Source organism: Theobroma cacao, chromosome 4 (genome assembly GCF_053813885.1).
Source record: "Theobroma cacao isolate CCN51 chromosome 4, ASM5381388v1, whole genome shotgun sequence".
In the NCBI taxonomy this organism is placed as follows: Eukaryota; Viridiplantae; Streptophyta; class Magnoliopsida; order Malvales; family Malvaceae; genus Theobroma; species Theobroma cacao.
Window position 1 is genome coordinate 38020441 of NC_142642.1, and position 55439 is coordinate 38075879.

The window sequence follows — 55439 nt, forward strand, 5'->3', positions numbered from 1 at the left end:
GGAACAAAAAAGGGGAATATATTTTGTTTTTAATTGGTTCTTTTGATTGTGATTAATTTAACTGGGGAAAAAACAGTGGTAATTATTGAACAAAAATGGGGTCCATTGATGTTGTGACTTTAGCGTTGGAATGTTGTATCCAAGTTGTTAAATTTCGAGTAATATTTTATTAGGGCTTATTAACTATGACACGTGAATTCATGTGAAGAGGGTCCTCCATGTTCTTAACCTCTTATACACCTCTATGATCCTTTGAGTGTATTGATGGAACATTATTCTAAACAGCTTGATTAAAGTTGTATTATAGTGTATTAGGTGGAATATAAAAGTTTCCAATCAGCTTTTCTAATTGTTTGAAAACCTTTTTTTTTTTTTGTTTTCTTATACTCGGTATTGACTGGACTCAGATATATATATATATGTATTGAATGCGATTAACATGTATTTGACTCCGATATAAATATTGGTCTTATTTATATTATGAATTTTTTTATTTATATATTTGAGGTTATGACATTTTTTTTAAATGTTTCATATTTATATATATATATATATATATATTGTGGTACAGTTGAGATTAATGTGAATCCCCCCCAAAAAAAAAAGAAAACCAGAAGAAGATGAAGGGGATAGAGTATTATATTTAAAGATATGATACTCTATCCCCTTCATATTTTTAATTAAGTCTCATATTTTCTCCCATTAGGTCTTAAGACTTAATTGTTTCCTCCAAAATTTTAGTTTTTACTATTTTTTAAGATGATATTATTAAGTCTTAAAATCAGAATGTTATGTTAAGTTTCTTGTCTACTTGATCAAAAACTCTCATGACATTAACACCCAATTTGGCGAAGGAACCTCTAGTTAAAAGTTGCGTATGGGTATTTTCATAGAAATCTACAAGTCTACGACAGCAATATATGAGTATTAAACATGAAAAAAGAAATCCAATTTTTTTTAAAAATAAAATAAAATAAACTACTGTCACTGATGAAAACCCACATGCATTTCAACTCATGTCCAGTAAAAAGTGTATCATTCTTCTACGATTCCACAGGAAATCCTTGCAATCTTTCACTTAAAAAACAATTTGATTACATATTCAATTCACATCAATATCATCTTTGCAGTTGAATTTTAAAACTATATCTAATCTTACTCGGACCACTTAATTTGTTAATTGATGATTGGAAAAAAGTATGATGATTGCCCTTTTATGACAAAAATATCTTTATCTACTGCCATTGCTCTATTTCTGCTGCTCTATATAGAACCAATTAATCTATAACTTATAACTTAGATATAGGCATGCACACAAAGCAATTCATCAATTTGATGAAGCAAGTTTCGCATCTTTCCAGCATTCTTTAATCAGGATATCGTAGATGTCAAAATTAATCCGCTAATCAAAGTAAATTAGAAGAGAAGTGCTTTTAATGAAACAAATTAATAATTTGATTCATATCAACAGGAAAATTAGGTAAGGTAGGAAAATTGCATAGTGCTGATGAAAACACGTGATAATGCAAAGTCATGTACAAAATCAAATCAAAATGATTTTCTTCTTTCTATTACCCTTTTTCCTTAAGGACAATTAGTGGGAAGAAGAAAAAGATGAAACCCTTTCCTCTCAAGTTGCATCTCTTGAATATGATGAAAGGATAAAAAAAAGTAGTGGATGGGGTTAAGTGAAAATTATTCGAATGGTTTTCTTCTCCCCCCTCTTTTCTTTTTTTTTTTCCTTTATATTTCTTTTCCTATGATATGTTACAAGGTATATTAATTATTTTTTTTCATCTTAAACAATCTAATCATACTGTTATTGTCTTCTCCTAGCTAGTACATTCAGCCAGCTATATCCTTCCAATTAATTGCCTTCGACTGAGCAATTAAATGCTGTTTATTTTCGTTTTCCCCCTTAGTCTAGGATATGGGAACATGGTTCATTTAATTTATTGCTGAAATTTAAGAATTTCATTTCCCATTATACCTTAGTTTAATTACCTAGCTAGCTATAGTAGATGTTGGACTGAGCCAATTATAGAGTAATAACACTCATGTTTAAATAGAAATTCAAAATTATTTATCAGGGTGGGAAAATGGGAATCATCATATGAATTTCCTTATATTATATGAAGTCCAAGATTCCGACCATAAAATAAGCTGATCTGCTTAAAATTAATTGTTAGAATAAGACCTGGAACATAAGGTGGCTAGAAGCTGGGAAGGAATAAGTATTCTAATATGAATATATTTTGTCATGCATATGACAATTGTTGAATTTTATAGGTTAATTATAACACAATTTAATAAGAAAGACTTTGTTTGTTAATTGGGTTTAGACAATAATTTAATAAGTAGACCATTACTAAAATTTTGTCAATCTGTTGGAAGATATATGTGACGTAGTCATTGTATATTAAACAAGAACGTAAATACTTAAATTCGATCAAGAGAAAGGCATCATATAGATCTTGATATCAGTATAAAATTTTATTGCACTTCGAAGAATAATGGCTGAGTCCTTATCCCAAAAATCATGTGCTTGAATTAAGCTATAAAATTACCTCAAAATAAAGCTTTTTCAGTTAATTTATCTTTTAATTTATACATCAAAATGCTTAAGTCGATTGGTCAGAATTATACTCAATTCTACCAGCAAATTTGTGATCCAAAAAAGAAATTAAATTAATTGACCTCTTCACTTCGAGGGTTTCAAGCATCACATGTGTGAATTCAAAGGGGGGATACAAAGAATTGGTCTTCCTCAAAAATGGCAGAGACACAAGAGCCCTACTGCAATGGAAGAGGGCTGCTTTGGTTTGGTCAGACATGTGGGGCTATTAAATGTATGCTCAAGCAGAGTGATGCAGTAGGCTGCTCCATTGAGGAAATGCCAATGAGAAAAAAAAAAAAAAGGAGAATGTCTCTGGTAAAACCTATAATTATTTTTTAAAAAGTTTTAACATAAATTCTAAAATATACATAACCTATGAAAGATCAAATGATTTGACTTAAAACTTAAAACAGTTTTGGAAGATGTGTGCTTTCTCCTCTTTTTTTTGGGGTTATTCTATTACAAAACCTGTGTGTCTAACTGCAGCATGCTTTTAAGTAAAGTTGCACTCAAACTATACAACTATAATAATAATAACAATAACTTTAAAGAGAAACTACAATTGTTTTACAGGGAAAGCAGAAAAAAATAATGCTGCTCTTGAAAATGAATGTGTATCTATATATATATTTATACATTTATCTTGTGCCCTTTCTGCAGAATAGCCACTGCTATCTTGTTGATAGCATAAAATAATCTTTTGAGGTTGCTTTTTATTTTACTACAAAATATATGAAAGACATACAGACACAAACAGGCATATATGTAGGTGCTCCTTATCTGCCAACCTACAAAATCAAACACAAAAACATGACATGAAATTTAGGACAGTCCCTTTAGTAGTTCATCATCTGTGCAAAAGTGGGATTAACCAAGGCATAAAGCAGGAGATTAAAAAAGAATGCTATTGATTAGCAAAACACAAATCTTTATAATAAGAGGATGCCTTTTCCTGCAGCAATATAAATATTAAATATACATATAGTTTTTTGTATCTGTCTAATCCATCATGCATAATCAAAGAAACTATACTCTACTTAGAATCAAATGAAAGAAAAAAAATATAAAATAAGTAATCCAACCAAGAAAGATATGTAAAAGGGAAAAAACACTAGCTCAGATGAACAATTCAATAATTTGAATTGGAGGATATGGAGAACAATTTAAAAGAGTAGTCTAAATCATCATCTTTTATTGCAAACAGAAAAGAAGCAAAGGGAAAGAGAGAGTTTAATATACAATGAGATCACCCAAGGTTTTTCTCTTGTTCACAATCCCCTCTTTTTGCTATTTTCTTCCAGTCTCTATCTCTAGATACAAACACAACATTTTTGTAAGATCTAAGAAAATTAAGTCTCACTCTCTTATACGAAGCTGCAGCTCCAATAATTATTAGTAAGGCGGCCGCCCATGCGCCCAAGCATAGGCTTCATGCCCTAGTTGCCCTCCATTGGCGAGTAGATTAGGGGGTAAATTGTATATTGGCAGTGAAGATGGATCGGGCAGACCTGTCTGTGGGCCGCTACTTCCAATTGCCGGTGGGGAATTACCTGCTCCTCCTTGGATCTGTCCTCCATGGCCACCACTGCCAGCTTCTTCATCATCTTCTATAGGCAGTCTTTCATAAGTTGCGTTTGCAAATGTTGCTGCAATGACCATAACAGGCCCTGCTGCAATCAGTGAACCTACAACGCTTCCACCAACGACTTGGCCTTGACCACCTGCTAGGTACACCGTGAGCCCTGTTGAGCCTGGTGGTGCTGGTCCAGGCAGAAAAGCCCCCGTTAAAGACAAGATTTCGAACCTTCCATGGAGAGCAACCACAGCTCCTGGTGCTGCTGGTTGTCTTAGTGTAACGTTAGCCACGGAGCCACTGCCGCTGAGCACACAAACCCCACGTTGTCTTCTTCGAGCGAATTGGGCTATGCTTTCAGCTACATCAGTGCCGCTTGCAACTTCCATGACATGGCTACGGAGCGCGTTTGGGCTGTCCCGAGTGACGAAAATGGGTGGCTTAGGCTTGTTTTTGGAGCCTGGAGGACGGCCTCTGGGTCTCCGGGTACCAACCTCGACTGCCCCTTCTTTAGGCTCATCGCCGGTGTCTCTATCTTCATCTTCATCCCCTCTGCCGTTGCTTCTACAGTTGCTCGTGTCGTTCATGGAAATTTCAAGGTCACGTTTGCTTAAGGCTGGTGAATTGCCTGCCGGGTCCATGCCCGGAAGACTCACCTGATTAGCCCACCAAGGATTCGCCAGGGTTGCAAATTGAATTCAACACACAATTAGTAACGAAAAAGAAGAACAAAAGGACCAGAATTGGCGGACCTTGATCACTTTCTTCTAACAAGTTAATTGAAGGGTTTGAGATCAGAGAGAGTTAAGTTAAAGAAGAAGTCAGCAAGGAGAAAGGGTTTGCTTGCTGCCTCAACAGGGTTCTTTTTCTACTCGTTACTTGCCATAACACTTTTCACAAATTTTGATGAGAAAGAGAGAATTAGCTGAGAAGGTGATAAGACAAGGGATGAGAAGGTTGTAGGAAGAGAGAATTAGATGCAATTCCCAAACGCAGAATCAAGTAGAGAGAGAAGAAAATAAAAGAGAACCAACTAATCTCCCTGGTGAAGATGAATCAACTATAGATCAACGACCCAGAAAAATTTGATCAAACAAAGAACCCTTGATAGCATCAAACACAGAGAGAAAAAGAGAGAGAGAGAGAGAGAGAGAGAGAGGAAGAAAGGAAAGAGAAAGAATAAACTAAAGCACTGAGAGAGAAATTTGCAGTATTTAAAAGAAGAAAACGTAAAACAAGATTGGATCAAATGTTCTTTTCTTTCTTTCTAGGTTGAAACTGTGTTGTGTTTTGATTTGGGGAGCTACCGGGTGCGTGCGTATATTACTATTATTAATATATACACTATCATCAATATTATTATCACCACCATTTCCCTTATCATTTTCCTTTTCCTTTTTTTGGTAATTAAAATGAGCTCTCCTTTTAGAGGGCCTTGGAAATTAGGGTTTCCGTGGGGTCGCGTGCGCGTGGGCAGGTGGGAAGCACGTCGTTTTCTCGTGCCCCAACATATCTGAGGTAGTAGTGCACTAGTGTGTATATATATATATATATATATATATATCTATATCCATATATGAGAAAAGCCAGCAAAGAGGAAACAACTACAAGCTTGAGAGAGATCCTAGTAAAACTCCCAGTGGTTGCTCACAACCTTTCCATGCCCTTTCTTTCTTTCTAGTTCGCACATAATCTTTAGTCTATGATTTCTACAGTTTCTTTTTTTTTTTTTTTTTGAGGTTAGGCCTTCAGTCGTTTTCCTCTAAACTATACATAATAATAGCCATTAAGTAGAATAAAGAATTTGGCTACTTGCCCTTTTTTTTTATATGCAAGTTGCAAATGTTTAATGGTATTATTATCAATGTTTATTATTGGCTATGGGCTGCATTTTCATTTTAGATGATACAGCAAGAAAGAGTACGTATATATGACATGGTTGTCTGATATATGGGCGGCATGCTAGCACCGGTGCCACTGCCATTTTCATGTTTAATCTTTTTGGCTTCTCATCATTCTAATTTAGAGGTAGGAGGTAGCTACAATGGCACTATGAATAGTAAGAGACAGCATATCGAAGATTTAATTTGATGAAACCAAAGTAATTAGTCTAATTTAGGGTTGACATGCATGATCTAAGGCCCTTAATTAATTGCTTTAGTTATCAATGATCTTCATTTATAACACAAGGCATGTTGCCATCCTCTACTTGATTTAATTTATCCGAAAGTCAAAGTCACATTACCTTTGTATGAATTGTATATACAGTTTTGATCAATTATACAATATTATCCTGAACTCCAATATAAAAGTTAAGGAATGCTCTTTTCAATCTGTTATTAGTGGCATCACGGAGTAAGCAGTGGAAATTAATTTGGAAGTGAAAAGAGATCACTGAAAACTTGTATACCCTCTCTATGATATGTGGTAATGCAAATTGATCAAGGGTGTACGTGATTTTGCACCTCTCAACAACTAAAATGCAACTTGATCCAAGTTCCCCCATTAGCTAATTTGACAACAATTTGTCTACTTTAATCCTCTAACCAATCCCACACACACACATACATATTATATAATATATACACAATTTTGTTTTTTGTTATAGAATTTAGTCTTTGACTTCTTTCATTGTCGTCATTCCATCACTTTAAAAAAGAAAAAAAAAAAAAAAGAAAATCCATAAATCCAATAATAGACCTTTCCTCATTGCATCTTTCCATTAATCCTCCTTAGAACAATGACCAAACTTGGTTGATTTGATATCTAATAAGCCCTTGATTTTATTAGAACCAATAGCCTCAAGGCTTTTGCTTTACCAATCCTTTTTCTTAATTAATGTACATGAAAAATGGGTGAAAATGTATTTAGACAACATATATTATATTTATAGGTTTATAAAATAATTAATCGAGAAATTTTATGATCAATTGAAGTGTTTTATTAATATACACATGGATAACTATTTTTCGTGATTTGAAAATTTTTATTTGTTTTAAAATGATCAAAGTGAAAAGATATATATTAAGTGACAGTACATAGAAATTATAAATACAATTTTACGAATTTGATATGTTAATTTAAGAGAGAAATAAACTGTTAATTTAAAAGAAAAACGAACCAAATCAAAATAAATCAGCCTACCCCGAAAGAAAAAAATACCCACAGTCCACTGAACTATAGTGGGAGTAGCTCGAACTTGAGCCTAGCTAATGGTGTAGGGTTGTAAGCCATTAGTGAAGCTAGATTCCTTCTCGTTGACACAAAGACTATATGCTATGCTCCCAACAATGGAAGATCCCAGTCCAGCAATGAGCAATTCATCGAAATCAAATTAGTTTTTGTTTAATTTAAGTTAGTCTGTAATTAAATTGTCTTAATTAATTCTGGACTCATTGATCGAACCAAAATTTTGGAAACTGTAAGCATATATCTTTGGAGAGAACAATGACAACACTTAATTAGACCTGAATTTGCTAGAAAATTAGTTATTGTTGCCAAAACCAGGCTGTCTTTAAAAAAAAAAAACATTATCCGTAATCAAGATGTAAGAAGAAAAAAATGAGAAGTCCCCATTATAAAAATGGAAAATGGAAAGTAAAGAACATAGATACATAATACAACTAATTAAAACACGGCTTTTTAAAGATTTATAGACCAATTAATGGAAGCTATGCAGTCAAAGCTAGAATGATATGAGATCATAAAAGAGATTTCTCCATAGCAAATGTTGGTTTTGATGACAAGGGAAATCCAATAAAGTGCAACAAATATGGGCGAGTCAACATCAAAAACCATTGTGGAGCATCCAAGGTGTGGCTTTGCCTTCTTACAAGAACTTAGGGTGACTTTGATTGGACTAACTGCAACATCCATCTTTGCCATTAATCTATATATATAATAAAATCTATGACATGAACATTGCCTTCCATTGAAGCCTTTGTTGTTTGAAGAAATTATGACCAGAATCATTGTGTTCAAGCTCTATGTTCATGACTTCGATTTTCTATTCAGAAACTCAACGTTTAGAATCGAATTTTTCTTTGGTTTTTCAGGCGGCTGGTGAATCAGAATATGAAATATTTCTATGCTATAAAATGATTTGACATCTTTGAATCTGACTCTTTTTAAGTTTAATTTATTTTCATCAAATATCAAAATTTGTAGATGTATTCTGATGTGATGTTAAAAATTTGTATTGGACTAACCAACGCACATAAATCATAATCAAATATATAGAGTTGGCCATCCACACTATTTAGGCAATAAAATTCTTTTTGGGACCACATTGGATTAGCCCGTGGCACCTCAGTACCATTTTTAACATTGTGTTTAGTGTTTGGAGAGAAGGAAAATGTGTTAAAGGAAAGAAATTGATCAAGGAAAATAAGTAGATGTAGATTCACACGAAAAAGAAAAACCCTTATGTAGGGAGGGATATGAAATAAAATCTCCCAGTCAAAATAAAAGTGCATACAACTGCATTCATTATTCTGAAAGAAATCGTCAGCAAACAGGCTTTGATGTGTAATTTTCAACAATAACTGGTTGAACAGGTTGATTGTAGAAGGAAAATTTTTCATGCAATTTGCAAGAAACCATCTCTACAAATGGGTCGATGCAACATCATCAACATGTTCTTACAAGTTACCACAATTCACTATTTCTAAATTCCAATCCTTTCTTCTTCTTTTTTCTCCGTTCCTTTCACCTTTCTTTTTTTTTTTTTGCCTCTTTGGTCAAACAATTATATGCTCAAAACAACATTACAACATTCAAAATGTGGGCCGCCTTCAATACGGTCGAACAGCAGTCTGGAATTTCTTCTTATGATGAGCAACCATGTCAGCAAATGGCAAGCAGTACCAGATTCTCAAGATTAAAAAAACAGGACTTTTGTACCTAGACTTGACATTCAAATCTGTGGATGGACCAACTTCATGAAATTTGTGGTTTCTTCAACCACGGACATATCTAAGCATCCTGCAAACAAGATAAGCAACAGCACAGATTCATTAGAAAAATGCTCAATTATGTCATGTCTTGTTTGTTTTTATTCCTCATTTATCGTATGAACACATCAATGTTGCAAATCGTATGAACACATCAATGATGTATGAACATGCTGAATAGCAAGTACAGGATTTTACGAAGGGTCCTCTTTCCCCTTGCCTGTATTTAGCATGACACTGCTGGAATTTTCAGAAAAGAAACTGGTTACGCCCTCAATGGTCTTAAGGTCCCTTCAGTTAGGGCTTTCAGAAAGAGGGACCTACAATCAAGTCGAAATCAAGAAGAAAAACTAGTTTTGTAAGTGATTTTGTGCACAATTGATGACTCTTGTTTTGGTAAATATTCTGGTCATAATAAATAAGGCAAGGAAAGGATGTTATGAAAAATTTGTCAAGTGAAGGATATCATTTCAGGTGAAAACCGTTCAGAGCTTACAACATTCAAAGGGTGCCTTTAAACACTTGAAAAATAAAAAAAGTCAAAACTCCTGAATTTTATTACTGACTAACTATAATTAGAGACAAGTAGGTTCAACTAATCATGCAAACAACTTTAGTACCTTATATCATCCTTAACATAAACATCTTAAGAGCAGATATAATTAAATCTTGAGAAGTCAAAAGCACCTATGTTAAAGCACATAGCATGAGGAATTATAATCAACAGTAATGAACTAATTATGCCATTTACCTAATTAGATAGTATATAATTAAGAAGGAAACCACAAAGCCCCCCACCAGTGTACACATTCTCCGGTTGGACTTCTTCTCAAACACCTAGAGAATAGCAATCTCATCATATTGAACCATTTTTTTATAAGGAGCAAAAGTTAAGTTTAAATAAACATGAGGCCAAAACAGTAGAGCAGATCTCTTTAGATACCTTCTTGAACCGATCCATGGTGCCTGACATTATACCCCTTGTAGCATCCATACCGTTGCCCTGATTTAGAACAAAATCCATTAAAAACAAGAAACCAGTTCTTTTCACTAGAGTTGAAATTTGAGGCTTAATGACTGTAACCTAAATACCATTCGGTCAAGCAAACGATTATGGCTCTCCACCTCGTCATGTATATCACCTGTTAACTGTAAAAAGTTTATAAATATCAAAATTTGGCAAAAGAGTATAAACCATAAAATTTCAGGCCATTTTTCTCCATTTGTCTAGCTTTGGGCGAAGAAAAACTAATACAATTCCCTACAGCAGAAACAATTCTATTTTGTAAGTAAAGGTGCACAAGACTACCCGCGCACTCACATGAGTCCAGAAAAACATGACAAACAGAAGACTCTCTGTGCTGGGATATGGAATGATATAACTGGTATAAATGGCAAAGAGGTAAAATAAACAATGCATATTGACATTGAGGGGCTCACTAGATGTGCTTCAAATTCAACACGTCAATGTCGCCCTCAAGCACTTATACCAGTATAAGTTTGGACCTTTTGGTACTCATGGTGTAGATGTTGGGGAGTTACTTGGGTCATGCCTAGAGGGATAAAAGAACTGGTGGTGATGTGGAATTCTTCATGCGCCAATAATGGAGCTAAAAGAATTTGGGCGTTGAGCCCCTTCGCCATCTCCTGGACCATATGGCTTTTTTGAAATGATGTTGTCTTTCAGAATGCAAGCTGGGACAGCAAGCAGGTATGGGGCCTCATTCACTTGCGAATGGCAACACAGGCAAATGCTAATTGGCCCTCTCAGCATGGCTTGATTTTAGATGTGTACAGACACCCAAGTTGTCCTACTACCTAGACCAATGGACCCAAGAAAAGAGTTGCCATTAATTGGAATAGACCAGTTGAAAGGGCTCTTAAATTCAATGTTGACGGGGCGGCCAATGGCAGCCCAGGGGATGCAGGTATTGGAGGCATCCTAAGAAGTGAAAATGTAGTGCTGGCCAGATTCCCAAAAAATATTGGCATTGGGGACTCAAGTCTTGCAGAACTTCTTGCAATTCGTTAAGGTTTCATTATCTTTGCCTCCTCCGTTTGGGTTGGAAATTTCTCACTCGTCATTGAGAGTGATTCTCTTAATGCCATGAAGTGGATCAAAAATCCAAATGACGCCCCGTGGAGACTTAGAAAATGGATCTTACACATTGAGAGCTAGAAGAAGATGGTTGGTGATTGGGAAATCTGTCATACGCTAAGGGAAGGAAATAGAGCAGCTGACAATTTGGCTAAGGGGGCTATTCGAAGGGCCCCTGATCTGCTGGAGACCAGTGATGACATAGAACATGGGTTGGCGATTGATGCAGAGTAAGCTCCTCCAAATCAATTTCCCAAGTTGCATTTTCAGTTCTTGTTTTTTATGTTTGTGGAACTTCTACCATTGTTTGTCTAAGTTGCAGTCATTCTTAAGGTCCCAAAATGTATATTGTGGTGGGGATTATGATGCTGGAGGCTCCTCATTGGTTGCTAAGGGATTACTCCAGACTGGGTTTGATCTTATAGGCAACCAGTGGCTTGCCACCTGACCCTTTCTTTTTCTGCAGCCTACTGGATTTTTGTAAGTACTAAGGAGCTGCCTCACTACCTTATGTGGTAGTCTTTTGTAAATCTTTAATGAAATGTACTTTAGTCTGCCCTTCAAAAAGAAAAAAGAAGCACTTATACCAGTATTTCACTGATGCTTGGGATTTTATCATGATGGCCTGGAGAAAAGAATATAGTAGCCCCAAATTTAGCAGCCAATGTATACTAAAAACTTTCTGAAAGATCTGCTTGAGCTTTCTCATGAAAGGTGACTAAAAGAAGCACTATTTTGAAGCTAGCTTAGGATTGGTTTTGATTTTTATCGTTTTTCTAGGTGTGAAGTTAGCTTATGATGCATGCAGTATAAAGGAACTCCAGTCTCACACATCGTAAATGCCAACCCCACAAAAACCCAAGCATCTAACATATGTCCAGAAGACCATGGTAAGTTCACCTAGATTTGAAAAATACGCAAAGGTTTAGATAGATATTTAACATTTTAAAAGTTTCAAATAATGAATAAAACTGCATGGTAAATCTTCTTTGGCAGAACTTACTCTTTTCAGAAAAGCAACTCTGTCCTGCAAGCTGTCTACAGCTTTGTCATTGTGATGCTCCTTAATTTCGTGTGAGAAAGATGAAGAGGACCTGAGACCACCTTCTTCAAGCTTATCAAAGCCATCGAATAGAGCTGATTTTGAAGAACGGTGATCCCTACACAACAAGTGATCATGCCGCCATTTAGAAAATGCGAATAAATACAATGATAAAAGGATCATACCTAACAAACCCAACATTTCTAAAACGAACTTTTCATGCAGGAAAGATTGATTGGGAGGAATTTCTAAAGGAAGATATCAAAATAGTCAGCCACTGAGGGCAAATCAACCATGAATTTTTACAGCAAGTGATACATTAATGTAGCGAATACTAGAAATAACCAAAAGACAACGCACATAAAGGACAACACCAGAAAGATGAACAATTCGAGCAGAGAATCATCCTATGATCACAATTCTTATCATACGCAGGAATACAGACGAATCAACGAAATCATTTGATTTTTAATTAAACTATATGTCAAAAAAACCTAACACCTAAAAAGAAAGCAACAAATCAAAAACAATTCGAGAACCCAATAAATTAAAACGAAAAAAAAAAGCTCATTTCTGTGACTAATTTCCCAAGTTACAACATTTTCGAATAATTCATCAATTTAACATTTAAAACACTCCAAATAATTAGAAACTGCAAATTCGAACAAAATGTGAGGGAAAACACCCTAGAAAAATTAAACCAAATAATTGAATTTTGTGAAATCATATTGATGCTTAAATCTAAAGTAAAAGCTAGCGATAAACCCCCCAAAAACAAAACTAACCTTCTATAACTCATTGCTTTTAGCTCCACTTCCTTTCTCCGATACTGCTTTTGATAAATTTCCAGACTCTCGCTGAGGGAGAAAAATGGCTGTCGAAATTTGTTAAGTGAGGTGGCGAATTCTATTTCCTTTGCTTTTTCTTTTTTTTTTTTTTCTCATAAATTTAATGTGATCTATAGTGTGGGATGGTTGGGCCTTATTAGAGGCCCAAACTGTAAGAGTAGCGAACCCAAGCCCATGTTTCATTTAATATAAGATGAGATCTTAGAGCAATTAGCGGATTAAAAAAGATAATACGAGGCTTCACTTCAGTTGCTTTGATAGTTAATGAGATCCAACGAGGAAGGTACAAAAACGAGCAGTCCATGCTATCCACTACCCACCTATTCAATATTCATTTGCCACATGATGGCACCTGCTTCGCTGGCGTTTTATGGCTGCTGCTGCTGCTCACCATTCATTCATTTTCTTTTTAAAGCCTGACATGATCCTTGCTTGTCACTTTCCCAAATGAATCAGCTACACATATATGTATATTGTTCAACAAGAAATGGCATGTTATCGACCATTTTTTGTCTGCTGAGAGCTGAATGAAGAAAAAGAAAGAAAATTTTGATGATGTGTTGATGAGAAAATGAGAAACTAAACTAAACCCAATTTGAATAAGATTTAATGGCGGAAGATTTGCTTTGGGCACACATGCTAGGAGGTTAGGACCACAGTTTGAATAGAATCATGAATTGTTCCTTTCCACTAGGTTGCCCAGGCCCCAGAGTAGGTTGGTAAAATATAAAATATCAGATAGTCATACATAGGATCAACATGTTACTTGCGTTCTCCACTAAAGCTTGTGACAGTGAAATTGATTTATCTCTTTTTCTTATATTTGGACATTTCCTCTTCTCGGCCAAAATTCCACGACCCAGCGTCAACCCTGTCTTCTTTTTCAAGCCTCTTCACCCATCTTACAACCCTCTCTCAGTTTCTTCCTCCTCCTGAAAACTTTTCATTTCACCCCATCTTTCTTTCTTTTCTTCATGGTATGAACTCCGATTAGCAGAGGCATAATAATAGAGGACATCAATAGAGTACGTCGGAAACGATCAGCCCGGCTAACCATGCTAGTTTTTCAAGCATTGGCTAATCCTAGTTTCACAATGCAAATTCAGCTCAGTAAGAGTGAGATGCATCTAATATTTTTTCTCTACTTAGAAACAAAAAATGATAATTACATCTTGTGAACTTATAGGGAACAACAAAGGTGGAATGAGAGCATAAAAGAAGGCCCCGCACGCCACATAACTAATAAGTGGATGTCCTCATCATCCAAGGGAATAAAAGGGATGACATATAAAATGGGAAATGCCAGCCTTTTATATTCAGTTAATATGCATTGCTCAGCTTTCATGACATTAGGGCTCAGGTACAGGATAGTCAATACAAAATTCAGGAGTGCTTAAAAGTTAAAACCAATGATGCTCTTCTTTTTGCATGCTTAGGACACTGAACACACCATCAGCTACTTTCATGTTCCATCCTTACTTTAAGGGACAGCATGCTCATATGATTCTTCTTTTCAGAAACACCGCTATGGACTTGATCTAAAGCCTTTCACGCTATTGAGTAATATATAATCTAGTGTGAATCTAATATTCTCACAACTAGTAATACGAGGAAATGTCTATATCGACGAAAACATCAGTAGTAAACCATCAGTACTGACTACGGGAGTGCAAGAATGAGTAACAAGTATACTGAAAAGAGATATGAGCCAATACATTATCAACTACTCAAATTGATTCCATTAAACTATGATATGCAAAGACAAACGTAGCCTAAGGAAATAGTAAAGACTGTACAGAGAAACATATACATAATCATTAGAGAAGGAAAATACTTCTTTTTGTAAATTAATTGGAATTATATACTTCGGAAGTAAAGACTTCTCATGCCTTCAAAACTAAATACATTAACCAACTTCCAACTTTGATTAATGAATGCCTTTTCATGCACAATTCAGATATTAACATCTTGTTGAACCTTTAACTGTGTCTTCACATGACTATGAGGATTAAGAAAAATGCTTTACAAACCTCTACAGGTATTCATAAAATTTCAGCAATGTAATCAATTAAGATAAGAAGCTCCATATTGCAATTGCCACTCCATGCAGTCCTCAAAATCAAAACTGCTTGCACAATCCAATAATGCATTTTGCTGATGCTCATAACGACATATATAATTCAACCCAACAAGAAGCTCACAGATAGCTGCTTCAGTCTTTTCCCTATCAGCAAAATACAATGTCTGGAGAAGAAGAACATTTGTCCGAGTAACAATTTGCTGCTGCTCAAAATTCCGCTCACTTTGCCATCGAATCATGTTATGTGCCAATGGAGCAAGCCACCTAAGTATCCCATCCAGAGTTTCTTTCCAATCGTGTGCCAATGGAGCATCATATATCGCCAAATTTTTGACATAGGACTTGAGATTAGTCCTCAGAGACAGTCTCAAACTTGTCGGTAACATCTGATACAAATCATCCCTAGCTTCCTCACCAACCAAATGAGGGTAGCGCAGTAACTTCTCAATGACAATAATTACATTGGCATAATGCAAGGCAAGAGCAGAGCCTCCCACAGTGCAGGGTGTAGCAAATACTGCTAACCTACTTTTAGGACCAAATTGTGCATCATTCAACACACCACACTTGGATTGTCTCTGATCTCCATTCAAAGGAACAGTAAATTGTGGCTGACCAAAAGGAGAGCGATTTGGCCGCTCTCTCTTCACCCCATCATTTACAACACTACAACAACCTGAAATCTGGCTACTCCGGTCATCATGATCAACACTCCCATCACCATCATCATCATCATCATCGAACCTTGAACCTGAACTACTCAAACTAAGGCAATCTGTGAAAAGCCTCCCAGGACTAGTCCCACACATAAAACCAAAATCCTCTACCCGAAACAACCCAACTTCACCCTTCCGAGAATCAAAACCCCGATGCTTCAAACTCACTCCCCTTTTCTCCACCACACCTCTCTCTGAATTCGCAGGCTGACCACCCCTAACACTACTACTCTTACTGAGGGCCCGTTTCAGCTGCCTTGAAACAACTTCCTCTCGATCACAAAAACCCCCACTAACCTTCCCTGAACCCTGCCCACATTCTCTATCCTTTCTCAAAGCAGACTCCCCAAAAACAACAAGAATCCTAGCAAAAAGAGTACAAACGGTCCTTGCCAACAACTCAACAACCTTATCAAACGTTTGGTTCCAAAGTGAAACATCCTTAAGATGCCTAACATCTTGCTTCTGCCAAATCAATTTTTGCTCAAAAGCTCTCTTACTTTCCTCATGTTGGTTTGCTTGAAACTTCTTAGTAGCTTGCTCTAATTCATTCAAAACCTCCATTTCATTATACAAATTTGCAGTCGAATTAACATACCTCTCCATTTTCCTAACCATTCCTTCCATATCTTTAACTAGAAATCCTAATTCTCTAACATCAATATCCCCATTCAAAATATCTCCATAAACATGTTCAAATCCTTGTAAAGCTGGTTCATTGCATTTCTTGCCTAGTCTAGAGACAACACTGGCGACCTTGTTTAATTCATCGAGCTTTTCAGCTAAAGCAAGGGTAAGGAGGTAATTGTCGTCTGAAGAAATTAAGTGGCAAATGCCTTCGGATTTTAAGATCTCGGATTTGAGCTTCGAGATCTCGGGTTCGGACAGGGATTTGTGGAGATGGATGGTTTTGGACATGACATTGGCAACTTCGAAAGACAAGATTCCAACGGTTTCATGTGTTTTTGGGGTTGAGTTGTTTTGGGTGTTCTTTTTCTTAAAAGAAGGCTCGAGAAGAAGAGCGTGTTTAAGATTAGAACTCACCTGGTTTCCCATTTTAAGTATCCAAGTTTCTGCTACCATTGCTGAAGTTGGGCCGCTGCCAGCTGCTGCCTCCTTTGGGTTTCAACAGGTGAAAAGAAAATATCTCCCTAAAGAGCTTAAAATGGGTTCCAGAAGAACAAGGCTTTCCTTTTTAGTTCATTTCATTTCTGGGTTGAAACTGGAAAGGAAAGGACAGAGGGGAGAGAGGAGAGAGGAGAGAGGAGAGAGGAGAGAGTAGAGAGAAGTGTGAGCGTTTGAAAAGTGGGGATGGGTGTATTTGAATGTGGAGTGAGGGTTTTGAAAGTATTACGTTTGTCTGCCATTGGGAAATTCATGATCCTTTGGTTTTACCATACTATCCCCTTCTTCTTTTTAATATTTTTTTTCTGATTGTAATTAATTATTTGAGTCATTACATCGCATTTGATTCAATAGTTCATGCATAATTTTTTATTTAAAAAATAAAATTTTAATTTTAATTAAAAACCTTACATCTACAATTCATAATGATAATTAAATATAAAATTCCTTTCCCTTATTTTTTTTATTTTTTTTAAAAAAATTTGTAATCCATATTGAATGAGCAAGGAAGAGATTCATGGTCCAAACTAGTTTGATATCCTACATTCATTGCATTGAAGTTTCACTTTTATTTTGGTGGTTTGATTTCACCACCAAAATGGTTGGAACTCATGAGTGCCTTGATATTAAGTAGATTTGACCACATAAATGGTTCATTTGGGTCAACAAAAGAGAAGCAACCAACCCAAACAAACACATCTACAAAGTAGTTTGACTTAACCCCCCCGACACAAATATTTCCCTCATTGCATACATAGAGCAAAGACCATAAATACTTTGATGTAGCCCCATTTAATGGAAAGTGCATTAGATTTGCATATAGATGATGATTAGTTAGGTTTAAAGCAAAGATCCCAAAAGCAAAAACAAAAATTATATCATTCCCAAAGTCAATTTGTTGCAAATTATGAGTATCAAGTCAAAGGGTACATATGTTAAGCCCTCTGAGAAGAGTTTCTTCCATGGGAGGGCAAAATGTAAGGTAAGAGAAAATGTTGATTGTGGGACCTTTCTTTCTTAATGGCTTGAGAAAATATTTACTTGCAAGTTTGAAACTGATGGAAATTGTCCATTTTTTTAGATGATTTAGGTGTTACCTGCTCCTCTTTTCCGTTCCTTTTGCTTTGATAATCACACAGCCTTTGGGCAAGTTGTAACTTCTCCATTAGGCCAACTTTTGATAAAACACAAAAGTGAACCCTTCTTTTCCCCCCCTCCCCTCTCTCTCTCTCTTTCGTCTTTTTTTCTCTTTGTTATCCTTAATCCCACGCAAAGGGCAAAACAATAAGGAACACTAATGATTAGAATTTTTGGTCTAATCTAACAAAAAGGAAGTTTTGGGATGGAAAAATGATGCAACTAGAATAAGGGAGGAATTGTCAACAGTTAACCAATAGTGGGAGCAGGTGGCCTGTTTGTGTTACTTAGGACTTATATTAGGCGCCACATGGGTTGGCCACCCTAAACAACAGGTCCAGAAACGATCACATACTGACAAAAAGAAAGTCTGGGATGGGAACTAATGCATTTCCAAGCTTTTAGCCTTAAGTTATGGGGTTGTGGCAATTCCCATTCCAATTTGAATTTCCTCAGGTCAATGACATTAATAAGCTATGATCCTACATTTCTAAATATAATGTTGGGGCTCCTCACTCTCTTTTTTCAAATTAGGGACAGGCTGACAGATTGGTAGTAAGCAACAGCTATGAAAGCCCCACGTTTCTTCCACTAAGATCCCAAACATATGCCTAATAGAATTATGTGAAAGTGGGTTTATTCCTATGTTTCTAAAGTACTTGCCCCCTTGTTTAAGTGCTTCAAGTACAAAATCCTGCTGTTCTTTTGTGGTTGAACAATTCTTTGGAAAAAAGAAAAAAGCAAAGGATGTACAGCTAGCTGCTGGCTGCCGCTGTTTATTTTGCACTGGTACTTTGTTGGGAATTGATAGAGGGAGGGGTTTAGGTAGAAGAGAGAGGACCACGTTCCCTTTCCCTTTGCATTTCATTTTCTGGCCCTTACCCTGATACCCTCTTTGCTTATCAATTGATTTCAACATGCCTAGTTGGCCTTGTAAGCCTTTCCATTTTCCTTTTTATCTTCATCTTCCTTTCTTCACAAAAATGAAAACCAAAAACTTCAAAATAAAACAATCTCATATAAACTTCATCGGTCAATACTATTAGTTATATATCCGAATTTAAAAGTTTCGAATTTAAATACTAAAACCGAAGAAATGTAATTTATGAACTTGGAAAGATAGTGATGATGGCTCCATTTATAAGTAATTGATAGGCATCCTTCACCTGTTCCAAGCATATGGGACCCTGTTAACCTATCCAACCCAAGAAAAAAATAGAGTTTAGAGGAGAAGATGCGTTGCAAAGGAGTAATCAGCCAAGCATAAAGGGTTGGTGAATGGTGACAATTTCCGTCCAATACTTTCCTGTAAGTTTGTGTTTGGACTAACTTTTATGTGCAAGGAATAATGGAATGCATCAACAAAGAGTCAAGAGTGCTGAATTTGTCCCCCACACACTCTGTATCACTCCCTTGGGGTCGCTTTTTGATGCAGAATAATTATGTGGAAAGTCACTGTCATGGATGGGGATGGTATTGTTTTCTTTTTTTAGGGATTGTCTTAAAGATTAGATTGTGTTCATCTTTTTGACTAACCGATTGGTTAAGCAATTGGGTGATTGGATCCATAATAATTAAAGTCTTCAAAGTGTAAAATCACTTTTCCTTCAGCAATCAATCAAAGATTCCTTCGTCAAAAAATCTTTTGATAAAAGTTTAGATTAAGCGGGAAAATGTCATTTTTTTTATATTTTTTTTTTACATTTTTTTAAATAAGTTGAGAATTTTAATCTTTTTTTTATTAAAAATGAGATTAAAATATTATCCTATGTCTTTTTTATTTCAGATTAATTTATTAATTTTTTAAATATATTTTAATAAAATATACGGTAATTCTCTCACTCTATTCATGAAATTTAAAAATTTTATGGATCATTTTAGTGGATAAATTTCGATTCAAAATAATCATTAAGAGTTTTTAATTTGTTAGAGGAATATAAGATCCACAATTGGTAAGAGGTCAAACCCAAAGATGGGTTAATTGATCCAAACAATTCATAGATCGTGGGTGAATAAAGGCTTTTTGGACCCAAATCTTATTTCAAACTCTCAAAATGGACTAATTAAACTCCATACGTAAACCTTTATTTCCATTCCTTTAACATATAAGGAACTTAGATTTGGTGCAATATGATGGGAGCACCGTGTTGGGGTTGAAGAGTAATGACTTGATGAGGAGCATGGGTGTAAGAAGGGGAGAGCTCGAACCAGAAATGTTGAAGAATCATAGCCAGTGCCATCTTTGCTTCTATTATAGCAAAATTTTGGCCTAGACAAAATCTAGGACCCCAACCGAAGGGATAGAAGGCGATTTGATCCTTTGATGCTTTGGAAACTCCTTCAGCAAATCTCTCTGGTTTAAATTCTTCTACATCATCTCCCCAGTATCCTGGCTCATAGTGAATCAACAATGTCGGTAACTGAATGTCTACTCCGGCAGGAATCGAGATTCCTCCTATGCTAGTTTTCTTGCTAGTATGTCGACCCAACGCAGTTACGGGTGGATAGAGTCTCAGGACTTCATGCAAGATCATGGATACCTGCAAAATTTCAAACAAAATAGGCTTGAACTCACGCCCTCTTAATCTTCTGCCAGCATAGGCCTTATTTTCAGAAAAGTGCACTTACAACTTTGAGATGGTTTATGCTTTCGGCACTAGGAATTGTCTTTCCACAGATTTGTTGAACCTCTTCTCTTGCCTTTTCTTGCCAATTTGGGTACATGGATAAGATGATCAATGTCCATGTGAGCCAGGTGGCCGTGGTCTCCTGGCCAGCAAAGTAGAACAATTTGCATTCCTCTATGACATCTTCAACAGTCATCTCATTTTCAGATTGTCCTTTGCACTGTAACAACAAGCCTAGTAGATCATTGTTCCTGAATTCTCCATTTCTCATGGCCTGCTCTTTCTTATGGATCATATCCCTTAATGTTGTTTTTATCTCCTTGTCTATATCATATCTCCTTCTGTTCTTTCTTGTGGGTATGAATCTGTAGAAAACAGAAGCGGCACATAATTTAGGCTCTTTTTAAGTACATACATGAGGTTCTATTTAATCAACTGCAGTAAACAACAGGCTAGAGAAAACAGAGGAATTGAACCTAAACCCAGGAATGTAGAAGGAATAGAAAGCTTCAAGCGCCAAAACAACTTGCTCTTTCTGGAGTTCAAATATCCTTTTTCCCTCTTCATAGCTGCTCCCAAAAGCCGTTTGAGCAATAACATCACCAGCAAGATTATGGAACTCCGGTGCAACATCCAATTCGCAAGACCCTTCAGGACTCACCAACTTTGTCCATCTATCAACTAAGTTACAACAACTTGTTGCAAATGCTGGTACCATTTCCTGTTCACCCAGAAACCATTACTACATGTATTCCAATAGCTTTACTAGGTGAGCGACCTATGGTCCATAACATACTGTTTTTCAAGCGTTATCCAGGAGCAAGTAAATCTGCATTTGTCCCCTTGAAACATGAATTTGGAATAAATGTATGATGAAATTAAATCCATAATATTTCATTGTTGATTGACCATACATATTATCAATGTTGAAATTTGTGGGAAAAATGGAAGTAATTGAATAACACTGCATAAAGCTAAATTATGTTTTTTCACAGCCAATTGAACATCCAAGTTGAAAGTTTGGTGAAACAAACATATTCCATCTTCTTTATTTTTTAATAAACAAGAAAGTTATGCAAAAACGATATTGCCATCAGATTTGCTAATGTTATATGAATGGAGGTTGTAAGAATTTAAAATTGAATAAGCCTATCTGAACTAGAGTTGAAGATTTGGTGCAAGTGGAGGTACCTTCAACTTCTCAAGGTGAAAAGCAGGTGTTATCAGCCTTCTGCGTTTGGCCCATTTCTGGCCTTCCAAAGTTGAGACTCCCAGCTGCAGAAGATCCACCAGAGGGTTTACTGGTGGCTTTACAAAATGACCATTCTTGTCTGTTAATACCAACTTCATCAGCTCAGTGTCCGCCACTATTATACTTGGCCTCGTTTCCTTCCAACTCATACAGATTTTTCCTGTGTCTCATCCACCATTCGAATCCATTAACATTGCAGACAAAAAGCAAATGTGCTCACAATATAACTGCTGTAAATTTTATGCAGAATCACAACTTACCATAGTTTTCCACCATTTGATGGATGAACGGTACTACACGAGGCACGATATGGTGATTCAGAGTCATGGGTTTGGACCTTGCTTCCTTTGAGGACCTGACAACTTCTTTAGTGTCACCATGCAAAAGCTTGTAGGAAGTTCCTTTGATTCCTTGCTGCCTGAAGTACTTCTCCAAGCTTTTGGGTCTCCACCAAACTACATATATTATTCTCAACACTGAGTAGAGAAAAAGTGATGCAGCTGATAAAACAAGGGTGCTAATGAAAATGGAATACTCCATTTTCTATTCGCTCTGCTTCAACTTTTGTTAAATTAAATAACCTTAAATTGAAAGTATGTCTCCACTCTCAACTTATAAACAAGGATTTTATAAGGCTTGTTTCTGAACTATTTGAAAATGACATCCACATTCTTTTCAACCAAGAAAAAAAGTTTCATGGCTTTATACTTGTGCGTCAAGGCAGACCAAGGGGAGTTTGTCTCACCTCGTGTCTTCAATTGCATTGAAAAGAAGTATCTATGTTGACTTTTGAGGAGAATTGGAAAACAGACAAGGAAAAAGTGAGTGTGATTGCCGTGAACCCCAAGCGTATGGCCATGGGCGGACCCATGTTCATGGGACACCAATCAATTTAAAAAAAAAAATTGTTTATTATATTATTTGTTTAGAATTTTATATATTTAATAATATTATCAACCTATTAATATTTTTGTAACTTTGTAAAAAGTGGGTCAAAAGGTAGATTTTATTAAAAAATTTATATATTAATAATATTTAAATATATTTTTTAAAAAATAATATTTAAAAATTATCAAAAATTAGATTTATAAAAAAATAATTTATATATTAATATTTCAATTCTACATGAAAAGATAAAAAAAATTTCTTTTATAATTTAAGATTTTATTAAAAGGTCAAAACCTAAAGTATTTTCTCTCTTCAAAAATTCAAGTCTTACTTTTAAGACTTACAGTGACTTTTCTCCTCTCGATCCTTGACTTTGTTTTTCACTCTCTCAAAACAATTCAATTAAGCTTCGATTGTAAATAATTTTCAAGCCAAGTTAAGTTTTTAAATATTTTATATCTAAATATTTTTTGATTAATTTGATAGTTTTGATTCATAATTATAAAGCACAAGCTACACAATCGAATGAGTGACGAGTTGATGAATGATTGTTTGGTGACATATATTGAAAATATGTATTTGATTATGTTTCTACTCACACTATCATACAACGTTTTCAAAATATGAAAAATCGTCATAGACAATTATAATTTTTTTTAAATATTGTTACTTTGAAGTATTAAATAAATAAATTGAATTTACATTTTCTTTAATTGAATGTTAAAACTTCTACTTTATTAATTTTAACATATTTATTTTTTAATTATGACACCACTCAAAAAAATTTCTAATCCACCTCTACGTATGGCTAATGGCCAATGTAGAACAATATGCATTCCTCTATGACATCTTCCATAATCATATCATTTTCATATTGTTCTTTGTACTGTAATAGTACTGGATTCTCCATTTTGCATGACTTGCTCTATTTAATAAATCATGTCTCATAACATTGTTTTGATCTCTCTGTTTATTTGAATATCTCTTTTTGTTCTCTTTTATAGATGTAGATGTCCAATTTTGGTTAATTTTTTTTTAAATACTATTTACAGAAAAATTATATCAGGGGTGTCTCAAACGCATAAGCACCCAAGGGTATTTCAAGCGTGGAAGCGCCCAGGGGTGTTCTAAGCGTAGAAGCACCCAAGGGTGTTTTAAGTATGAAAGTGCCCAAGGGTGTTTCAAGTATGGAAGTGCCCAAGGGCGTTTCAAGGGCAGAAGCGCCCAGGGTGTTCCAGTGTTCCAAGCGTGGAAGCACCCAAGGATGTTCCAAACGCATAAACGCCCAGAGGTGTTCCAAGTACGGAAGCTCCCAAGGGCATTCCAAGCACAGAAGTGCCCAAGGTGTTCTAGTGTTCCAAGAATGGAGGTGCCTAGGGATGTTCCAAACGTGGAAGCGGCCATGGGTGTTCCAAGCGCAGAAGCGCCTAGAGGTGTTCCAAGGGCAGAAGCGCCTAGAGTATTCCAAGTGCGGAAGTGCCTAAGAATGTTCCAAGCATGGAAGCGCCTAGGGGCATTCCAAGCGCATAAACGCCCAAAGGTGTTCCAAGAGTGGAAGCGCCTTGGGGCATTCCAAGGGCATAAACCCCCAAAGGTGTTCCAAGCGTATAAATGCCCAGAGGTGTTCCAAGCACAGAAGCGCCCAAAGAGCGTTACAAGCACAAAAGCATACTGAAACAAGCATACAATAGCTATTTGTACGAGGAAGTGAAAGTAACTCAGAATAAGTGGTAGAGTTCATGAGTGACCTTCACATTTGGAATGTTTTAGAGAGTTTGGCTTGGTGGCTCAACTATGGAGATAGTTAAGAGGACTTCCTTTTAACATTTCCTTGAAGTACATGTGTTTTACCCTTTTCTCTTTCCTTACTCAAAAATACATGTTACGCACTTTCAGATGCTACTGCTCCATTTACCCAGAACTTACGCCTATTACCTAATTACGTGATCATTCTTTTAATATCTTGTAAACCGTTCTTTAATTGTTTTTTCATGACAAGCACATTCTCCCATGATTGAACGTGCTCTCTTAAACAACTCCTAAAAAAGCGTTCTTACTCAATATAAATATGAGAACTTGGAAGGTAAGTGTGGATTTTTTTGGGAGACACCCAATAGAGATTACTCTGGAAAGCTCTTTCTAGATTCCTCCAAGTATTCTTTCTTTTCAGCTTTTCCCAATCACCGTTATTCGTTGCCTCTTCCACCTTTTCTCATCCCTCACCACTTGTCACCCAAAGCACTTATGCTTCAAGGACTACTCCAGTCTTCCTCTCTGCCGCTTCTAAAGCATCCTAATTCACTCATTGCAACACGTCCTCTCTCCTTAACCAAGAACCCTCTACAATAGATATAAATTTGTAGAAACCAGATCGAATGTATAAATTAGTAAGTCTAGAAGGACATATTCAATCGAGAACAACGAACCAAACCTTGTCATACCACCTATGATCGAAAATACGAATTTGTTGCAAATGCTGGTATCATTTCCTGTTTACTGAGAAACGATTAGTGCATGTATGGCCATAGTTCTGCTGGGTGATGAGCTACCTATGGTTCATTATATACTTTCTTTCAAGCAATATCGAGGAGAACGAAACTCTGCATCTTTTTTTTCCCTTGAAACATGAAATTAGTATTGAATTTTTTTAATTTATTCTTCCGTTTATCATAGAACCAATTGGTACATGTATTTACGTGGTTCTGCTTGGTGAGCTTTGCCATCTATAGTTCATGATATGCTGTTTTTTCAAGCAATATCCAGCAATTAGTACCTTTTTCTTTTCTTGTGCAAATGAAATGAGTTTAGCACAAAATTTTTACCTAGATTCTATCATGTATGATGGAATTAAATTTGTATGACTTCATTGTTGACTGATCATACATACTTGCACTGTTGAAATCAGGGGCAAAACTGTGTAGTTATGGACTCTACATAAAGCCAATTATGTTTTCCACAGCCAACTGAACATCCAAGTTGGAAATTAGAAAATAAACATCCTGCCTTAACAATAGGTTGTAAGAATTTCATATCAAAATTGTCTATCTAAAGTAGAGTTGAGGATTTAGCAATTGCTACCTTCAACTTCTCAAATGTGAAAAGCAAGGTTCTGCGTATGGCTCATATCTCTCCTGCTAAGGTCTCGACACCCGGCTGTAGAAGATTGACAAGAGGCTTTTGTGATGGCTTTACAGAGTGACCATTCTTGTCCGTTGGTACCAACTTCATCAGCTCCGTGTCCATTAGATTTGGTCTCGTTTCTTTCCAACTCACACAGATTTTTGTCCTGCTCCATCCACTATTAATGAAGGCCGTGAGCCCATGACGATCATTTCATTAGTTTTAGTTCAATTTCTAGATTTCATTCTAACCTCCCCCTAACTGCTTACCACGGTTTTGCACCATCTGATAGATTAATGTTCTACACGTGGCACAATACGATGAGTCAAGAGTCATGGATTTGGACCATGCTTCATCGAAAGACATGACCAGCTCTTTAGTCTCATCATGCAAAAGCTTGTATGAAGTGCCATGGATTCCTTGATGGCTTCAGTACTCCTCCAACCTTTTGGGTCTCCACCAAACAACATATATTAGTCTCAACGCAGAGTAGAGAATAAGTGATGCAGCGGATACAACAAGAGACTATGCTATGCACTTCCTCGCAGAAGCAACAACCGCATCAACCTCGGTTGAAACAAAAGCCATTTGGCAATCAGGTGGTAAACTTTGAACCTTCGGGTATCCTGAAGACTGTTTGTTTCAGAGGTGGAACTCAATAGCTCAATTTACAATGAATTTTTCAAAATATACATGTTTAATAAACATATACCTATATGCTTGCATTGCTTTCTCCGGTTTTAAAGAAGCAAGACGAAAATCTCAGCTGCAGCCTCCTGCAACGGTTGGTCCCATCATACTCTCTCAATAGCCATTTTCTCTGCCATTTCAGCTATCATTATGTGCAATTAGTTACCCATTTTGTATTTCCCTTTCCTCACTGTCATTGCCTATTTTACTATGCCCTAAAGTTCCATTGTGTTCCTTCTTGGAAAATCATTTCCGTTGGAGGATCCTTCCTGTTAAGCTACCATGAGGAATACATGTGTTCCATTTTGTTGTAAAAAAAAAAAAAAAAGAACTTTTCTTGCTTTTGAATGCACAAACAACAATAAGAAATGTAGTTCAGATGCTATTAATTTGGTGTGATGTTTTCCTAAAGCTGCTTTTATATTCAGGATTACTCGACGATACATAAAAGAAAGCTGATGAAAGCTTCCTCTGGAATTGTATCAGAGTAGGAACATTCATCAACAAGAAGGGGAAGGGGATATTATGTTTGGTGTTTTATGGATGAAGGAGAACAATTTCCACATCTGTCATCATTTTGTTTACTTCTGGGAAGCTGTTTTAGGGATGTTGACGATTTGCAATGTGTTACGGTGACGCTAATTTCAGGCAGAGGGATGTAGTTTCTTTGGTTTCTGATACTTGTGTGTAAAATATACAGGTCCTTCAGCAAATTATGTTGGGGGACATGGGATGTTATTATGTTCATATGCTGGGCGGGGTCACTTTGACCTTGTGTAAAAAGGGTAAGATAGTCATGAGAGGATGCTAGGAACTCTAGACTTTATTAAGGAAGGTAAAATCTTTTGTCAGATGTAGAGCTGATTCTATAATGTTATACTCATTTCAGAGTATAACATACTAGGATCAACTCGCTTTGTTTCGATTCAGGGGAGTGTTTTTGCCTCCCTCGAGAGTTTTATACAATGAAATTTAAGAAAAAAAAAAAGAAGGTATATGGAACATTCAGGTCTATGTTCCTGAAATGTTGATCTATGTAGAATGGCCTAACCTATCATTTTTCTATGCTCTAATGATCTGCTCATCCAAAGGGCTAAGTTTAGTTCATCAGCTTTTTGGGATGAGGAAATACCTTGTGGATTTGACATTCCAAATTGATGAAGATAACTGTCTTTTTTGTTCAATCTGCGAAGGCATCAGACCGGAATTCATCTCTAAAGTTCATTTCATAAAAGTTTAGAGATCTGAAATTGAATGGACATAGACTTCTAGTCTTCAATATATAACTAGGTTATAGAAACTATGATTTCATGCAATTTTTTCTCTTAAATGATAGGATCCATAGTAGCTGTAGCCTATTCGTATAAGGAATGGGGAAGATCGTCCTGCAAGACATCCTCATTTTCCTTCTTCATTTGCAGGTTTCATTTGTACAAACAATTCATCAAGTGTCGTTCATGCTGAGACTTCTTTCGAACAACTAAAGAACTCGGATATTAATTTCAGCAGCTACAGTGATAAAGCAGGATAATGTGCCTCAGTGCAAAGGGGTCTGCTAATTAACATGGGTATGTTTGGACACTACTTTTCCAATTTGTCTCTTCTGATATCTACAATTTTCACGAGACTAATAAGTTTAGGCCCATGACCCATTGCATAGCCCTCCATCACAATCACATCCAATCAAACACCAGACCTTGCCTCACTTCTATAGATTTTCCATATCATTTCTGAATTCCCACGAAGTTTTTTGTTGACTTTTGCTCACTTTGCAGTATTTTCAAAGAAATCTCAAGAACAATGTCATAAAGGAGCTTGATTTGGGCAGCATCCCCTACCCGAAACAGATTTTCAAAGCTAACAGTGGGCCTTAATTGCGCCTTATTTGCATTAGTTCTTTTCCTAGGAAGATCAGATTACCAGGCTGTAAATTCTCCATCTTTTCACACTCATAGGCACACTGTTTCTGAGATGAGCTGCTGAAGACTATTCAACCACTCGAGTTTGGTCCATTTGATGTGATTTGTCGGAGATTTCATTTTTGACAAGTAAATGCTGCAAGCTGGCAATGGCCAAATACGCCCAAAGGCATGTGGTGTTGCCTTCCACATGGGTTCCCATTTTACTTGGTTGTTGTTCTTCATAATTCTGATGACTATATTTTCATATTTGTGCATATCACCATATGCAATCTTTTTCTTTTTCCCGTACAACAAAATTTTGCCTTAGATATTCTTTGCCATTTAGCCCACTTAAACAGTTAGATAGCTATTAGCAGCAGATTGTCAATAAAGTACCAGATAATCTATTCTCCAATCGGGACAAAGTCTTTATAATCAGTCCCAGTTGTTCTGACCGTTTCCTTTTTTCCCTATTTCTCTTCTGGATACAGGAAAGGAAATATGGGTTTTGATCAAACCTACTATGGATTTGTCACACTAACCAAGTCTTTGAAAATTACTTCCACTTGTTTTCTATCCCTGCCCATGTTCTTCATGTAAACCTTGTGCTCAACTATAACCATTCAATGGAGACCAAGTTATTCAAATTAATTATTGCCTTATACTAAGACGTAATCAAAGTAAAATACAAATAATCAAAATCATTTATAATTCAACAAATTCATCATTATATTCTTCCAAATTCAATCCCGTATCAAATAATTAAAAAAAATTCTTATTTCAATCTCATATCCAACAATTAGAATAGAAGGAAATGGCCCCGCAACAATTTAGTCTTCCCTTCTCCGACCATTATTGGCAAACCAAACATGGTACCACATCTAAAAAGAAAGATGCTAAAAGATCTGAAGGGCAGAAAGAAATTGGTAGTGGAAATCTTACATCAATAGTGGGCTAGAAATTAAAACAAAGGCACAAGTTCCCAAATCGAGTCAGACAAAAATTAACAATCGAAATAAGATATGATTTCTATATAATTGTAAGGAATACTATCTTCCTAATTTTTCCTACTCGGTTTGATTACTTTTATCATTTCTTCGGATGACCATTCAAACAGGATCAGATCATATACGGCCATCAAACAAATCTAGTCGGCACCTAATACATGACCATTGTTGACCCCTTCTCTTATTTTGCCTTCTAAATAAATCCCTTGTCAATTTCGTTTGTTAACTTTCATTTTCCTTCATTTTCACTCATTTTCTCACACCCCAAACAGGAAGAAAGAACATTAAATGAAATTAATTGGAAATGTAAACCGTATCTCAGAAGCGATGCTTTGTTAATTCGTTACAAGGAAGTTTAAAAAATCGAAAGTATTATATGAACATACTGATGGACATTTCTGTAATTCCATACAAAATTAGTCACGTGCAATGTTGAACAAACGCACGCCGTTAGATCTAACTACTTTTTTCTCTTTCTTTTTTTCTGCATTTACATCTACACCGGCACAAACGACGGCACTAACGGGGCCGGTTCATAACAAAACGGCGCCGCCGGATGCTGCCACATCTTAAAGACAATCTTCTCAGGCTCCGTTGTCTGGCTTTGCCGCTGCTGCTCTTGACGAGGTGGCTCTTCCCTTTTCTCGACGGTCCTCCGATCAATCGAGGGAGGCGACGAAGCGAGCGGCGATAAGAGAGGGATCGCAACGTTCCAGCTCGACACTGGACTAATCTGTAAGGAAGCCGGAGCACGCCGTTGAAGCCGGCTGGGCTGTCGCCGGTCGCCGCCGCTGATGACGGAGGTTTTCCTCGGTGTAGTCGACATTATTGAGTGGGGAAATCTGAGGCGTTTCGTTGATTTGCTCGAGAGGAAAGGAATAAAGTTACTTTTCTTGCTTTGGTTGAAGAGAGAGAGAAATGATGAGGGTATCTGTTGTGTGTAGAGGATTTTTATAGGAAAGGAGTGGGGGCATGTGGAGCGCACGTGAAAAGGGTCGGCTTAGCTGTCAGTTTACATGTGGCTTGGCTTTTGAAGCCAAGAGATCATTGGGATTTTTCTTTGACTTTGACTGCGTTATGGAAATTTATTGGATTATTTTTCTTTTTCTTTTCTCGTTGTTGACTCAATTTTACTTTATGGGTTTGATTTTTCTTTAGGTTAGTTACAAAAAATATATTAATCATGAAAAAAAAATATTACTCCTTTATTACATCGCAAACTTTCAGCCATTCAAATATATATCATATCAAAGTTAAATTACGTCATTTAAATTAATTCAAGTAATAAAAATAAATTAGAAATTTAGAATTTTAAGTTGAAATATTTTGTTAAATATATAAAAATAAAAACAAAGTAGTTATTTTGTCACCCTTATTTGTTACTAATAAAGTTATGATGTGATTGAATGTTTAAGTGTCAAATTTTGCATTTTGTTCAAATTTTTTAACTTAATTACCAATTCAAAATTTTCGTGGACTCAATTAGGTGAATCAAAACAATATATAAAATCGGTATTGTTTTTCCCCTTTTTTTTTTCTTTTACAAATGATTTTGATAATGAAAAAGAGAACTAATAAATTCTATTATTTGATTTTAAACTTCTTTAAATGCAATATTCAGTTCTTTTTTGTCTTTTTTGAATTTTCTTAACAACATATTTTTTAATAAATTTAAAAAATATATTATATTTAAAAAAATTTTAAATTATTTAAAAAATTTTACATAAATCTTTTTTATTATGTCCAATCAATTTTTTTTATTTTAAATAAAAAATTTTATAACTAATGATTAATTATTCTATATTAATCAGAATATTATTTATTATTTTATATTAAATCACTTATGCTGATATAATTACGTAACAATTTTCACAATCTATATTAATTATGAAAACCTATTTAACTTAAAAAATATGAAAAATTAATTAAACATAATAAAAAAAATTATTTCAATTTGATTGAAGAGTTAAAAAAAATTTTTAGAACATTATGCCATTTTAAAAAAATAATCCTTTCAAAATTAGAGCCTGAAGGTCAAGGATGATCCGACTCTAAATTTCATCCACGAGATTTCTTTTATACGGTAACAATATATAAATAATTAATTATATTCCGTAATAAATTCGAAGCAAAATAATCAATCATTACCCAGAATCTGTTGAACAAGTAAAATGAAGGATCAAAGGCCAGCCAGGCCGAGCGAAACAAAACCTTGGGAAGCCAGCCACCTCCCAAACCGAAAGGGCCACAGATAGCATCAATAGTCAAAAACTTCTGTTCTAAACAAACCAAAAAACGGCTTGTGAACTCTTCGGATTAAACCGACCCCACAGCCCGCAACTTCAGTTTTCAAACCGCGGGGGCAAAGCACAGTGTGTAGCGCACGCGCCACTGGATTTTGACCACAAAAATAATGCTTCCAAGAAACGTTACTGCGAACAATTTCATCGTCATATGATATTTGTTTTCCCGTTTTTTCCTAAGCACCAATCCAACGGCAAGGACATCAGTTACGTGGTCAATTCCAAACCTTGATGGGATTGACACGTGTCTGGCCCACATTTTTTGTTGTTATCTTCTCTGTCGTGTCGTTAATGTTTTTTATTACAGGTTCCATATTTCCAAATCCAATGACAGCCAAGTTTTTGTGTGTAAGGGGTGCTTTTGTCAAATTCAGGTGGCACTTAGTCAAGGGTAGGACCGTCATTTCAGAATACTCAAAGAACATTTAGAATTTCTTTGTTGGGTTAAAAAAAATTTTCCATGGATGGAATCACTTTACACAGTCAAAAAGACACTGTGAGGGGTGCATTTTATTCTGTTGAATAGTCAAAATATTCTCATACTAGAGAAGAGAGTATAATTGCCATTGATACTAGCCAAAATTTACAAAAATGGGCTTTCAAGCATTTTGTAATTTAGTCCTCTCTTAAGTACATATCATTTACAAAAAATTAGGGTTGATACTAACTCAAGTACCAGTACTAATTAAGATTAATACCTGTAGATGGATGAAGAATTCATCTGAAAAGCATCTGCAGCTCTTCAATCCTGGCTGATCTGACTTCTTCATCAGTCAAGGCACCAGCAATCATCTTCTGCTTCCTGGCCTGAACTTGCTGCATGCGTTCCTCCACTGTGTCCTGTATCATTCATTTGTTTAATTTGATCAGTAATGAATGACTAAGAAAAGAAAAAGAAAAAGAAATCAGAATTTTCAAGTTTAAAAATCTTTGGTTAGGTTGAAGAGTAACTGTTTAAACTGAAGACTCTAACAGGAAGACCTAATCAACCTATTAAGAATTATTCACACAAACTGCCCTGTTATTGAACAAACCCATCAAAGTTTTTCAAGTTTAAACAATTTCCGAGTCCAAGTTGCCCAACCTTGGGATTGGTGGTGGGATGTCCTTGGCTTAGAAGTTAGAACCAATCAAACCTCTGGAGGCCGGCTCTAGTTAGTTTTGTGTTAAACACGGGTCATCTACATTAATGAGCCAAGTCCATACGTTGTGAGTCAATTTGTGACGCATTCCAGCCCGTTTTATGATCAAATAGATAGATGAAACTTGAAAGACTGAACTCACCTTAACAATGAACCTTCTAACAGAGACTGCTCTCTTTTGTCCAATACGATGAATTCGCATAATTGCTTGTTCCTCCACTGCAGGATTCCACCATGGATCCTACAAAAGGATAGTGACAAATTAAGACCAGGAGATTTAAAATTCCTTTGTTTTTTTTTTTTTTCTTTTTTCATCTTTGAAATATTCCTGGCAAAAAGGGAGTGGTTGAGACCGAGGAAGGCAGAGCTGAGAATGTACCACTAAGAAGACATTAGAGGCTGCAGTTAAGTTCAGGCCCACGCCACCAGCTTTCAAAGACATAAGCAAAACCTGCAACAGTAAAAGAAAAAGGATTGATTCAATGCTAATCAGAATTTTCTGTCATAATGCACTGACACAAAGCTATCTACATTGTCATACGTAGTGCTTACCATTTTATCTCCTGTCTCGCGGAACTCCTTCAGAACATTCTCCCTTTGTTTTTGCACCAGTCTTCCGTCAAACCTTAAGAATCCAATTCCTCTCCTCCTTAATGGGATTTCTAAGAGATCTAGAAATGAAGTCCACTGGCTAAACACAATGCTCTTCTCACCAGAACCTGACCGGCGAATGCGTTCCAAGCACTCTAACAGCTTTGAAACCTTTGAAGACTCTTTCCAGTTCTTCTCAATGTCTACTCGAAACTTGCTATCAGTTGGACAAGTTATGAGATCACTTTTCTTCAGCACTGTCCTACAGATTGGGCATAACCCAACTGTTGGTGTGCGCCAACTTGAGAGGAGACATTCCCTGCACATCCTATGAGCACAAGGTGTGAGCACGGGGTCATCTGCAGACTCCATGCAAATTGGACACTCTCTGTTTTCACCCCTCCGGATACCATCAACAACTTCTTCAATGTAGGCTCTGGTAGGGGCATTTTGATCTGGAGAGACAGAATGAGGCAGAGTTTCAAGGAACCTTCTTGCAAGTTTGTTCAAGTCTGAATACTGCTGTGAATCAGCCCGACTGCATATTTTCCAGGCCAAAAAACAGATTAGAAAGGGAAAATAATTTTCATACATGATGACAACTATTTAAAACACCAGTAAGAAGTTCACCAAATATATTAACTCCCATTATACCTCATAACAAGAAAAGGGTGGTTGCAACACTGCCTCAGTCGAAGTAATAGCTCAAGAATGGATGCATAATTGTGAAGAACCTTGCCTTGTGCAACAAATTGATCAAACTGAACCTGTTTAAATCGAATAAATATTTGCAAGCTTTATCTCAGGTAGGCATTTACTGAAAACTCAAAAGCAATAACTATTTCAGGAACATAGTCTGAAAGAAAAGTTCCTCCACAATATGACAGTGCATTTCTGGTGTAAGGCAGCAAATTACTAAATCAAAGAAGCATTTAGAGAATAAACTTACTTTAGATCTTTTGAATAGAGCATCATAGAAATCACGTTCAGCTTCTGACTGCTCACACTCAATGATTTGAATATCAGTTGGAGGGAGAACAAGAATGGGCCTAACAAATCATATGCATAAAACATCAAAACGCTGAACAATGATTTTCAGTCATATTGGAAAGAAGCTATGAACAAGAAAGGTTGACTGGAGCTGAGAAATGCTGACCCTCCTTCTTTATCCTTTGTTTCCTTTGTTCTTCTCAACATCAGCAGCCGTAATATAGCCTTGATCCATTTCAATCCTGTTGGATTACCATTCTCATAAGGTCCTTGAATCTCTGCCTTCCACCTATACATATGCAAAAGACATCATGAACAAAGAACTATGTAGGACTCACCAACAAATCCCAATTTCACCTAATATTGCAGTCTTAATTAAAATATGGAATGTTAGCATTTTTGGTGCCAAGCAGAATCTAAATACAGAATAAACACATAAAATCATTCCAACTTGGTCATACCATGCCCAGTTGCACCATGGCTCCACATGCAAGAAGCATAGAAGGCTGTAGAGATCTTCCAAATTATTCTGCAGTGAAGGCAGACCAGAAAAGGAAATTAGGCACATGGCTATCATGAAGGCAAAGAATAAGTGCAGTAAGAAAAAATGCAAACCTGAAGCGGGGTTCCAGTGAGACACCAACGGCAGTGTGCAGACAATGCAAATGCAGCTCGAGCTCCTATGGTCTTTGAGGATTTAATTGTATGAGCTTCATCTAAGACCACCCTATACCAGTCAACCTTGTGGTAAATGCTGTTCTCGGCATCCTGTATCAGAATGCCCAAAGAATTCAGTTTAAATAAGGAAAACTTAGATATTAAGACATGGCATCAGAAAAGTTTTGAACAGAGATGAAAAGGAATTGGAGCAAAAACTCTGTTCAGCGCAGAAAATAGCTAAACCAAAAGTTTTTTCTTACACTTTTATAAGCAGCAGTTAAGACCCCGTATGTCGTCAAGACCACATCATTCTCTGAGATAACCCTGGGATCATTGGTTCTTTCACCACCATAGTGAACAAAAATTGATATGCTTTCAGGCCTTGAGTGGGTCTCAAGCTCATCCTGGGGATTTCACTAGAACTCATAAGATACCAATAAAACGTTGTGCCATAATGCAAATAACATTGTACAAGCTTTCTTTTGCATGCAGAGTCAGGATCTCAAACATCAACCAGTGTGAATAAAGGAGTGACAAATGAACTTCAAAAACAATTCAACCATTAGCCCTTTATCTCTTAATGCAAGAGGGAAATAAGAAATCACCTTCCATTGGCTTAACAAAGCCATGGGACAAATAATAAGAGTGCCTCCCATTGCTCTACGTGGGGTGTTTGCATGAGCATCTTTCTTTTTGTTTGTGCTTCTGCTATCATCTGCGTTCCTGGAATCAGGTTTTTCATTAGTAGGATTTCCTCTACCAAGTCTTGCAAGGATTAGCGCAATCGTCATCACAGTCTTTCCAAGACCCATTGCATCTGCTAGAATCTGCAAACACATTTGTCTAGTTAGATACAAAGCATAAAATACTACTACCACCACCACCATCACCATTAAAAAGAATGAGAAAAAAAGAACATATCAAAGATGGAAGGCTACTGCTAACTCTAATAGCAATGTCTATGTGATAAATGTGATGCAGAGTGTCTTACTCCTCCTCTGGCCATCTGCCTAGCACTGGGGAAATGAACTGTGGCTTCTCCTGAGAACACATTTACATAGATTGAGGAAGCCCTTCTGCTAGGAAGCATGTGCGATCAAGTTACACACTACTTAACTAATGATCAATCAAGGTTCACAACCAAAACAAATATACATACTCGTCACATATGCTATAAGCAGACCAGCATGGATGAAGAGTTTGTGCTGCTTTCTCAGCATCTATTCCTTTCTCCGACTCAGACATCCAGTACAGAGCTTGTTTCTGGTACGGTCTCAAATCACATGTGAGTGTGTATGGGGGCTCCATTTCCTATGAGATTGTGATAGAATGAGAGAATACATAGCACAACGTTGTTACTAAGTTCACAAACCACCTCAAATTCCCAAAACTGAAAGATAAATGCTTAAAAGGTCCTTTACCTCCAAATTGTATGCATCTGCAGAACCAAAAATCTTATTAAAAGATGCCTCTGAAATATCTTGTTCATCTTTATTCTGCTCCAAACAACTCTTTCTTCGTTTTGCTATGGGCAAAGCTCCTTCCGCTTCACCATAATCATCCTGTTATAATCAACAAAATTGTCAATGTGCATCTGTGTTAAGCTCAAACACCAGTGAAACAAATGTATATGTGCAAAAATGCCAATGTGCAACTAAGAAAAATTGGTGTACATTAAGCAAATAGACTATGCTTTAAAGGTTTAATGGTACTGTAGTATTGGTTGTGCAATCAAAACTGTTGCTACTTGATCACTAAAAAGGATTTTTATTATATTCCTTATCAGTTGCATCAATGGTGAAGAATGCCAATGCATAAATGAATAGATAAATAATGCATAAAATGGATGGGGGACACTATAATAGCCATGAACATCCAAGCAGAACCCATTGCATAAAGCAAATAACGTTGACGGTGTTCATCTAGGCATATAGAAACTTGCTAAGCCAATAAGCAATTAAACATCCGTGATCAAATTAAGGCTCACCAACTGAGCAATACAAAAAGTTATGGAGAAATTAAACATACTTCTATATGGAGAACACGCTTGCCAGAACTCAGTTCCTCTGGAGTGAAGTCAGCCTGATGTATTGCGAAACAAAAACAACAGCAGAGTTAAGAAACCACAACAACATTATAGCAAGGTCTACAGTAACAAGTGACCTCATCTACAGTTTTTAACTTTCACCAACTAGAGTTTTGGAGAATACCTTCTGATATGGTCTCAAATTCAGGTGTTTGAATAGATTAAGCAGAGGGTTAAGCGTAGACTCCATCTTCCAAGGTGCATCAAACATCCATGAAGACTTGTCACCCTCTGTGAATATAGAACTGTGAATGTAGAAGCTGCCAAAGATGGGAAAAAAAAAAAAGGCAACTTAATTAGCCCCTTATTTAAGAAAAATACAGTCCATCTATAAGCTTAAACAAACATTCAGTTAGCCAAAAAAAAAATCAAAACTTTACCTTACAAATAGCATGATTTCTTGCATAATACTAAGTGTTGTTGGAGCAGCTATACACCGACCAATAACTTTAACCTTATTGGAATATACAAGGGGATTTACCCATTTACCCCAATCCATTGGAAGCCGACCAATCTAAAAGTCAATAAAAATAAAAGAAAATGCTCGTTAATCTCAACAAAAAATAATGCTAAAATCAACCCCTAAAAAAAATATTGAAATTAAGTACAACTGAAATAAGCTAACCACTCCACAGCGCTTAGTTGAGAAGCGAACTATAGACTGAAGCTTGTGACTGGCTGCTGGAGAAGGGAAAGTGAAGTAAACAATCTCATTATCTAGCAATTTGTTCTTCCCTTTAGTTGTTGAAACTGCATTGACCATAGTCCTTCCAACCAAATACCAATCTGGATCTTCAGGAAACTCCCCATCTTCCACCAAAACACCATTCACTCTTCTCTCTTCAAAACCCTCTTTCTTTACATCAGTCGGTTTTCCCAATCCTTCAGAACACTCAAAACCGGGTTCCTTTTTCACCAACCGAGAGTTTTTATTTTCTGATTTCACCTTTGCATTTTCACAGGCCTTGACCTGAGCAACAGAAACAGGACCAGGAGACTCTTCTTTGATCTGAGTTTTGACAGAGTCATCAAGAGATTGAACCTTTGTATTTGTGAACTGAAGAAACTCATCAAAAGACATCCTTGACTTTGAATCAAACTTCTCGGCAACGGCTTCCTCCCTGCAACCCGAAGCCGTTTCTTCCTTCACTGGAAACTTAATGTCAAACCCCAAATCAGGCTCCTCCTTTTCTTTAATCCCACTATCTTCTTTCATCAAAACGTTTCTCTGAAGACCCAAATCAGGCTCTTCCTTAACTTTCAAAAAAGGCTCCTCCTTCACTTGGGTCTTAACGGGCTCAGATTCTTCAAACTGATCACGTGAGCCGATCAGGGTAGAAACCCGAAACCCAGTTGCGGTTACCATTCGACTAACAGTGTTTGATTGGAGACATGAATCAGGGTCGTTAGGAAGCAACTTAACGACAGAAACAACGTTGTTATCTGCAACTGATTGGCTTTGTTGAATCTTCTTGTCTTCCACTGTGTCTATATCCATGGCCTCCATGCCTGATTATCTTAATCCAGATACGAAGATGATGATGATGATGACGCAGAAAAATAAAATATATCTGAGAAATGGAAATGGAAAATAGAGAGAAGGGAAAAGGGGTAAAAATTGGAGGAGAATAAGGGATTTAGCAGGGTTTAGTTTGTATGAAAATATTTTTGGCGCGAAACATCTTTTACCGCGTTGGAATTTTCGCGGTTAGTTTTTTGGGTGCTTTGTTAAAGTAATAGGAGGGAAAAGCGGTGGGTTAAATAGGGTAAGAAATTTTTTGGGGCAAGTTACATTAACCAACCCTTGCTATTTTCCTAATTCTTCTATTTCGTAGGAATGAGGCAGCCCCGAAACGCCGTCGTGTGGAAATTGGTTGTTCAAGCCCAAAATGTATAGGCTGGGTTAGATCCACATGCTCAGCCCGTTTTGACCAAGCTTTGGGTAATGGCTCTTCACTTTTAACTTAGTCCTGTCCCAGTCAAAGTTATTAACTCGTTATTTTCTTAAAAGTAATAATTTACTTTTTATTCGAATTTAAACTTAATTTCAAAGTATATTTAAAAGATTAAAATATTAATTTAAAGATATTTTATCAATTAGCATTTAGAGGTCGAAGCTTATTAAGTAAGGTCCTACCATGAATTCTTCTATTTTTAACACTAATGGACGATTTGATCCTAAACTTATAAATTAACTTAACTTTTTGATTCTAAACTTGCAAATTAAAGAGGGGATAGCCCCAAGGGCACCACAAGTAAAGAATGGCTTATCTTGGAAGAGAAAAAGTTAGAGCATCTGAACATTACTTTTTGAGAAAGACTTAATCTGATTTACTCATTGGTTTTTATCCGATGAAATTAAAAAATAATAGCCTGATCTTTACATCTATGTGTAGAAATAGAACCGTCGGTTTCAGACACACACCTACATAGAGATAAGAGATGGAGTCGCAACATTTTGGGCATGAACATCCCCCGGCTTTCAATGAAAAGCAAAGCAATCAAAGCGAAGAAGCCGCTAGCTGCTCAAGGTGTGGGGAGATGGTATCGGGTTCAAGTTTTAGCTGCGTGGAGTGTGGCTTTTTACCTCCATAAGAATTGTGCTGAGGCACCGTTGGAGATTAATCACCCTTTTCATCGCAAGCACCCTCTTGTTCTTATGCCAACCCCACCTTACGGTCCGAGGGCAAGATGTTTTTGTGACTTTTGCGGCAGAACTTGTAAGATGTTTGTTTATCATTGCTCTTGTGGATTAGATTTTCACATCAAATGTGCTTTATTTTCATGCACAATCGCTGAAAAAAATTTTGGAGAGCTTGAACACATAGTCCAACCGTGGATTTCCATTGATGAACAAACTGAAGAACTTGAGAGCGCTAAGTGCTTCGGGTGTTGGAACCCGTTACTAGAATCTACATACTTTTCTCTTGATTGTGGGTTTAACCTACATAAAAAATGCGTTGAACTGTCTCCTGAAATCAACCACTTTTCCCACCAAGAATATCCTCTTGTTCTACAGTGTAATGGTGAACGTTTCTCTTGCTATATGTGTCAAAAACCACAACCATTTGGTTTTGTTTATTGTTGTTCACCATGCAAGTTTGCCCTCCATATTAAATGTGCTGAGATACATTCTGAAATCAATCACCTCTCTCACCGCAAACACCCTCTTTTTCAATTTAATAGTGAAAATCTCCCTTGCAAGATATGCCTAGAAACCAGTGGAAAATTTGTTTATTTTTGTTCATCTTGCAAGTTTGCCCTACACATTGAATGTGTGTCACCACCACCAACTATTAAAGAGAAAAATCATCAACACCCATTGACCTTAATTTGGAGACCAGTCCTTTTCATTTGTGATGCATGTGGCCTTGAGGGAAATGTTGCATATATATGTTCTACTTGCAATATTGTAATCCGTTAAACATGCATTTTTTTGCCACGCATCATCAAAGCAGTGTTGCATGACCACCCTATTTTCCCACACCTATTTCCTTCATCAACATGAGTTTAAAAGTTGGGATTGTAGAATTTGCCATGACAATGTGAATACAGAGCACGGGAGTTATTGTTGTTTGGATTGCAAGTTTGTTGTTCTTGTGAATTGTATTATAAACAGAGAAAGATGGTATCATATAGTTGAACCAGAAAAAAAAGATGAGAACCACTTATTATTGACTGATATATCTGCTGATTCCATCACTCGTGTTATTGAGAGGAATGAAGCTGGAGAAGCCACAAAGATAAACCACTTCAGCTATGATCATGACTTAATATTAAGCAAGATGATCATTGAAGATTATAAATGTTGTGATGGGTGCATGTTGCCAATCTCAACTTCCTTTTACTATTGTTTACAATGTGATTTCTTTCTTCATAAAACATGTGCTGAATTGCTTTAGAAGACACGACTTTGGTTTCACTTGTGCCAAGGCATTGTCACCCTCATTGCAAACAACGTTTTCATTTGTGAAATCTGTAAATACGTGTGCAGTGGCTTTTCCTATAATTGTCATAGATGTGAGAGTTTTTGCTGCCTTCGTTGTTCAATTCCTGATATTTTCACTTGTGATGGACACGAACACACCCTCTTATTTTACTACAGTTATGAATGATCGTGCAATGCTTGTGGTAAATATATGGACCAAGGATACTGTTGTAAGATTTGCAATTTTGCTTTAGATAGCTTTTGTGTAACCTTACCGCAAGTAGTTCAGTACAAACATGATGAATATCTTCTTGCACTCACTTATCATGATAGCAATGATTATTCAGGAAATCACTATTGTGATATCTATGAAGAAAAAATAAATCCAAAACAGTGGTTTTATCATTGTGTAATTTGCAACACTCTATTCACTCTCAATGTGTTATCGGAAGATATCCATTTATCAAACTCGGGAGCATCTGTCAAATTGGAGATCATCAACACCCTCTCATGTTTGTCAAAAAAATTCATCAATATCCTGAATGCCTTAAATGTAATAAGCCTTGTCAAGATTTGACTATCGAGTGTATAGAGTCTGAATGTAACTTTATTGTTCATCGGGATTGTTATAATCTTCTCACCTGAGTTAGGAGTTTCATTCCTCCATAAAAAGTCATACCGAATGTTATTGTATAAAAAGAATCTGCATATTTCACTTAAATGTAATTATAAGTTTATTTGAAAATTACGTTCTAATGAAATTGTTTTATACCATTTTTTTTTTGAAATGTGCACTATCTCATATTTAGATTTACACTTAAATTACTATTATACAAGATCTTGTTAGAGATTTAATTTTAATTAATGTAGCTCATTTTGCTATGTTCATGCTCCATTGCTTTAATGTTAATTAGTAACTTTTTTTAATAGAAAAATAAATTTAAAAGGTACTTCAATATTCAAAATTGCCTTAAGAGAATCAATTATTAAAAGGTCAAAATATTGCAGGTAATTAAGCACTAAACATCCTTATTTCTTGTAGCAATTAGAAAAGTTTCATGAACAAAATTGTTACCGCTTGTACACAATAATAGTCACATGTTGAAAATAATTTATTTGTGTGTATATATATATATATATATATAAAGTGTATCATTTGTTAGAGTTGGATGTTTTAATAATGAATTCACGATAGTCTTAGTACCAGAGTGTCAAGTAGAAGATTTTGAAGGGGCTTTTACCTAATGTATATGCATGCACTCAAGCGACTAGGACCGAAAGGAAATCAAAGGACAAACATGTTTATATAGATAGAATAGTGCTTATCCCAAAATAAAAATATACATCCCACCAATTTATGTAAGACTTTTGTCCTACCAAGTTTTAATCAAGTCAATTTAGCAGAATTCCATGGCCCATCCTTACCATTTTTACCTTAAACGAATCAACGAAGAAGTTTTTTTTTTTTTTTTTTTTTGTCTTTTGGTTCTTTTTCGATCGTTCAAGGTTGCAGCAGCAAGCCATCGATAAAGCAACAAAAAACCAAGGGAATTGATCCTAAACTTGCAAAGTAATTAATGTAATGTAAAGGTTTTTTTTTTTTTGAAAATTCAGAATATATTCATAACAGAGGAAACAATGGTTCTCCTCTGGCTGGGGTAATGTAAAGTTTTGATTCTAAACTTAGAAATCAAATCTGTCTCTTAAAGAGAGGAGATGGGTACCACCAAGTGCAAGAGTTTGGTGGTGAAAGAATGGCATATCTTGGAAGAGGAAAAATTAGAGCATCTAAACGTTGCTTTTGTTGCTTTCTCTCTACTAAAAATAATAGAATCAACTTTAAATTTAGAAGATTATTCAGCAAGATAAGTAAAGAGAAACAAAGCATATTCTTTTCTATTTCCCTTTGTTTCTTTGTTCTTTTTATGTTTATCTTTTTCTTGTCTCATGTTTTTCAACTTTAAGGTGATTAATCCAGTTTTCTCGATATAATTACGTGTAAAATTAATTAGTCTTTGTTTTTAATACTAATGTGTACATTGCTAATATATTGGATTTTAAATGGAGAGGTTTTAGGGTAAGTTTTTATATTATACAAATTTTAAAATTTTCAAGAGTACGTGCTTGAAGTCATTCTATCCAAAATAGGAAAGATAAAAAAGTCCTTCTATGAATATTTTGTGATGATAAAACCATAGTCTTCTGCTATCATAGACACAAATTCAAACTTTTGAGAGTTAATCAAAGAAAAAAAAAAGAGAGATGGAGTCACAACATTTGCATTCACATCCGTTGGTGTTCAATGAAGAGCAGAGCAATCAAACGAAAGCAGGCAATTGCTCAAGATGCGGGGAGGTGGTGTCCGATCCAAACTTTAAATGCGTGGAATGTGGGTTTTGCTTCCACAAGAAATGTGCTGAGACACCCTCAAAGATTGATCACCCTTTTCATCAGTCACCCTCTTATTCTTTTACCAAAGCCACCATATAAGAGAGAAACTCTCAACGAAAAATAAAAGAGGATGTCATAATTCTAGGGAGCCATGAATCCCATATAAAATATATACTAAAGTGATATCGAGAATATAAGAATTTACATCACCTTCAACTTATAAGATGTTTTTTGGTGGAACAAAACACTCACTCAAGGGTTGATATTTGATTTTTGCAGTTGATTTAGGGTTATAATGTGATAATCAATTTTTTTAAAATAAATAAAGTAGGATTTTATTTTTAATTTGATTTAGAGTTATAATGTGATAACCAATAAAAATGGTAAAAGTAACTAACTAAGATCAATTTAATATCAAATTAAAATTCTAACAGAAATTATGACAAATTTTTTTCAAAATTTTTTCAACATTAATACTATCCCACAGTTACAATTTAAGGAAGAATTATTTATCACAATTGGTGGTCAAATGGACTAGTTGCCCAACCCATGACAGCACTCTTTTTTTCTCTCTCTTGTTCTCAAAAAAAAAAAAAATGAAAATCTTCACATCAAATTTTTTACTCCTTCTCTCTCTTAGGGTTTCAGCAACACATTTTCTTAAGAAATCAATAAGATTTTAGTTTGGATGCGCATAGGAGAACCAAAAAAAAAAAGTGAACAAGGTTTGGAAAAAAGTGAAATATTTTAGCTTGTAATTTTAATAGAAGAAGAAGAAGATGGAGTTAGAGAGAGATAAAAAATAGCAAAACAATAAAATAACATTATGGGGGAGTTGAAGAAAGAAAAAAAGAGATTTATTTGTTTTTTATTTAATTAATTATTAACAACTTTTCAATATTTAAATTTAAGTTCTTAAACATTTTTAATTATATCTCAGTAATAAAGTAACAACATTTAATGAGCTGACAGTATATAGCTTCATATAAATCCTTTTTTAACACTAATATTTACCTTGCCTATATGTTGGATTTTAAATTGAGCGGTGGGTTAAAAAGGGTAAGATATTTTTTACGGCAAGTTACTTTAACCAACTCTTGCTATTTTAATTCTCCTATTTCGCATGAATGAGGAACCCCGAAACGTCGTCGTGTGTAAATTGATAATTCAAGCCCAAAATGTATAGGCTGGGTTAGATCCACATGCTCAGCCCGTTTTACCTAAAGCTTTGGGTAAGGGCTTTGGGTAATTAACTTATTATTTTCTCAAAGTAATAATTTACTTTTATTTAAATTAAATTTAATTCCAAAGTAATGTATACTTAAAAGATTAAGATATTAATTTAAAGATATTTTATTAATTACCTTTTAGAAGTTGAAGCTTATTAAATAAGGTCTTACCATCAACTCTTTTATTTTTAACACCAATGAACGGTTTGATTCTAAACTTATAAATTAATTTAAATTTTGATTCTAAACTTGCAAATTAAAGAGGGAATGGCCGAAGGGCACCACCAAGTAAAGAATGGCATATCTTAGAAGAGTAAAAGTTAGAGCATCTGAACATTACTCTTTGAGAAGGAAAGAATCTATGCCCTCATTTTGACTTAATTAAAATTTTCAGCTGTCAATATTGTTGCTTTATCCCTACTCAAAATTTTCGGCTATCAAACTGAACATTTGGTATGATATACGAATTAGTTTTGGCACTTTTAAATATTATTAATTAGTATTAATTATCCTCAAAGTCACTTAATTTGATTTACTCATTGTTTTTTATTGTCTGAAATTATAAAACAATAGCCTTATCTTTACATCTATATATAGAAATAGAAACGTCGGTTTTTTGCTATTTCACACACGCTTGCATAGAGACAAGAGAGAAAAGAGATGGAGTCACAACATTTTGGGCATGCCCATGCCCTGGCTTTCAATGAAAAGCAAAGCAATCAAAGCGAAGAAGCTAGCTGCTCAAGGTGTGGGGAGGTGGTATCGAGTCCAAGTTTTAGCTGCGTGGAGTGTGGGTTTTACCTTCATAAGAATTGTGCTGAGGCGCCCTCAGAAATTAATCACCCTCTTCACCGTAAGCACCCTCTTGTTCTTTTTCCAAACCCACCTGAATCCGAAGAATACGCTGATGGATATATTTGTGATTTTTGCGACAAAATTGGTAAGATGTTTGTTTATCATTGCTCTTGTGGATTGGATTTTCACATCAAATGTGCTTTATTTTCTTGCAACATTGCTGAAAAATTTTTTGGAGAGCTTGAACACATAGCCCATCCATGGATTTCCACTGATGAACAAAATGAAGAACTTGAGAGTGCTGAGTGCTTCGGGTGTTGGAATCCGTTGTTAGAATCTACATACTTTTCTTTTGACTGTGGGTTTAACCTACATAAAAAATGTGTTGAACTATCTCCTGAAATCAATAACTTTTCTCACCAAAAGCATCCTCTTGTTCTACAGTTTAATGGTGAACGTTTCTCTTGCAATATGTGCCAAAAACCACAACGTCGTGGTTTTGTTTATTGTTGTTCATCATGCAAGTTTGCCCTTCATATTAAATGTGCTGAGTTACTTTCTGAAATCAATCACCCCTGTCATCGCAAACACCCTCTTATTCTTCAATTTAATACTGAAAATCTCCCTTGCAAGATATGCCTAGAAACCAGTCAGAAATTTGTCTATTGTTGTTCATCTTGCAAGTTTGCCCTTCACATTGAATGTGTGTCACCACCTCCAACTATTAAAGAGGAAAGTCATCAACACCCATTCATCTTGTTTTGGAGACCAGTCTCGTTCATTTGTGATGCATGTGGCCTTGAGGGGAATTATGTTGCATATATATGTTCTACTTGCAGTATTATAGTCCATACAAAATGCATTTTTTTACCACGCATCATCAAAGCAGTGTTGCATCACCACCCTATTTCCCATACCTATTTCCTTCATCAACATGAGTGTAAAAGTTGGGATTGTAGAATTTGCCATGACAATGTGAATACAGAGCACGGAAGTTACTGTTGTTTGGATTGCAAGTTTATTGTTCATGTGAATTGTATTATAAAGAGAGAAAGATGGTATTATATAGTTGAGACAGAAAAAAAGGATGAAAAGCCCTTGTTGTTGACTGATATTGCTGTTGATTCCATCACTTGTGTTATTGAGAGGAATGAAGCTGGAGAAGCCACGAAGGTAAAACATTTCAGTCATGATCATGACTTAGTGTTAAGCAAGATTATCATTGAAGATTATAAATGTTGTGACGGATGCATGTTGTCCATCTCAACTTCGTTTTACTCTTGTTCACAATGTGATTTTTTTCTCCATAAAACATGTGCTGAATTGCCTCGGAAGACAAGACTTTGGTATCACTTGTGCCAGAACGTTGTCACCCTTATTGCAAACAACGTTTACGAATGCGAGATCTGTGCGTACGTGCGTAGTGGCTTTTCCTATAATTGTGAGAAATGTAAGGAATCTTTTTGCCTTAGTTGTTCAACTCCTGATACTTTCATTTCTGATGGACACGAACACACCCTTTTTTTCTACTACGATTATCAAGGATCATGCAGTTCTTGTGGCGTGCATTTAGAACAAGGATACCATTGTAAGCGGTGCAATTTTGCTTTGGACTACGGTTGTCTAACTTTACCGCAAGCAATTTGGCACAAGTGTGATGAACATTTTCTTACACTCACGTATCATGACAGTAATGATTATTCAGAATATCTTTACTGTGATGTTTGTGAAGAAATAAGAAATTCGGAACACTGGTTTTATCATTGTATAATTTGCAACACTTTTGTCCATCTTCAATGTGGTCTTGGAAAATATCCATTTATCAAACTTGGGAGTATCTATCAAGTTAAAGATCATCAACACCCTCTGAAGTTTATCAAGAAGATTTATTATTATCCTAAATGTCTTAAATGTACTGAGCCTTGTCAAACTTTGGCTCTTGAGTGTGTAGAGTCTGGATGCAATTTTATTGCTCATTGGGATTGTATAAAACCTTCTAGCCTAAGTTAGGAGAAGTCATACTGAGTTGGTCAAGAATAATGTCATCGTGTTTGTTTCTTTAAAAAAAGTGTACATGTTTCACTGGAGTGTACTTGCAAGTTTATTTGAAAATTAAGTTCTTGTGAAATTGTTCTCTCATTCTTTTTCTTTTCTTTTTTTTGAAAATGTGTTCTATCACGCATTTAGATTTACATCAAATTAGTATTATATAAGTTCCACTATCGGAAGATCTTGTTAGAGATTTCTTTTTGATTAACATGGCTACTTTAGCTATTTAATTAATTTCATGCTTCATTACTTTAATGTTAATTAGTAACTTTTTTAATAGAATATTTAATTTAAAAGGTACTTAAATACTCTAAATTGCCTCTTTTGCAAAAGAGAATCAAAGGGTCAAAATATTACAGGTAATTAAGCACTAAAAATCCTTATTTCTCGTAATGATTCTAAAATCATTGATTGCCCATAATTTGCAATACTACAATTCATTGATGGTATTAGACTTACTTGGAGAATTTGCTTTTAGAAGTTAGAAGACTAAAGCCTTAAGAAGTCAGAGGATCGAATGTAAAATGCCAGAGAATATCAAAGGCTTAGTAACAAGAGCCATGTGCAAGTCATGTGACTATTTAATGTTCCACTGTACAGTAATTATGTAGTTAGCCTAGTCATTAGTCAGTTAGTTGAAACGGACTATTATAAATAGTTTACTGGTGATATTTTCTTCTTTTCAACGAAGAATGAAAAAACTTCTTCTTCACCATCGTTTTGCTCTCTCTGCACCTGTTCTCTTGATTTCAACATGGTATCAGAGCGAGTAATCTTGCTATGAATGTTTTTCCTGATTTAGGCAAGTATTTTCTTCTTCTTGCTTCTTAAATCAGTACAAATTTATCGTTTAAGTTCTTGATTTTTTTTTGGGAGAATTTCTTGTTTCTTGAGATTTTGGTACAAATGACGAACACTAGAACAAATTTCTCTTCTTCATCTGAAGATTTGCAAGTGGCAAATCAATTAGGCTCGAAGACTAGTGTTTCACCAACTGAGAACCCTCAATCACCGTATTATCTGCATCATAGCGATCATCCTGGATCACTAGTGATAAACCCTAAGCTGACAACAAATAATTACGTGCCATGGTGTAGATCATTCCTACTTGCCCTTTCTGTTAGGAATAAAGTTGAATTTGTTAATGAAAATATCCTTAAACCAGAACCTGTGGATCCTTTGTTTGAGTCATGGAATAGGTGTAATGACTTGATTGTGGCTTGGTTGTTAGACTCTGTAACAGCACCTATAGACTCAACAATTTTCTATATGGATAATGCGATGGAAATTTGGAATACACTGAAACAGAACTTTGCACAGCCATATGATACTAGGGTGTGCAACTTACAGTACATTTAGGCAATATAACACAGGGGAGTAGATCGTGGATACTTACTTCATTGAGCTGAAGGGTGTTTGGGAAGAAATGAGGAATTTTAGACCATTACCACGTTGCGAATGTGGTAAATGCAACCCAAATTGTTTCAAGAAATACACTGAACAATACCAAAAAGACATGACATTCAAGTTTTTGAATGGTTTAAATGATTCATTTTTTGGGATCAGGTCTCAAATCATATTAATAGATCCAATACCTTCCCTGGATAAGGTCTATAGCTTGGTGTTAAGGGAGGAAACTCAAAGGAATTTACTGATACAAGGGTAATCAGTTTTGGAATCTACAGCAGCCATGGCCACTATGTTTGAAGGAAAAAGGAAATTAAAAAGGGATGTCATTTGTTCTCACTGTAACAAAAAGGGACATGTCAAGGAAAGATGTTTTAGATTGATAGGTTTTTCATATGATTTTAAATTTACAAAAGGAGAAGGAAGTGGATTCAAGAAAGGAAAATCTGTTATGAATCAAGTTTCTACTGGTAATAATGTTGATACAGAAGACTTGCAGCAAAATCATGAAGATGGCACTGAAGTTCTTGGTTTTGACTCACAGTTGTCTATGATAAAATAGCAAATTCATAAGCTGGTGGATCTTCTCAATGGGAGTGGTATGAATGTCAATGATGATAAAAGTCCTTCATCAATTCCTTCTTCAAGCAACCACCAAGCGAAACATTCTTTGATCAACTCATCTTTTGCAGGTATCATATCTGGAATTTCATGTTTTAATACTACAAATAACCTTCCTGCTAGATATAAAAATGTGAATCCTTTCATGATTAAACAAAGTTCCTGGATCATAGACACATGGGCAACAGATCATGGGTGTTGTACTTTAGATAAATTTATTTCTGTCAAGCCTGTTGTTAATAGATATGTTCAGCTCCCAAACAATACTAAAGCCATTGTTTCTCATATTGGCATAGTTAAAATAACTCTTTTGCTTACCTTGTCAAATGTGTTGTATGTACCCACTTTCAAATTTAACTTGATATCAGTTTCTCAGCTCATTGATTCTACATCAAATTCTGTGTTTTTCACTGATAAAATCTGCATTATTCAGGACCTTGCCTCATGGACAGTGACTGGTGTAGTTAGAGTTTACTCATGCCTTTATCTCATGCAAGATAGCAAGGATGAAAAAGATTTATCAAAGTTCAGAATGGAAAAACTTGTTGATTTTTCAGTTGTATCTTCTTTTACTTCTTGTAATTCTTTTTCAAACAAGCCTTGTGTTTCAGCTCTAAGGTCTTTTGACCTATGGCATTTTAGATTAGGGCATCCTCCTATAAAAAGGATACATGTGTTAAATAAACAAGTTTCAGATATTCACTGCTCAAATGATTTGCTTTGTGAAATATGTCCCCTTGCTAAACAGAAAAAACTTCCATTTCCTGTTCATATTCAAAGTTCAAAGAATGTTTTTGATCTTATACATGTTGACATATGGGGACCTTATAAAATACCTACATTGTCTGATCAACGATATTTTCTCACTGTAGTTGATGATTTTACTCGTTTTACTTGGGTTTTCTTGATGGAAATATAAATCTGATGTATCAAGCATCATTCCTGCTTTTCAAAATTTTGTTAAAATTCAGTTTCAAACATCAATCAAAATTATAAGATCAGATAATGGATTAGAGTTTAAATTTCCTGATTTCTATGCAAAAACAGGTATTATTCATCATTTGTCTTGTAATGAAACTCTTGAACAAAATGGTTTGGTGGAAAGAAAACATCAACACATTTTGACAGTAGCTAGGTCCTTGTTGCATCAGTCACATTTACCTATGTCATTTTGGGGTGATTCTGTTATGACAGCAGTTCATATTATTAATTGAATGCCTACTAGACTTCTCTCCAATAAAACACCATTTGAGCTATTGTATCATGCTTTACCTACCTATGATCATTTTAGAGTTTTTGGCTGTTTGTGTTTTGCATCCACTTTATCTCAACACAGAAAGAAATTTGATAAAAGAACTAGTAAATGTGTGTTTTTGGGGTATCCAAATGGTGTTAAAGGGTACAAAGTTTATGATATTGATGCTCATAAAGTGTTAGTGTCCAGGAATGTTGTTTTTCATGAAAATGTTTTTCCTTCTTCTTTGTCCAAAGGTTATAGCAGTGATGTTCCTACATTTTATCAAACACCTGGTGTACTTGCTTCTATATTTGATCATTTCCAAGTTAGTTCTAATGTTTTGCACAATTCTGACCCTTTACTTGTTAGTTCTCAGTCAGGTGAGCATGACATTTATTCAGAAAATCATTTGTCATCAAATTCCATTGATTCCACTCAAAATTTTCCTATTGACTTTGCTGATCATGTTCCAAATTTTAGTAACCATACTACACCTAGTTCTGTGTCTGTTCAACCTAATGTTGTCGTAACGTGCGGGTCTGGGAACCCGACCGCTAGAGGTGAATGTGAAAACTCACTAAAAATTTAAACTAGGAGTCGCCACCAATCTTTTTTTTTTTACTAGGTGCGATTGGCCACCTATTGACTCGATTCTAATCGATGCAAACTTAAATTAATTTTAAGCCCACCGGAAAGAACCTTAAACCGGTCTACAATTTTCTGGATCTAGGTTCGGGAGTACGGTTACGCCCGGGGAAGGATTAGCACCCCTCAGACGCCCGTTCTATGAACGGTACCATTTTTAGATCATCATATTGGGCTTTAATTTTTAATTTCACTAGATTTCCTTAATTATTATTTTTATTATTTAACCTAAAATGGAACGCAAATGAGTGGCGAGATGAAATGCATGGCGTGAGATAAAAATGCCGGACAAATAACCTTTTATCGAGGATATTTTCCCGAATCCGCCCATCATACTGGTGGGACTCGGGATATTCTCTCACCTGAGGAATTATTCGAGAAAACTCGCCTTCGCAAATTCGACGAATAATTCCCGTCATCGGGGTCATCGTACGTTTTCTTTTTAAAATAATATTTTGTGCATAATGAACCTAATTCGAGCAAAAGCCTTTTATTAAAGATGGTTCTCGAGCCCTCCCATCACACTGGTGGGACCCGATGATATCTTTTCACCTAAGAAACTTTTCGAGAAATACCCGCCTTCGCAGGATCCCCGAAAGATCCCATCATCGGGGCTTAAACTCGAAAACCAAAAATATTGATATGCGATGATATGTATGATGCAATATGTATATGCTATGCTAATGCAATTATTTATTTTTTTATTATCATTAATTATTTTTATTATATATTTTATTATCCTATTTCCTATTCTTATTTCTTATTATTATTATTATTATTATTTTTATACTTTACATTTTTTGTTCTAAGTTCTTTGTTTTTCATTTATAGTTAGACAAATTGTTTATAATTCTATGTTATTTTAATGAGTAAAAATTATATATATATATTTTTTTTATCGTACTATTTTATATATATTTTTATATTTTTATTATTATTATATTTTTTATAAGCGATTTTTATTCAAACCTAATACCTAAGGTCTTTATTTATTATTTTCACATTTCTTTATACCACTTAATATTCGATGCTTACTTTTAAATTAGTTATTTTTTTTATTATTATTAATTTATTTATTTACTTATTTAATGTCATATATATTGTATTTTCACGAATTAATTATTATATATATATTTGAATTGTTATCATTTTATCATTATTTTATTACTTGTTATTTATTTTTTATCAAAATAATTTCATCAAGTAATAATTTTTGTTGTATAATCAAGCTCTTTATTTATTAAGGATTTCGGAATCTTAACAACGAGACCCTCCCATCATACTGGTGGGGCCTTGATTCGGATTCCGAGCCTAGGGAACATAAGCTCGGGATTGCGACCTCTTGCATCCCGATCAATTATCCCATCATCGGCACTAAGTTAAATGATTCTTTAAATAATCTATTATCTCATCCTATTTTTATTAACTCTACATTTCTCATAAAATTATCTCCTTTGATTTGTTTTTTTTACTTTACCGATCTTATTCCATTACATTTTACATGTATACATATTATATATATTTAGTTTTAGCAATTAGATGTATTTCTTTGTTTTGTTATACATTTATTTAGTTTTTCATTTACCTTTGTAACCAAATATCCATTTCTTCATAATTTCATTATTACTATACATTCAAACATATATATATATATGTCCCTATATTCTTATCTATCTCCATTTTTTACATTTTTATATATTATGAATTATGAAACATCCTATTTTTATTTCTACCTATTTCATTTTTTTGTTTTTTCGTTTTTTAACCAATCATCTTTAAAATGAAATGCTTGTCATTTTACCTCTTCGCATCTTTACATTTTTGCTCATGCTAATTTCCCTACTTATAGAATGCTATTTGAAAATTTTAAAACATTATATTGAAATGATTAAACTTTGCCATATATCATTAATCACCACAATAAGCCCAATTCATGAAAGACATATGATTTTTTTACCTCACCTGAACGATGTCGTTTGGAGCCTCTTTTTGCACTGAGGTATGGTTTTCGTCTTTTCTTCTCTATGCCGCAGCAGATAACCTCTCCCTCCTTCTCTATTTTTCTGGTTCAACTCTCCTTGCTGCAGGTTCCCTCCTTGCTGCCGGTTCTCTTTACTGCCGGTTCTTCTCCCTTTGCTGCAGGTTCTCCTTGCTGCAGGTTCTCTCCCTGCTGCCGGTTCTCTCCCTTGCTGCGGGTTCTCCTTGCTGCAGGTTCTCCTTGCTGCAGGTTCTCTCCCTGCTGCCGGTTCTCTCCCTTGCTGCGGGTTCTCCTTGCTGCCGGCTCTCTTTGCCGCCGGTTCTCTTCCTTGCTGCAGGTTCTCCTTTTGTGCCAGCTGCCGCTCCTTTCTCTCTATTCCTCCGCTCCGTGCTTCTTTCCCTTGCGCCAGCAGCAAATCCTTGGCGTCAATCTGCAGACTCTCTCTCCTTCACGCCTGCGGCTTAGGAATTTTGGTGCTGTTCACTGCTCCGTCTCTCTCCATGGCAGATGTGGTTGCCGATGTTGCTGCCCCCGTGAAGCCGGAGAATAGAGCATCCAAGAAGTTCAGCTCTAGAGGTGCCGATCTTGACGTTCTCTTGGAGATGAGCTCGTCAAACTCTTCCCCGCCCCTGCTCGCCGAAGGCTTTTTTTTCAGATTCGAAGAGAAGGCCCTTGGCTTTGACCAAGAAAATTCTGTAACGCCAAATGGGAGGCCCCACCTGGTGGTTCTTTAGCTTGCAGGTTGCTTTTTTCTTTTGCCTACCGGATCTCTGATTTTTCTCCTCCCATTTTCTTCCCCTGTTCCTCTTTCTTCCTCCTATTTCTTTTTGTGGGTTCTTTATGTGGCTGCTGGAATTTTTTTTCTTGCCGGTTTTTCTTCGTTGCTCGGATCCCCCTCCCATTTATACCAGATTTCTGGGTTCTGGAGGGGGCGCTCCACTACCCTGCCAGACGCGAAAAATTCGCGTCTGGCAGGTGAGAGAGGTGCCTGGCAGGGTGCGTCCGCACCCTGCCAGTCGTACCTCTCTCCTTTTTTTTATTCTTTCATTTTTTCATTTTTCATTTATATATTTTTTACTCTGTTTTTCATTTGTAATTTAGTGTCTGCAGCTGCCCCTCTTTGAACATTTCGAAAATTTGAAATAGTGCAAAGACGTAGACACCGTATTTGACTAAATTCTTTAATTCTCTTACCAAATTTTTATTATACATATATAGTTTAAATAAATTCCTCAAAACTGAGGCCACAAGACTTTTAAAATGAACTCCTCAAAAATGAGGCAACGAAACTTTAAAAATGAACTCCTCAAAACTGAGGCACCGAAACTTTAAAATGAACTCCTCAAAACTGAGGCAATGAGACTTTTAAAATGAACCCCTCAAAATTGAGGCACTAAAACTTCAAAATGAACTCCTCAAAACTGAGGCAACGAGATTTTAAAAATGAGCTCCTCAAAATTGAGGCAACGAGAACTTTTAAAAGTGAGCTCCTCAAAGTTGAGGCAACGTACCTTTAAAAAATAAATTCTTCAAACTTGAGGCAACGAAGCCTTTTTCCTTTTTGAAAATGGTGAAAAATAATCAATTCCTCATCTGAAATTCATATAATTTTAAAGATGAATTTCCTTCTTTTTCAATTACTTTAAAATTTTGAACATGTCAATTCATCTTCATCAGTTTTCCCTTTTTTTTTTAGTGTTTTTAGAGCCTTTTC

At 35.7% G+C, this 55439-nt stretch overlaps 8 protein-coding genes across 11 annotated transcripts; 2 read left to right on the top strand and 6 right to left on the bottom strand.

The window, feature by feature from the left end:
* Nucleotides 1-3789: 3789 nt before the first annotated feature.
* LOC18603163 (AT-hook motif nuclear-localized protein 20-like) lies at nt 3790-5494 on the bottom strand. The gene has a single exon (XM_018120321.2). It carries the CDS (start codon nt 4829-4831, stop codon nt 4010-4012), a length of 822 nt encoding a protein of 273 aa, XP_017975810.2. The 5' UTR covers nt 4832-5494; the 3' UTR covers nt 3790-4009.
* Nucleotides 5495-8630: 3136 nt separating this feature from the next.
* On the bottom strand, nt 8631-13222 carry ATBET12 (Target SNARE coiled-coil domain protein). Of its 2 annotated transcripts, XR_001927701.2 has the most exons (7): nt 13068-13222; nt 12244-12400; nt 10235-10291; nt 10086-10145; nt 9894-9979; nt 9093-9173; nt 8631-9013 (listed from the first exon to the last, which is right to left on the bottom strand). XR_001927701.2 is itself a non-coding variant. In XM_018120322.2 (6 exons), exons 1-6 carry the CDS (start codon nt 13079-13081, stop codon nt 9149-9151), a joined length of 399 nt encoding a protein of 132 aa, XP_017975811.2. In that variant the 5' UTR covers nt 13082-13222; the 3' UTR covers nt 8631-9148. The 2 variants fall into 2 exon arrangements, 1 of the variants encoding a protein (XP_017975811.2); XM_018120322.2 differs by having other exon boundaries at nt 8631-9173.
* A 1725-nt stretch (nt 13223-14947) lies between these two features.
* Nucleotides 14948-17247, bottom strand: LOC18603165 (plant/protein (DUF668)). Its single transcript, XM_018118638.2, has one exon. The coding sequence runs from the start codon at nt 17007-17009 to the stop codon at nt 15195-15197; it is 1815 nt and encodes a 604-aa protein (XP_017974127.2). The 5' UTR covers nt 17010-17247; the 3' UTR covers nt 14948-15194.
* Nucleotides 17248-20197: 2950 nt separating this feature from the next.
* LOC18603166 (cytochrome P450 CYP72A616-like) lies at nt 20198-22667 on the bottom strand. The gene is made up of 5 exons (XM_007034981.3): nt 22328-22667; nt 22007-22227; nt 21292-21536; nt 20817-21180; nt 20198-20728 (listed from the first exon to the last, which is right to left on the bottom strand). Exons 1-5 carry the CDS (start codon nt 22605-22607, stop codon nt 20303-20305), a joined length of 1536 nt encoding a protein of 511 aa, XP_007035043.3. The 5' UTR covers nt 22608-22667; the 3' UTR covers nt 20198-20302.
* A 7360-nt stretch (nt 22668-30027) lies between these two features.
* Nucleotides 30028-30604, bottom strand: LOC18603169 (uncharacterized protein At4g14450, chloroplastic-like). The gene has a single exon (XM_007034984.3). It carries the CDS (start codon nt 30497-30499, stop codon nt 30170-30172), a length of 330 nt encoding a protein of 109 aa, XP_007035046.2. The 5' UTR covers nt 30500-30604; the 3' UTR covers nt 30028-30169.
* A 1864-nt stretch (nt 30605-32468) lies between these two features.
* LOC18603170 (Helicase protein with RING/U-box domain-containing protein) lies at nt 32469-39028 on the bottom strand. The gene is made up of 18 exons (XM_007034985.3): nt 38071-39028; nt 37826-37959; nt 37570-37705; nt 37388-37441; nt 36781-36921; nt 36519-36670; nt 36351-36435; nt 35965-36186; nt 35620-35763; nt 35315-35467; nt 35161-35228; nt 34866-34988; nt 34659-34758; nt 34364-34476; nt 33671-34247; nt 33498-33569; nt 33261-33359; nt 32469-32816 (listed from the first exon to the last, which is right to left on the bottom strand). The coding sequence occupies exons 1-18, from the start codon at nt 38950-38952 to the stop codon at nt 32694-32696; spliced, it is 3378 nt and encodes a 1125-aa protein (XP_007035047.3). The 5' UTR covers nt 38953-39028; the 3' UTR covers nt 32469-32693.
* A 726-nt stretch (nt 39029-39754) lies between these two features.
* LOC108661655 (Cysteine/Histidine-rich C1 domain family protein) lies at nt 39755-41482 on the top strand. The gene is given in 2 exon segments (XM_018119280.2): nt 39755-40022; nt 40024-41482. Coding segments are annotated over 2 exon segments (981 nt in total). The 5' UTR covers nt 39755-39887; the 3' UTR covers nt 40870-41482.
* Nucleotides 41483-45632: 4150 nt separating this feature from the next.
* LOC18603172 (uncharacterized) lies at nt 45633-47916 on the top strand. Of its 3 annotated transcripts, XM_088805640.1 has the most exons (3): nt 45633-46961; nt 47124-47238; nt 47332-47473. In XM_088805640.1, coding segments are annotated over exons 1-3 (1425 nt in total). In that variant the 5' UTR covers nt 45633-45653; the 3' UTR covers nt 47334-47473. The 3 variants fall into 3 exon arrangements, with proteins under 3 accessions (XP_088661766.1, XP_088661765.1, XP_007035049.2); XM_088805639.1 differs by having other exon boundaries at nt 47124-47916; XM_007034987.3 differs by having other exon boundaries at nt 45633-47238.
* Nucleotides 47917-55439: the final 7523 nt, after the last annotated feature.

Bases quoted from the DNA above. Each gene is read 5' to 3' on its own strand.
- LOC18603163 (XM_018120321.2), bottom strand. From the start codon at position 4,831: ATGGACCCGGCAGGCAATTCACCAGCCTTAAGCAAACGTGACCTTGAA.
- ATBET12 (XM_018120322.2), bottom strand. The intron at 10,292-12,243 runs GTAAGTTCTGCC...AACTTTTTACAG, and splicing joins GAGTTGCTTTTCTGAAAAGA to TTAACAGGTGATATACATGA. The intron at 9,174-9,893 runs GTAAATGGCATA...TCTTGTTTGCAG, and splicing joins ATTATATACTATCTAATTAG to GATGCTTAGATATGTCCGTG.
- LOC18603165 (XM_018118638.2), bottom strand. From the start codon at position 17,009: ATGGTAGCAGAAACTTGGATACTTAAAATGGGAAACCAGGTGAGTTCT.
- LOC18603166 (XM_007034981.3), bottom strand. From the start codon at position 22,607: ATGGAGTATTCCATTTTCATTAGCACCCTTGTTTTATCAGCTGCATCA. The intron at 21,181-21,291 runs GTTCAATTCCTC...TGTTTTCTACAG, and splicing joins TTCTACATTCCTGGGTTTAG to ATTCATACCCACAAGAAAGA. The intron at 20,729-20,816 runs GTAAGTGCACTT...GAAATTTTGCAG, and splicing joins GCATAAACCATCTCAAAGTT to GTATCCATGATCTTGCATGA.
- LOC18603169 (XM_007034984.3), bottom strand. From the start codon at position 30,499: ATGTCGACTACACCGAGGAAAACCTCCGTCATCAGCGGCGGCGACCGG.
- LOC18603170 (XM_007034985.3), bottom strand. From the start codon at position 38,952: ATGGAGGCCATGGATATAGACACAGTGGAAGACAAGAAGATTCAACAA. The intron at 34,759-34,865 runs GTCAGCATTTCT...ATGATTTGTTAG, and splicing joins ACAAAGGATAAAGAAGGAGG to GCCCATTCTTGTTCTCCCTC. The intron at 34,248-34,363 runs GTATAATGGGAG...GAAAATATGCAG, and splicing joins CACCCTTTTCTTGTTATGAG to TCGGGCTGATTCACAGCAGT.
- LOC18603172 (XM_088805639.1), top strand. From the start codon at position 45,654: ATGGAGTCACAACATTTTGGGCATGCCCATGCCCTGGCTTTCAATGAA. The intron at 46,962-47,123 runs GTAAAACATTTC...TTGCCTCGGAAG, and splicing joins AAGCTGGAGAAGCCACGAAG to ACAAGACTTTGGTATCACTT.